Source organism: Amblyomma americanum, chromosome 10 (genome assembly GCF_052857255.1).
Source record: "Amblyomma americanum isolate KBUSLIRL-KWMA chromosome 10, ASM5285725v1, whole genome shotgun sequence".
In the NCBI taxonomy this organism is placed as follows: Eukaryota; Metazoa; Arthropoda; class Arachnida; order Ixodida; family Ixodidae; genus Amblyomma; species Amblyomma americanum.
In genome coordinates this window covers 71,145,886-71,217,974 of record NC_135506.1, presented here as the reverse complement: position 1 = coordinate 71,217,974, position 72,089 = coordinate 71,145,886, and the positions used below count along the sequence as shown (strand labels likewise).

Below are 72,089 nucleotides of genomic sequence, written 5' to 3'. Positions count from 1 at the left end.
ACTCTAGCTGCATGCAACAGTAAAGAAGTTATTAACCCCGTTGTCGCTGCTGGTGAGTCGCTTTGCTTTATCTCTCTTGTAATAGCACTTTCGTCACAGTTAATTTCTGAAGAACCGGAAAACTTGCTATGCGATTGTCACCTGAAAAGGAGATGGTTGTTTCTGTGCCAGTTTGTGTAGATATATATAGCTGTGCCAAACGCGGGGCCAGGATGGGGTCCCTAGATGCCCTGGGCCCCCCTCCGAGCATTTCGTCCGTGTGCTCTTTGGGCATGCGCCGTTCGAATCGTGCAAAGCACGTGTCGCGCTTCACGCTGCGGAACGCTGTGCCCTTCGAACTATTTCTCCTTTGCCTTACAGCTACGGAGTTTCTCCTTCAGTTGTAGTGCACATGAGCCCTGCAGTATGATGGCCTTTCTCGCAAAGTCTGCCATAGCTTGAGCTAAGTAAGCAGGCGTTCGTGCGCCGAAGTGGCTCTGAGTATTCCGTTGGGAGAAGCGACAGCGTCGCGTCCTGTGGGGTATCGATTAATTAATAATAATAATAATTGGTTTTGGGGGGAAAGGAAATGGCGCAGTATCTGTCTCATATATCGTTGGACACCTGAACCGCGCCGTAAGGGAAGGGATAAAGGAGGGAGTGAAAGAAGAAAGGAAGAATAGGTGCCGTAGTGGAGGGCTCCGGAATAATTTCGACCACCTGGGGATCTTTAACGTGCACTGACATCGCACAGCACACGGGCGCCTTAGCGTTTTTCCTCCATAAAAACGCAGCCGCCGCGGTCGGGTTCGAACCCGGGAACTCCGGATCAGTAGTCGAGCGCCCTAACCACTGAGCCACCGCGGCTTGATTTTTGGGGAAAGGAAACGGTGGAGCATCTGTCTCACGTATTGGCAGACACCGGAACTGCGCCGTAAGTGAAAGGATAGAGTGACTAAGAGAAAAAAGGAAGAAAAAGGTGCCGTAGTGGAGGGCTCTGGAATAATTTCGACCACCTGGGCATCATTAACGTGCACTAACATCGAACAGCACACGGGCGCCTTTTGCATTTTGCCTATCGAAACGCGGCCGCCCCTGCGTTTTGGTGAACTTATATCAAGAGAACCAAAATATAACATAAAATGTAATTGAGGGACGCGAACGATGTGATGCAGTGAATGAAACCATGTCACAAACTGTGCGCAGAGCAAGACAACGAGTATTTCAATGGCAGCTGATTTTTCGATTGTAAAACTTTTATATCCAACAGTTTGAGGAACTGTACGCCCCTCGCCTAAACGACGGCCAGAAGGTCCTGGCTTCTGGCGGCGTCTTCGGCCAGATGGACGACTTTTGTCTGAATCTGCGGATCGGAGCTGAGTAGGCAAGCCTGCCATTGGTCAAGCGACTTTATTTGTTCTCTCTCCAGGAGGGCAATAGGGTATTTTCAAAGAATATGCTTGAGATCCGCTTTTTGGTGACATAGCTTGCATTCATTTGAATATTGTTCCGGATAATATGCACTACACATAACCGGGTTCGGGAATGTATGAGTTCGGAGGCGTCAAGAGGTGGCCTGACTCTTTGTTAATAATTCGTCACCGGAGGGAGGGGGGGGGGGGGGGGGGGAGAAGGGGTACTTAGCTCTACTGAGCCTGTAATGTTATGTGATCCCTCGGTAACGCAGAAGACGAAAAAAGTTTAACGGGACACTTAAGCTCCGCCTTAAAGGCATGACGCTTCCGGACGTTAAACCACCATAAATCATAAACCATGAAGGAACTTTGAAAGGAGAGTGAGAGTAGGGGGAAAGAAAGGTATTTTTGGAAAAGGTGACGATGTTTTAACAGCACACTATGCGTCACTCAACCTGGCGTTAACTAATGTAAAATGTATGCATTTATTTCTCACCTTAGGTGCCAAGAAACGAGAAATTGAAGAGAGCGAAGAAAACGTGTGATTAGCGAAATCCTTCAGGTCACATTTACTTTGCTTTCTTTGAAGCGAAATCAGCATGTCAAAGAAAGCGCAACAGTTTATTGCAAATATGCATCAACCGCAGAAATGCGAAGAGGGAAAGACATTACAGGAGGAGAACCACGACTGCGACCAATCTACATCCGTAGACAGTGGCATGTGCGATATTTCGCGCATTCATATTGAGGGCACGAATCTCGAAAGCGATCAACTGCATGTTGATGCTGAAAATGACCGCGCGAGAGAAGAATCCAAACCCATAGATCAGGGTTCATGGAAAGGCTACGCATGCCAGCTTTGCTCCAAACATTTCAAACTGCCAAGTATGCTGAAGGCCCACCTCCGAGCGCACACCGGAGAGAAGCCGTACGTGTGCGAGATCTGCCACAAAGGATATTCTACCAAGTGGCACCGGCAGCGCCATCTGCGAAGTCATGACAAACAAAGCATGCTGCAGTGCTCCCACTGCCCCTGCGTTTTCACTTGCATTCCCTCGCTCAAGCGACACGTGCGACAGCTTCATCAAGCTGACGAATCGCGGCCTCTCTTCAACGAGAAGCTTCGCGGAGAGCACTGGAGGCATGAATCTTCTCCGACGGAAGGGACAGTATTGACAGATTCTCCAGTTCGTCCCTCTCTAGACAGCTCGGAGGACGATACGGGCCGAAGGGGCGTTCTCACTATTGAAGAGTGTGGCGAGGCGACAGCCATTACCGAAAACCAGGCCCCTCCTCCTACCATAGGGCACTTGGTTCCAGCCTTCGACACAAGCGGTCGCGGCCACGTTGACGAGAATGGCTACCCCTTTGTGGAATCTGAAAATGTACTGCTGATTGGGAGTCATCCGGATGAAGTTGATGAAAACTCTGACCGGACGTGCAAGGACTCACAGGTTTCAAAGGAATGTTCGCCTAATATGTCTACGGTGAAACATGAGACGGACCGTTCCTCCGAAGAAGTGATAAATGTGGCCGAGAATGTCCAGTCGGAGATGGAGCGTGATGTGTATTTTACAGGATATATACCGCTGCCACAAGGCGAAGATATGGCACGTCATTCGAACACGCTCGGAAAGGTGACCGAGAGGTCCTCTGAGGTCCCCGGCCAATCGTGTGGCGATGTCACTCTACGTCGTCCTGATAGCGTAGGCGCCATAGAGAAGCAGTTTCAGTGCCAATTGTGCTCAAGCCCATTCGCCAGGATATGCGACCTTCGTCGACACGTACAAGAGGAGCACGTTCTGAAGAAGACAGCCTCTGGATGTCAGACACGTAGACCAGTGCGACCTCTAGCTTCAAGAAAGCCCTCGCCACCTCTCCTTTCATGTCCGGTGTGCTCTGCCAGCTTCACCAACAAGTCGACCTTCGGAAGCCACATCGCGACTCACTGCGCCGCCAAACCATACCGCTGCAACATCTGCTTGCGCGGCTTTCCGCACAAGAACTCGCTGAACGGCCACCGCTGGGTCCACAAGATGAAAGCACCGCCGTACAAGTGCAACTTATGTCATCGCGCGTTTCTCGAGCAGGTTGCGCTTGACGAGCACCTAAGAGGCCATGTCGCTGATGAGGAACAAATCGACTGTGCCGTTTCTAACGAGCCTTCTGTAAGCGAAGACATTCATAGTCTAAACTATGCCAAGACCGTCCAAGTAACAGCCTGTCCCGAGTTCGCGGCGGGCGGAAGCAGCGGTGCGACGAGCCCTGACCCCCTATCACGCCAAGCCTTGGTCGGAACAACCGGCGAAATCTGCCCTGAAGACTCGGACACCACGCAGGTAGGATGACGTACGAAATACCATTTTCTCACTTGTAATCTTTGAATGTGCTTTGGGGCTGTTTGAAACCTGAGAGACTGGAACGTTGACGATAATATTACAGGACCGGGTATACAGCTCTTTCGCTCGAAAAGCCGTAAGCGTAATCGGCACCACGTGTCGGATGTAATCGGCTGCTACGTAATAATAATCAACAGAATGTTCCGGATGTGCCATACGATTCAGCATTTCGTGCAGCATAAACTTGCTAGTGAAGTGGAGTCTAGCTGGCGGCAGGGATTTGAACCGGTGACCTGTAATCGGGCGGCTGCGTAGAACAAAAATTGTATCATGGTAATTTGTGGTTTGAGGATCGGAAAGACGCACAACTGGCTCCGTGGGTCAGTGGACAACTCAATCGCGCTTTGAGGTATGTGGAGTGGTGAGAGAAAGATGTACCCTGCATGCGTTGGTGTTGACAATGCTGCGACAGAAACGCAGCGCTAGAGCAATAGGCCACCGGCGTTTCCAGGGTTGATTGGCGTTGGCGTTGACAACGTTGCATGTGCTCACAATGAAAAGCCTAACCCACTATGCTATCGCGTCATACCCTAGCTTAACTGTCCTTTTCAGTTTTGTATTTATTAAGTATATATATATATATATATATATATATATATATATATATATATATATATATATATATATATATATATATATATATATATGTATTGCGTGCCCTTTATAAGTTGCGAAAAGTAGAGCAGGCAAGTTGTTCAACTCCCAGAAATAAAAAGCAAAAGCTTCGCCTTGAGTCTTGCACTTTTAGAGCTGCATTAAAGTTTCAAAGGTTATGCCTGCGCAAGACGCCCATATGGTCGAGGCGGAAGGATCAGGTCACACGGTACGGCCTGGGTTCTGGTGGTGCGAAGGGGTTCTGGTTGAATCCCTGACCTTGAGGTTGTACCCGTGCAAGCCAAAATACGCGCGTAACTAGGTAGCAGTGTCGACAAGAGCAGTGTTAGTGTTTGGTCTCCTCCGTTGGTGCCTTCATGTTGCATATAAGAGCCCATCTCTTCTGTATAACCAAAATCTTCTCCACTGTACTTTTCTCGGCATGAGTAAACTTCGGCCGTATCCTTTTTCTTGGATTAAAATGAGCGCCTCCTCAAACTCTTTTTCCGAGCACTTACTGTTGAACGTATATACAGTAACACGTAATATAAAGGTTTCTGTATGATAACCAGATAAACTATTATTAATATGTAAAGCCTTGGTCAAACGTGTTCAGGTCAAATAGTTTTTTCACAACCATTAGTGAGAATATATCGCCCCTGAAGCTCTAATTATCTGCAGCAGGAGCACACCTCTCGTTTTCGACTCACAAGAGCTTTTGGTTATCAGGGGCACCGAAGCCGCAACCCAGGTGGCATTGGCTGGAGGCCTTGATTCAGGCGGAACATATCAGTACATGCTATACATGTACAGTCCTTGCCGAAAGTAACCGAGCAACGGGGTTTCTGAGCCGTGCAGCGGGGCACCTTTCGATGCCTTTTTGTTCTAAATCTGTGTAAGGTAAGGATGACGCAGTCCTCACCTTACGAGACCTTTTGGTCAGTGGGGACTGAGAAGCAAACTATACTCTTGATTTGGGCTTGTTGCTCTGAGCAGGGCCGTTGCTCGGTTACTTTCGTCAAGGCGTGTACTATTACAGGCTTGCATTGTCTACTAATCAGAACCTGAGACGTTCACCTGTGTTACAACGAAAACACTTTCCAAGTGGGCCTTGGTCTGGAATGCTCTAATGAATATTCTCCGCACGTGATTGGGTGTAAATCGGCTTTATTCTTGTATCCCAAATGGCTTCTGCGACTACTTATAGACACCTCTTCCTCTCGCTTGCACGTGCCCGCCTCACTCTGCTATCTTTTCTATTATGTTGCAGCAGTTAGTGGTGAAAGAACGTATCAGTGAAATTGGTTCCTCGCTCTCGTCTGCATAAAGCTAGCCATTTTCTTGCTGCAGTTTTATGATATTTCAGTGCGTTAAAGTTACGATCCATGTCGGAAAAAAACATCTGTACGTCCGCCCGTCTGATGCATTGGTTGGCACTCTTCCCATACGGCGCGGTTCAGGTGTCCGCCGATATGTGAGACAGATAGTGTGACATTTCCTTTCCCCAAAAACTAAAAACAAAAAAACGTGAGGAGGAACTCTCTCCTCTATACTCTGAACAGAAAAGAGTAAAAAAGTAGTAACCTGTCCTCTAACGCACTCCCTTTTTACTCCTGTGCGGAGGCATTTGTGTTTAGAGTGCATACCTTCAGAGGAGGAGGAAAGTGAAAGGAGGATAGGGAAGAAGAAGAGAGAGTGGGAGGCGACCAGTTGGGGAGAGTGGAAATAGCGTACGGCGTGTCCCATGGCGGACTGTATCACGCCACCCGCTCGCATCGTCTGAACCCGTTAGCGGCAGCGGCTGCTTCGTTCGGGGGAACACTAATACTAACGCAGGCTCTGCAGCATCCATCGCATTGATCGCATATGAAGGTGAAAGCCCTTCTTGGCTCGTGAGTGGTGTGGACGGAAGTTACCGGTGTGTCGTGATCGGAAGTTGTAGACAGAGGCTGTCCGCAAGTGTCCGCACTTGTATGTTAATTAAAATAGCAAAATGAAATTGGGATCTAGGTGGAAATCAAACTCACGCCGCCGGCGTGGGAGACGGGGACGTCGTCACTCTGCCACTACGACGACACTTCGACGCTTGATGCTGAATAGAGGCTGTTGTAGTGAATGCATAGTTCTTAAAAACGTATCCTCGAGATATGTAAGAAATTATGATCATGTCAGTTACAGATGCCGCAGTCAAGCGAGTGCCAAATTTCCCCCGTTTGCGGTAAATTTCCTCCGCACTTGGCATGTAGTCGTAGCGCCACCATGCGGCACCCACTGAAAACCTCCTCGCAATGTACGGCGCTAGCCCAGCAGATGACGCAGGTGGCGAATCGCACACAGCTTTCATATTTCCGCACGCAAGAAGACTTAAGTGCACCTTATATTTTTGTTTTGTCATCTAAGTGCGAAATTAATCTGTTTCTCCTGCAGGTCAAGAATGAAGCTGCTGATGTTCCAGTGCAGCCTCCGAAGCGTCGCTTCTCGTGTCACCTGTGCCCCAAGGACTTCTCCCAAAGGGGCAGCCTGCGAGACCACCTGAAGACCCACAGCGCCGGAAAATCTTACGAATGCCACCTCTGTCCGCAGAAGTTCTCCTACCTGTCCAACATGCGCCGTCACGTGCGATTCCACGCGGGCAAAAAGATGTTCCGCTGCCAGCTCTGTGGCGGACAGTTCACGCGCATGACAGGCCTCCGGAACCACATGGGTTATGCGCATGGTCATTCGTCGCCGATCGGACAAGATTCTACATAGGCCCCTTCCCAAAGGATAGGGACTCCTGCCGAGTTCATATAGAGTTAACTCTCGATAGGATGACGTCCTGGAACCAAGGCGCGGAGGACGAAGCAAAGGCTTTCGAGCTGTCTCGATGCTTTTATTAGTTCTGCTATCTCTAATATTAATGATATTCTTCGGTACACTTCATTGTTTCAACCGCTTAATTGTGTTTTTGCCCATAAGAAATGCCTTAGAAATGTAGAATTTTGTGCCGTTAATTTGTTTTGCCTTTTGCTTCCCCTGGTATGCTCTGCCACGTCATGTGTCCTGCCACCAGTGCAGTCTCGTTTACAGTGACAGATAGTTGTTACGAGCAAATCAAAAATGTAAAGCCTTCCTGAGCTTAATTCTTCCGTGATGCAATAAAGGTGGCTATTTATAACAGGTCTGCACCGGAGATGTGTGGGTCCTCTGTCTGTCCAGGATTTCGTTGGCAAATGCCACAGTACGTGCTCTTTCGGCGAGAGCTCGTTGATCATCGAGGTCTGAGCCAGACAGGACAGGCTCCCGCTCTTCCCACGTTGGCTCTTTTGTTAAATCTATATAGAACCATTATCCTGACAGGTCCATACCATAAGTCTGCGTATTGGCCGTAGAATCTACGCTCCGATTTAAAAGGTTCTGAATTTATCCTGTGCAGTTTAGCCGGGTGGTTAAATGACTGTTAGTTGTTTGAAATGACATTCTTTTGACTTGTTGAAACACATAGCAAGATTTGGATAGGATTGCCTGGTGAGACGTAGGCTTTATAAAATTTCGGCACAGGTTATGAAATACTGAGCTTAGTCACCATCTCCAGAAAGGGAGGAGGAGGGATCTGGGAAAGAAAAGCTCGGGCGGCGGCGTGTGCACGCTCGTTTCCATCTAACCTCTGGTATCCTGGTGCCCAAACCAGCTATTTGTTGGGTGCTCAAGATTGTTGCTTGATGGGGCAAGCCAGTGGTGCAATTAAGCGCCACATATAGCTTCTATAGGCTGTCTACGAATCTGTGTTGATATATTCTCATGTAGGATGTTAGGTCGCCAGCGCAATCGCTACCTATTCCATCTCTGAAATTTCTCCTCGTCTGCAACGGGGTTTAGACTGTTGGACGGCTTGGGAGTCGAACAACCCTACTGCCCCACAAGAAGGCAAACTACTCTATAAGTGAAGGTTCAGATTTGGGATAACCCCTCTCCCTAAAAGCATGCATCCGGAGGATAAGTCGGCAAAAAAACTGCCAAAGCCGAGGCGATGAACCGTGAGCTACAGTAACCTGTCTTGTTCGTAGATTCCCCGGGTCTCATGAAAGGGACCTCAGCGATATCAGTAACACACCAGGGACGGGTGGTTAAGGGTTTGCCGCGATAGCGTTAATGGTTTAGTGTCAATATTTGCGGAATTGGTCGTTCTACCCTCATAAAAATGATCTGTGACAGTCAAACTTTTTATAGACTCTATTGCCTTCCTATGCTTATTTTTCTAATTATTTCTATAGATTGTCTATAGACAAAGGCCTACTGAAAGCGTATGGCCATAAATCCATAGATTGTCTATAGACTGTCTACAGGATTTGTATTGCCGATAGACTATTCTCTAGCATTTGTTTCCAGACGTTCTATAGACTTTATAGACAGAAGTCATGGACAGTATATAGATTGTCTAAAGAAATATTTGCAAGGTATACTTTAAATTTATAGATTTCTGGGAGTCCTCATGCCGCTCCTCGCGCAATGGTGCAGCGGTTAAGCGATGCGCCACTACGCTGCGATGCAGGTGCTGTCACCGGTGGAGCTTGTGAGACCTAAGTTGCTCTTCTCGAGCTACCTCTCGCGACCAATCATTAAAATAACTGCCACCTGCCACGGTGGGCAGTTTTCTCACAATACGGGGGAAGGTTGTTTTAACGTCACAAGACCACGTGACCAAGGTGGGCCACCTGCTCCCTAGGTTGCCCGTGAGGAGATTTTGCGTTGATTTTTTGTCCGTGTCGGTCAACGTTGCCGACACCGACGCCCATAGCGACGCCGGCCTTTCTGCTACATTGAATTCAAATTGGTCTTCTAGGAAAAGAAAGGCTGTAATAATAACTGTAATAAGCCCCTGAGTAGCGAGTGTAACTGGCACACTGGGTCAGTGACACCTCAATCGCACTTTGAGGTACGTGGCGGGGGTGTCCACCTGAATAAAAAACCTGCTTTCGCAGTATATATCGAGCTTAGCAATGCTTAACTGCCAGCCATTTTAATGCGAAAGCATCTTCACTCCCTCCTTTATCCCTTTCCTTACGCGCAGTTCAGGTGTCCAAGATATATGAGACAGATACTGCGCTATTTCCTTTCCCCGAAAACCAATTATAATTATAACTGGGAAACGAAATGGCACAGTATCTGTCTCACATAAAGCGGCGGACACCTGAACCGCGCCGTGAGGGAAGGGATGGAGGAGGGAGTGAAAGAAGGAAGAGGTGCCATAGTGGAGGGCTCCGGAATAATTATAATTTCGACCACCTGGGGATCTTTAACGTGCACTGACATCGGACAGCATACCGGCGCCTTAGCGTTTCGCCTCCATCAAAACGCAGCCGCCACGGTCGGGTTCGAACCCGGGAACTGCGGATCAGTAGCCGAGCGCTCTAACCACTGAGCCACTGCGGCGGGTCGCGAAAGCATTCCCATTACTAGAAAATACAGCGACGTGCTGTCAGACAACCCCATCATCGACATCAGTACACCCTCTTCAGACTGAGATGCAACATCAAACACAGCAGACCGAAACGACCACAGACACCAGCGTAATAGACGCCCGAATCTCCCACCCCTGGAAGGCATATCAAAGTCTCCTAGAGAGGCTGAAACGGGCTAAACATAAAAGAACACTGAAAAAAAATGATTAGCCCCTCTACAATCCGAAATCCAACAACATTCTTAGCCACACCAGTTGGGGACAGGTATGCGACGGCATCGCCGGCAAACTGTCCAGCAAACAGTCGTGGCAGCTGGTCCGACACCTCATCGATCCGCCCGAAACAAAAAACCCCCACTCAGCACCTCGTCACCCGGCTCATAAGGGCATCCATGGGCGATCCGACGCTGTCTTGGTTCGACTCCGCAACACCTGCGTATTTCGGGTCATCAATGGAACACCATAACCACTGAGAAACCACGGCCGCGGGGCGTATGTGTAACTCCAACAGGATGAAAACATTTTAGACACTATTAAACTACCCAAAAGGACACTGCCGCCACCATGCAGCTCGTATTAAGGGTTACAGGATTCGCACATGCGCTCCGAAAGGTGGGCACACTTCGTGTAGTGCACGACTATAGCCTCAGTCGAATGCTTTATGCTACGCCATATCCGGACTAACAACCTGTGAGATCCAGCAAAGAGACTCCTTAATTCGACTACCATGAAAAGCAGCACCTAAACTTCTTTAAAACACAAGAAACGAGAGACTGCTCGAACTCGGAGTCGATAACATTACAGAACTTCGAGAGGCTCACTTACAAGCCGCGTACCATAGCACTAGCCGCTACAACTACCGAACGACACACCCTCAAGACAGCGAGGCATCACTATCCGCGCAAAAAAATACACCGCTATGAACACACCCAAGCCACATTTGCACTTCGATATATGTTAATCTATTATCGTGGAACATTCACCTCCACCATGACCGAGGTCCCTGGACGGCGCATGCGGCAGCGCTACGTAGAGGGTACGGAAATAATATAATAATGAATAATAAATTGGTTTTCGGCGAAAGGAAATGGCGTAGCATCTGTCTCACATCTCGGCAGACACCTGAAACGTGCCGTAAGGAATGGTATAAAGGAACCCCGCCGCGGTGGCTCAGTGGTTAGCGCGCCCGGCTACTGATCCGGAGTTCCCGGGTTCAAACCCGACCGCGGCGGCTGCGTTTTTATGGATGCAAAACGCTAAGGCACCCGCGTGCTGTGCGATGTCAGTGCACGTTAGATCCCCAGGTGATCGAAATTATTCCAGAGTCTTCCACTACGGCACCTCTTCTTCCTTTCTTCTTTCACTCCCTCCTTTATTTCTTCCCTTACGGCGCGGTTCAGGTGTCCAATGATATATGAGACAGATACTGCGCCATTTCCTTTCCCCCTAAACCAATTATTATTATTAAAGGAGGGACTGAGAGTAGAAATGAAAAAAGAGATGCCGTAATGGAGAACTGTGGAATAATTTTGACCATCTAGTGCTTGCACTCACATCGCACAGCGCACGGGCGCCTTTGCAAGTTCGGGGATAATAATAATAATAATTTATTTTGGGGGAAAGGAAATGGCGCAGTATCTGTCTGATATATCGTTGGACACCTGAACCGCGCCGTAAGGGAAGGGATAAGGGAGGGTGTGAAAGAATAAAGGAAGAAAGAGGTGCCGTAGTGGAGGGCTTCCGGGATAATTTTGACCACCTGGGGATCTTTAACGGGCACTGACATCGCACAACACACGGGCGCCTTAGCGTTCTGCGTCCATGAAAACGCAGCCGCCGCGGTCGGGTTCGAACCCGGGAACTCTGGCCGAGCGCCCTAACCACTGAGCTACTGTGGCGGGTCACCCGATGCCGTTTCGGTGGATGCTGCTTGCGAAAAGTACGGAGCCACTGCAGTTGTCCAGAAGCCCAACATAGCCCGTCTAACTTTCGAGCTGCCTTCAGGCACCACCCCTGAGGAGGCCGAGGACACCGCTATAGTAATTTGTCTGGAATGCATAGATGCCACTTACATCATTAGTGACTCGAAAACCGCCATTGTAAACTATGCCGGAGCTGGGTTCTTCCTCCTGCACAGCGTGTGTTGCAAATGCCCATCCCCCACCTCCCCCGACGCGCTGAGCTCATTTGGGCGCCTGCTCTCTCGGGAAAACAGGGCAACCAGGCCGCCGACTCCTTAGCGCGAGGCCCTAGAAACCGGGCGCGACCAGTTTTCGCGAGGGATTTCTCGGAGAAGCGTATGCACTCCATGGCTGAATTCAGCGCAAACTGCCCTGCTGGGCGCCTCATCGTACCCGCCACCCCACCCATCTCTTCCTACCAAAGAACAGTAAGCCTGGCAACGCCTCTAGATGTGAAAGCTGCCTACACCAACCCATCTCTCAACTTTAAGCTGCTAGCCTCCGTACGCACCTCGAGGTCCCACCCCAAGGCCACCACCGTTACCCACGTTCTCCCATCCTCCCCAGCATCGACTCGCTGCGGTCAACGGACCTGGCGAGGCAGAATAATTTCGCAGTCAGCCGGCCCACATACGTCATAGGCCAAGATCACATGGAAGTTTTACACCGAGAGTTGGGTCGTGTGGGGACCCATGGGAACTGCGTGCTTCGAATTCTTTTGCGAAAAGTTTTCTGTCTCTGTCCGACTGCATGCAATCGTTTCAAAATAATTTTGACCTTAGGGTAGTGAACCGAATATTATACCTGTGAAAACTTTTCAAAGGTCCTTTCAACAGCAAGGCAAATTTTTTTATGTGCCACTCATTTGGAAACAGCTATATTCAAAGGGAAGTACTGATAATGTGCTCAAACGTACGGAATATTTTCTTCAGGTAGAATTTTCAAGATTCAAGTTCTCATGCCATCTCCCTCAGGCAGAGCACATTCAAGAAATGAAAGTATAGACATTAGTTTATATTGGTCGACCTCCCAATAGTTGTCCCCCAGGGTATGGCAGATTACAAGGAACCACGAAACAATGGAACGCATCAAGTTATCAATTCATCTAAAAAAGAATAAAATAGCGGAAGAAGAGGTCGCATCGGCGTCGCTCCTAAAGTTCGCAGATATGACTTCAGCAGAGTACAACAGCAGAGCTCATGCGAATGCGTCCTTGATTACGTTAACTTAGCACGTATAGAGCAGAGTTCAGGCTTGGTCATGGGTGACTCCAGTTGGCAATCGAACACGTTTGCGAAATCATTAACGCACTTCAGTGGAACGTTAACGTATCCCACAATTAAGTTCTGGATATTTTACTGTCGGGCAACGCAGGTAAGCAGCAACAGTGTAAAAAAGCTGCCCATGCGACATCTTAAGTGTGCTGAACAACGTTCGAGTAGTGTTCCAATCCGGACGGTGAAAAGCACTCAGAAGGGAGGTCAAGCCAAGAGACGCGGCTATCGTGGCGTTCGTCAGCTGGGGATTCCTATCACTGCTCAAGTAGGTCCTGACGAAACAAGCTCGTAGCTTCTGGAGGTTGGCATCAGTTTTGGCATTCCACACAATGCCGTAGAGTACCACAGACCACATGCCTTCCGCCACAAGCCAGCCTAGGGCAGCCATGTTGGCCAGCTGCGAGGCAGGTGAGCTGGGACGAATGGCATCGTAGAAGGAAGCCGTCAGCAGGAAGTATCGGCCACCGACGACACGAATGATACCGGTGTCAAACACTGGTGCAGCTTGCAGGCCCCAGAGACGCTCCCTAAAGGCCTCAAAGTTAAACGCTCGGCCTCGCAGCAGGTTTTCAGCGAAGTCGAGCGTTGGCTTTGGAAGCGCAACTGGCATTGTACTCAACGCTGTGTGAGTCAGAAGAGCGAATTCCTTAAAATGGCTCTCCAGCTACGCAGCGTCTTCAGCTTCGAATAGCCAGCTGCGGCGACAGTCCCAGAGGACAGCTTCCTTCACAGCGGTGAATGTCGCAACTGCCTGCTCGTCTTTCTGTGACGTCGTCAAAATTTCCGCCGTAAAAAGATCCCAAATTTCGCTGATTGTCTCCAGGCTGTCGTTGCAGACTTGAAACACCTGCGGCCATGAACCATCGTAGGAAGCGTAGAACTCTTTCGCGCTGCTAGCAACGCTGAGCCAGAGCAAGTAAGCAGCCTTGAGGACGTCTGTGCCGCCGTATTCGTCCGTGGAGAACAAGTTGTGCGCGACCCGGATTTTGCTGCTGCCTGCAATGTTAACTTCCATTTCATTGCGGGCAGAGAAGTCGATCGCAGCTAGTGCGACTCGCAAATCCTTTAAGTCCCAGACATCGCGATCGAAGACATCGCGTTCTTGTGGAGTACAGTATTGTGTTTCCGCGTCGCTAAGATTGCGAAGTTTTCTACATATTTTTGCGTGTATTCCTAGAAAGTTCTTCCAGAGTTATCTTAGCGTCAAACTCATTCTTCAAAGCATTCAGACTATCTGGCATAAGATGCGAATTCAAGGTGTCATTGCGGCATCGATCTTTTGCCTTCATGAAAATACAAAGTATCAAGGGGTAGTAAATGATGTCCAGGATTGAAGGAAGCTTGTATTTCACAGATGCTGTTGCGGCGTAAATTAAAGCGTTTGTGGAGTTAGGTCTCCTAAGCAGATCCTTGTGGTTCGCAGCCAGCTTAGTGGCTATGGAGTAAAGGAAAATATCGCGGAAGTGACGCGTCTGACATATCTCTCGTTTGGGCGCAGTGGAGCCGTGCGGGCACGGAGGAATCACGCGGTGAGCGGCGAAGAACGCAATGGTTAGAACGCTCGGCTACTGATCCGGAGTTCCCGGGTTCGAACCCGACAGCGGCGGCCGCGTTTTCTTGGAGGCAAAACGATAAGGCGCCCATGTGCTGTGCGATGTCAGGCGTGTTAAAGATCCCCAGATGGTCGAAATTATTCCGGAGCCCTCCACTACGGCACCTCTTTCTTCTTTCACTTCCTCCTTTATCCCTTCCCTTACGGCGCGGTTCAGGTTTCCGCCGATATATGAGACAGATACTGCGCCATTTCATTTCCTCAAAAACCAGTTATTATTATTATTATTATTATTATTATTATTATTATTATTATTATTATTATTATTATTATTATTATTATTATTATTATTATTATTATTATTATTATTATTTACATCCAAAGTGCGTTCACCACGAAGCTCGCGGCTTGCTGCCCGTTCGTTCGGCGCGGAAGCTGCGCGTTCGTGGGCAATCGAGGCATTGGAATTGTCGAAAACGATGTTCCGACGAACTGCGGCTGCAACTGGAGTCCCGGGCGTTTCGGCAAGGAGCCTGGCAGCGGTTCTACGTGGTTTGCTGCTCCGCGCGTCCGTTTCACCGTAGGTAGCAGAGCGATTTATCTAACGGGCGATGGGGTTCCGTGGACTCCCTGGCAGTGCTGCGACACGCTGTCGCGTTCCATTGATAAAAGTGAAGCTTAACCGTCCTCCGAGTTTTTATTATTATTGCATTTCACCTACATCGAAAGGCGGCCTCGCGGCCGGGTTCTAGCCCGGGAGCTCTGGCTCAGAAGCCGGGCGCCTAACCACTGAGCCGCCGCGGTGGGTAAAAAATGAAAGTTGTTTTTTTTGAAAGGAAATGGCGTAGTATCTCTCACATATCGGCGGACACCTGAACCGCGTTGTAAGGGAAGGGCTAAAGGAGGGAGTGAAAGAAGAAAGGAAGAAAGAGGTAACGTAGTGAAGGACTGGTAATAATTCCGACCACCTGGGAATCTTTAACGCGAACTGGCATCGCACAGCACACGGGCGCCTTAGCGTTTCGCCTCCATCGAAGCGCGGCCGCCGCGGTCGGGTTCGCTCCCAGGAATTCCGGATCAGTATCCCAGCGCCCTATACCACTTAGCAACCGTGGCGGGGATCTAAACTGGACTTGGTACCGCGTGCAACGTAAAATGTCCAAGGAATAGCTGCTGCAGTAAAGAAAAAACGCCGATCACTGCAACCGCGCCCGGCCAACATTTAAAGAGAATTTTACTTTTCCGGAACTATCTACAGGGCTAAAGACTCTACACAAGTGGTCTGGTTTCCAAGGGAATCAAAACGAGTCATCATTGTAAAGGTATCACATATATTATATGCAAATGACATTTCTTTTCACAATTCGTGGTTTCTACGCGATCTGGCTTAAAGCAGCTTCCTTATGCGCACAAGTTGAATTCAAGGAAGGAAATAAAATGAGCTACACTCGTCAGACTTGCTAATACGGAAGGATGGGCATGGACACACCTCTATCGCTAACAACAATGAACCTTGTTAACCAGCGGAGGAAGAGCCTTCTCACCCAACACGAGTTCTTCGTTCAAGTGTATTAGCATCAAAGTTCTAAGGTGGTATGGTAATGGGAACAGTACTACACCTGTTTTAGTACAAGTATTCAAAACTGATATCATCCCTCTCGACAATTGTTGCGTTACCAAATCATATAAAATTCAACGTATAAAGCGGTGACGAATGATGTGGCGCATTTACTAAGATACCTTCACAATATAAATAATGGAGTGCACGTGCAGGGTTCAAAAACTCCCTACTCAAGATGCTATACCAAGTTGTTAATTAAGTATAACAGTGTAAGTTGCCGTTAAAGAGCAAGCGCGACCTTCTGCTAAGCATATTAAACCGGATAGGGCAATGCGTGTTCCGGTGCTAAATTTCCTTGAAATAACTTGCGCTGTATAAGATGGGCACACGTCTCTAACAGCTCTCGAATAACTTAATATGATAATAATTTCGCATTGTTAGCACCGCTAATGCGTCATGTCTGCTAAGACTCCCGCGTGCAAGAATTCCTATTGTGTGTCTACTCAGTGCCGTTCGCTAGAATGGGAAAAGTTCTTCGCGATGCAACTGCGGGTTTTGAGGTGGCCCCCGAGATGTTCGCGATCTTAGAGTTACTGCGCCCTTTCCTTTCGTCAAAGCCGTTTCCTTTCCTCTAAACACATGCTTTCGCATTCTTCCACGCAATCAGACCTAAGTGCCCCCAGAATTTTTCTGGAACACATCGCTCTTCGACTCGACTCAGCTCAATTTTGACGCGACAGCGTTAAGGAGCTCGTGTAGCAAAAAGCCGGTGTCGGCGGCGTTGGCCGTGAGCGAAAAATCCTCCTCATCGCACTCCTCCTCCTTCTCGCAATGTACGCCACTGCCAACAGATAGCGTGGCTGCTTCGCTCACTCTAACCCCTCACCCCCGCGACGCGGCGCGCGGCGAGCGCTTCTCCTCCTTTTTCTCCCGCTTCCCCCTCCTTCCAAAGCGCAGCGACCATCCCCTCAGAAGAGAGAGGTAAATGCACGCGCTCCGTCCTCCATTACACTCCAACAAGAATAATAATAATTGGTTTTGGGGGGAAAGGAAATGGCGCAGTATCTATCTCATATATCGTTGGACACCTGAACCGCGCTGTAAGGGAAGGGATAAAGGAGGGAGTGAAAGAAAGGAAGAATAGGTGCCGTAGTGGAGGGCTCCGGAATAATTTCTACCACCTGGGGATCTTTAACGTGCGCTGACATCGCACAGCACACGGGCGCCTTAGCGTTTTTCCTCCATAAAAACGCAGCCGCCGCGGTCGGGTTCGAACCCGGGATCTCCGGATCAGTAGTCGAGCGCCCTAACCACTGAGCCACCACGGCGGGGCCCAACAAGAATCACAACTCGCGCGGCTTCAGCGCCTCCCACTCATCTCGCTCGGGCACAGTGGGGCCATGCGGGCACGCAGGAATCACGCGTTGAGCGGCGAGGAGGAGGAGGAGGAAAAACATTTATTCAGAGCATAAAAACTGGGTGGGTTCAGTACGAGAACCCATTGGTCGCCATCATAATCCGGCCCCTCTCAACCAGCCATTTCTGGTCGAGGTGGCTGTGGCTATGAAGGGTTGCCTCCCAGCGCTCATAAGTCGGATCGGGATTGCTGTCCAAGTCTGGGTTTTCTTGACATTCCCAAACCACGTGAAAGAGTGTGCCAACTGCTCCACAGAAGGGGCAGGACGAATCGTAGATGTCTGGGTACCATTTACTCATTAGGTAAGTATTGGGCAGAGTATTAGTTTGTAGTCGCCTGATTATGTGCTCTTCATATTTACTTAGGGTTTTGTGAAGAAGAGGATATTTCCTTCTTGTGATCTTACAGTCCTCCATAATTTCTGCGTAGCTTAGTAAGGGTGAGGGGTTGTCAACTGTGTCAGAGAGAGGCTGCGGGCCAGATGCTCGGAGGAAGAGAGCTCTAGCAGCAGTGTTGGCCGCCTGATTGCCCGTCGTTGGGAGGTGCCCTGGAGTCCAGAAGATCTGGATGTTGGAAAGATTAGGCCTTTCCAAAATTTCCCAACGCGGAGCGCCAACGCGGCCTCTGAGGTAATTGCGTACCGCTGCTTGTGAGTCGGACATAACCGTTGCCTCGCTGTTCTTTGATATCGCTAGTGCGATAGCTGCTTCTTCAGCCGATGTGGCATCCACCGCTCGCATAAGGCTGCTTGCAATGATATCCCCCCGGGGTGAGCGGCGAACAACGCAGCGCACATCCAAAGCGCGTTCACCACGAAGCTTGCGGCTTGCTGCCCGTTCGTTCGGCGCGGAAGCTATGCTGGCGTTCGTGGCATCGGGTTTCTTAAGAACGATGTGCGCACGAACTGCGACTGCAACTTGAGTCCCGCGCGTTTCGGCAAGGCACCTGGCAGCGCTTCTAAGTGGATTGCCGCTCCACGCGTCCGTTGAACTTTAGGTAGCAGTGCAGTTTGTCTAACGGGCAAGGCGTCGCGCCGAACGGGCGATGGCGTTCCCTGGACTCCCTGGCAGCTGCTGCAACACGCTGTCGCGTTCCACTCTTAAAGGCGAAGCGTAAGCGTTCTCCAATATATTTATGTGCAATAACTCTAAATGTTCATATAAAAGCTTCCGCCCTCTAGTGTGGGTTGAAGAGGTCTGAACTTTTCTTGTGCGAGGGTTATAATTTGTGCACTGTGTGAGTTCAGAAAGATACGCCTTTCTTACCTGGGCGCCATTCTTGAAGCTGGCCTGCATCGAATACATTGTAACTCTGCAGAGAAGCAAATAATGTTTGCACTTAGTCGTAAGAAAACCACCGCACGATTTCAAAGACGATGCGAAATGTTTGAAGCTTTACCAGACGTAACAAATATTGAATATGCATTGTAGGACGGCTCGAAGGTCTGTGTTGAGAAAAATATTTCCACCAATAAAATGATGATTCTGAATTTTGAAGTGAAATGTACATTTTATTTGAGAAATATATTTGAAGTTTTTAAAATCTCTGAAGTTTTGGCATATATAGGTTAAAAAGACTTCCCACTATTTCACATTAGTCCTTATACCCAAGTATAATGCATAATGTTGCTTCAAATTTGAGTGGTTGTTAGATATTGTAAGCAACAGTAATTAACAAAGTCCTTACTTTGCGATAATGTTAGAACAAGAACACTGAATTAGTGTTCCTGAAAAACGTTTACACCACATTGCTAGCCACATGATGGTAATGTTTAATAAAAATTTTATGAAACTTTTTTTTCTGTCAGAAATGCAACCTAATGAGGTTAACAGTTACAAAACATTTCCAAACTGAAATGAACACCAGCTGGAAATATATTGCAAACATGAAGAAAGTGCAGAGGCTGAAAGCTGAACTTCCAACTTCTGTCTGGTAAGGAAATGAACCACCGAGCAAACCAAAAGCATGGGCAAACAAATCTGTGAATGCAGTGCAACACATTAGTCATATTTAAGGTATATAACCATCAACCAAAAACGCCAGCTCTTTGATGGATAAGAAAAGCAGAGGCGCAATAAAATATTGCTCATTGCAATGTTTAATTTAGCAGGTATCTATAGCCGCCCATTCGCGCCTGCTGCTCCTGCACATAAATGAACGCCGTCGAAAAGCAGCGAGCGGCAATAATTGCTGTAGTGACAAGAAAGCTGTGCACCGTCGATGCCAGAAGGCAGAGTATTCTTTCATCCAGAGGAGGAGATAACCGCAGTTTTTTTTTCTGGAAAGTACTTCGACAGAATGAGTTTTCTCTCCATCTTTTACTTAGCTTGCACTGACACGACCCATCCTGTACTCTGCATCTTTTACAAACATGTGGGCCAGCTGACAGCCACAGGATACTGTAGAACGTTGCTAACTTGAAAGAGATCAACGCGAGAAAAAAGCTGACAAAAAATGAGGTGTTTTCTTATTTGCGCTATATTTTATATGGTACTAAGAATGTGGCGTAGCACAGCGATGGCGTAGAGGTACAGCGTCCGCCTCGCGTGCAAGAGGACCGGGGCTCGAATCCTAGGGCTGCGCAATTCTCCACCAGGTTCAAAAAAAGAAACTCCGCGTGTCGATGGAATTGCATAAGCAGGCCACCCCGGTGTACTAATTGGCCACAGCCTTCCATGAACAAACCAATTAACCCTCGGCCCTCAGTCCCCAGCGGCTGCGAAGCAACTGACCAAGGCGGCGGTCAGACCTGTGACGCAGCGGAGGGTGCTAAGAATTTCTGGCTCCAGACAGGCCGTCGCTGGAATTTGAACGAGGCAACGTTCAACGCTAGAACTTTATCTAGTGAGGCTAGCCTAGCAGTGCTGTTCGAGGAAGTAGGGGGAATTAAATGGGATGTGATAGGGCTCAGCGAAGTTAGGAGGACAGGTGAGGCGTTACAGTACTAAAGGACGGACACATACTGTGCTATCGCAGATTAGAGGATAGACGAGAACTAGGTGTGGGATTCCTCATTAATAAGGATATAGTTGGAAGCGTAGAGAAGCTCTATAACATTAACTAAAGGGTGGCAGCAATCATCTCAGGTACAAGCTGAAGGTGTGCAGGCCTACGCGCCTGCATCTAGTCATAATGACCAGACCTGAAAGCCTCTATGAAGAAGTTAAATCGGCAATGAACACAGTAAAAACACAGTACACTGTACTGATAGGGGACTTCCATGCGAAAGTGGGTAGGAAGCAGGCTGGCGACCAGGCGGTAGGCGACTATGGGATAGGCTCTAGGAATTGCAGGGGAGAGTTATTAGTAGAGTTTGCAGATAAAAATAATTTACGCATCATAGATACCTTCCTCCACAAACGAGAGAACAGGAAGGGACCTGGAAGAGCCCTAATGGTAAGACTAAAAATGAAATCGACTTCATACAATGTGCACAACCTGGGATCGTGCAGTATGCAGAGGTCCGCGGAAAGGTGCGCTGTAGCGACCACAGAATGATAAGGTCTCGAATTATCTTAGACTTGAAGAGAGAACGGAAGAAGCTAGTGAAGAAGAAGTCCATTAACGAGCTTGCGGTAAGAGCTAAAATAGAATAATTCAGGATATCGCTGCAGAACAGATATTAAGTTTTAATTGAGGTGGACGATCTTAATGTTGATAGAATGAACGATAATCTGACAACTATCATTACGGAGTGCGCAGTAGAATTAGGTGGTACGACGGCTCAACAGGATCCGGCAAGCTATCTCAGGAGACGAAAAAAATGATTAAGAAACGTCGAAGCATGATTGTGTCTAACCCTATAGACAGAATAGAACTAGCAGAGCTATCGAGGTTACCAAATAAGCGCAAGGTGGCCGACATAAGGAAGTTGGCAGTTGGCCATAAGGAAGTTGGAAAGAATCGAGCATGCTCTAAAGAACGGAGGCAGCCTAAAAGCGGTGAAGAAGAAACTAGGCATAGGTAAAAACCAGATGTATGCACTAAGAGACAAGGAGGGCAATGTCATTAGCAATATGAATAAGACAGTTAAGGTATCCGAAGAGCTCTACACAAATCTGTACAATAGCCGATGTAATCAGAACGTTAATGATAGAGACAGTAGAGCACAGAAATGCGTCATCCCACCAGCAACAAAAGAGGAAATAAAGAAAGCCTTAGGAGCAATGCGAAGGGGAAAGCAGCTGGTGAGGATCAGGTAACAGCAGATCTGTTGAATGACGGAGTGGAGATTCTGCTAGAAAATATAGCCACCCTGTATACGCAATGCCTTGTGACCTCGACCGTACCAGAAGCTTGGTAGAACGCAAATATAGTCTTAATTTATAAGAAAGGAGACGCCAAGGTCTTGAAAAATTAAAGGCCGATCAGCTTACTTTTCGCTGCTTAAGAGGTATTTACTAAGGTAATCGCTAATAGAGTCAGGGCAGCGTTAGACTTTAATCAACCAAATGATCAGGCAGGCTTTCGTAAAGGATATTCCACAATAAATCATAGATGATAGAGAAATGCGTAGAATATAACCAACCCCTATATATAGCTTTCATTGGTTATGAGAAAGCATTTGACTCAGTGGATACCTCAGCAGTCTTTCAGGCATTGCGGAATCAAGGTGTAGAAGAGCCTTATGTCAAAATACTGGAAGATATCTATAGGAACTGTACAGCCACCATAGTCCTCCATAAAGTAAACAATAAATTTCCAATAAAGAAGGGCACCAGGCAAGGAGACAAGATCTCGCCAATGCTATTCACGGCATGTTTACAGGAGGTATTGCGAGGCCTGAATTGGGAACAGTTGGGGATAAGAGTTAATGAAGAATACCTAAACAAGCTGCGATTCGCTGATGACTTAGCCTTGCTGAGTTACTAGATGAGCTGCAAATCATGATCAATGAGCTAGACAGGCGGAGCAGTACGGTGGGTCTAAAAAATAACATCCAGAAAACCAAAGTAATGTTCAACAGTCTATCAAGAGAACAGCAGTTCACAATTGGGAATGAGGAACTAAAAGTGGTAAAGGAATACGTCTACTTAAGGCAGGTTGTGACATCTGATCCGAATCATGAGAGGGAAATAACTAGAAGGATAAGAATGGGGTGGAGCACGTATGGCAGGTTCACTTAGATCACGAATAGCAGGTTGCCAATATCCCTCAAGAGAAAAGTGCACAACAGCTGTATGTTACCGGTACTCACCTACGGGGCAGAAACTTGGGGGCTAACGAAAAGGGCTCAGCTTAAGTTAAGGAAAACACAGCGAGCCATGGAAAGGAAAATGACAGGTGTAACGCTAAGAGACCGGAAGCGGGCAGAGTGGCTTAGGGAACAAACGCGTGTTAATGACATCTTAGTCGAAATCAAGAGGACGAAATGGGTTTCGGCAGGGGATGTATTGTGAAGGCAAGATAACCGCTGGTCCTTAAGGGTAACGGAGTGGATTCCAAGAGAAGGCAACCGTAGCAGGGGGTCGGGAGAAGGTTAGGCGATCGAACGAGATTAAGAAGTTTGTGGGGATCAGTATCCGCAGCTGGCAAAGCAAAGGGTTAATTGCAGCGACATGGAAGAGGCCTTTGCCCTGCAGTGGGCGCAGTCAGGTTGATGATGATGGCCTTCCACCTGTCAGTCATCCCACTGTGGTGCAGGCTGGGCAACATTATTTTCCTTTCTTTTTCCTCTTCCCACACTAATATATGTCAGTCATCCCAGGCGGCGCGGGCTGGGCAACATTATTTTTCTTTCTTTTTATCTGCCCATACTAATCCCCAAGCCCGTTGTGCCTTAGGCGGTGCTGGCAGGGCAACATTATTTTTCTTTCTTTTTTCTGCCCACACTAATATAAGTGTCATCCCCCTCTCCACCATTCGCAGGAGAGAGGAGAGAGACGCCAGCGCAGAATGACTCAGCAAACTGAAAATGACTAAAAAGAAAATGACTCGGACAACAGCAAGCCTGGGTACAAAATACATTGCCTCCCGGAGAACCATCTGTGCGAAAATTAAGCTTGCGGGAGCTATTTTTTCTCGCACGACTCGGAAAAACCAGCTTGGGTATCAGAAGACCAGTGGCTGTATTGGAAACGCCTCGTATACCAGTGCTTAAGAGCTCTTAAGAGCTACGCTCAAGAGCGGCTGAAGAGCTGCGCCATTGCGCTGATAGCGGGATAAGGACTTGCCGCTATCTAACAATGTGACACATTTGGCATAGTTGCGTAGTCGCAATTGGAATAGAATCAGAATTTAAATATATTGGGAAATGAAAGACAATGAATGGAATCAGAACTGGATCAAATTGGCAAGTGAAAAAAGAATGCGATCGCATTTCATTCGCATCAATCCAATTGATCACCCGTAATGATTTTTATTGTGAAGAAACGGCTGTTGCAGGGAAAAAAAGTTGGAGGGGACACTTAAGTTCCGTCTTAAGAGTATGACGCGATAGCACAATAGGTTAATTCCCATTTATATGCAGAATTCGTCATTCTCTACTTTGCATTCATAGAGGACTAGGTGTCCTCACACCACTCCTGGTGCAGTGGTGTAGCGGTTAAGCAATGAACCATTGCCTTGGGATGGCAGGTGCTGCCACCGTTGGGCCTTGTGTGACTCAGGTTCCTCTTCCCGAGCGACTGATATTAATCTAACTGCCACCAGCCATGGTGGGCAGTTTTCACACACTCAGCCGGGCAGGTTGTGATGACGTCACAATTAGGTCACGTCACCTAAGTCAGGCCGGCGGCGACACCGAATTTTCTGTGACACGAGCTGCTTCAGTTAATGGTGCTCCTTGAATGTTCGGCCTATTTCCGTATTTTTTGTCCAGAACAGCAGAAACTTCCCACACTGAGACCAGTCCTGAGTAAACAGGCAATGGCTGCAGAAGAACAGCGACAGAAATATCTTGTAGATTCTTATCTAGGGACTAAGCTGCTTAATCTTCAACTTTCAACGTCCCGTGCTGTGGTCAGTCTTGGCTGCAACACAACAGCGACGAAAGGTATCCATATTGGTGAGCACGCGTCCACGCATCACACAGAAGAAGACGAAGACCCCAATGGCAGAATATCCCAAGTCGGGGGAGTTCGCGGCGCCCATCTACGACGTCCGTCCGAGGGGTGCCATGCAACGCCAAGGGTCACAGGTGGCACCCTACGCGCCTGGAGAGATGCAGCCCCCGTCTCAGTATCCGCGGTACATGCCTCCGGGACCCCAGGGCTTCCCTCCAGAAGGCGGCCCCCTCGCCGCTGCCGCGCCCTTGGCCGACGGGGCGATGCCGGGAGGGTACGCGCCTTCCGACTCTTATTACCCGGTAGCGGGAGAGGAGTCGTGGGACAAGCAGCCAAAGGAAGAACTCCAGCGAACGCCGTAAGGAATTTCTGTACTTGGTCGGAATTCATCCGGATCCCACTACCACGGTTCCTCTTTATAGAACTCTTCCTTCTTTCAGTTCCTCTTCGTCCCTTTCCCGACGGCGTGGTTGAGGCGTCATTCGAAAAAGAGGTAGTTATTAATGTCAAAGCCTTATATCACGGAACCAACAAAGCATAGACCTCGAAACCTGGCGTATGCTTCACGTACAGATGCCTCCAATCGTATTCGGAACATTAAAATTACAATAAATCCTAACTGCTGAGCAACATAAGTGTACAGCCATGAACTGAAGGGTGCGCTTTGTAGTTCCCTCAGCGGCATGCACAGTGCGCCTCTGAATGTCTGGCTGAACTTGTGGTCGACGATGAAATCAACATTTTTCGTGATTTCTGTGTTCTAAAAACTTTTGTGGGAGCCTGTACATGTAAACATTCCGCACAGCGATCAGCCCAGAAATTTTCTGCGCTGTCGTAGCGGGAACATCTTACCAGCGATATTATCTGATAGACTTCCTTGGTGTCCATTGGGTTCCTAAAGTTACTGGGTGCGCATCTTCATCGCGGTAACTGCGCGCATCAAGACGGTGCCGCGAAAAAGGTGCAAAAGCAAGCTACAGGCTTCATCTCTACACTCTAAAACTTTTTACACCCTTAAAGGTGTACGCTTTTTCCCAGGACTGACACCTTATGAGGGTGCTCAACATCACATTAAGGATGCTCGAGAATACCCTTGTGGTGCTAGTGTGTTCGCAGAGCCGTAAATGTGTTTACGAACACCCCGAAAGGTGTTCGGTCTGTAGAGTACCTTTTGTTACACTTTTTAGGGTGTCCGTACACACATTTTGGTGCTGTGGTTTCGCGAGGCGGAATCCTGCCAAAGCAAAACCTCGCTTATTCCGCACGTCGTAACATTGTTACTTTTTTGACAGAATTAGCTCCTTTTCTGCTCATCAATCAATATGTAACCAGAAGCGCTTACTGGCGCTAGTACTGCAAGCTCTGTTGTACTGTCTGTGCCAGTTTCTGGTCAGCTTAAAGCGTCAGAAAGTGCCCACTTTCGGGGGACGTGACGTCAGAAGCCGTGTCGGATAACCCCTTATGAATTCGCTGGACAGGGCACCGTAGCTATTCCTAAACTAGCCGCGTGCCGAGACGTCGATTGAAAACGTGATAACCTCAGAGTAACTTGAGAGTAAATGGGCTGCATTCCATTCCTTTTATTTATAATTTGTGTGTACGCCTGGTTTTTCCCACAGGTTCTTCCGGAAGAGAGTGTTTTTCTTCGAATTCTGGCAGCTGTTCGTTATGTGGATGGCCGTCAGCGGACTGCTGGTCTACATTGGCGGCCTCATCGGCTTCCGGCACAGTGAGTTCTACGAGGAGGTGTTGGCGCATCGCCGACACAGGTGTTCACGGGCAGAGGCCTCTAAGCGATGTGGATAGCGTCGATAACACCCAGTCGATGGCTTTGTGATTTATTGAGATAAAATTCACTTCTAGGCAGTTCCGGGTAGTCCGTGTCAGAGGCGGATGAGTTATGGCGACCTTTATACCAACTCCCGTGATTTTTATATGATGCTGTTATCTGAGCTGAATATACCTGGAGGCGGGACTTTTCCAGCGTAATATTGAGCACCTGAGGATGCCAGGTACACTGAAACCTGTGAAATACCGGCGGGAGCACTGTATCCTTTGGTGCACGCTACAATGTTGATAAAACGCGGACTCGGATTTCGAAAACTTCCACAGGTGCACGACAGGCAAGCACTGCTCACGTGTTCTATTTCACATTACTTGCATTTTTACTTAGCTATTATTCGGTTGGCGTTAGCTTCTCTATGACTTTATCAGCTGCAACCGATCTTTTTTCTCAGTGAGAATTGATTATGTGGCTCTGTCTGGTTACCCTAAAGTTTATTCGGCTTTAAAATCATTTACTGTTGGGAAAATAGGTTTTAAAAATCCAAAAAATTTTTCTTTCGTGCCATGAACTTAAAATTATGACGGAAGATTGATACGGATTCTTGATCACTGCTTGGAAGTGCGTGACTGTCTGGCCTGGCGTCACGGATCCGTGTGTAAAAAACCGTCTTGAGGTCAATACTGTTTGACTGAGAAAAATGATCGTTGGTGGGGATGATTCTATTTATTTTTTTCCCCTTTTCTAGCTTACAAACGCTCCGCTTTTGGTGAGCTTAACTTTTTTTGTCTTTGGAATACGGTAATATATCGATAAAGGCCACCTTCAATCTGTCCCAGTGGACTTGGACGAGCCAGGCTCGTCATACTCCGACTGTCATTTCTGGCTTATGGCGAGTCCAGCTTGCCGTTTGTTTTGTGATCCTATGTGTTCGGTTTAAGGCAAATAGAACTCGTACAACACATTTTTCAACGCAAGAGCTTTAGTACCCCCGTGTCGGGAAAAATTGTCCGGCGTCGGCGACCGTTTGAAGCCCCGCAGCCGGAGCGGCCGGAGCAACAGGAAGCTCCGGCAACCTAGCAGGGCCACCTAGGTCACGCGACCTTGTGGAGTTATCACAATCTGCCCATCGGATTGTGAGTGAACTCACCATCGTGGCAGTTAATGAATGGTCGCGAGAGATTGCCCTGGAAGAGCAGCCTGGCTCTCACAAGCCCCATCGGTGGCAGCATTTTTCCCAATAAAAATTTCAGCCATTTTATTCTTCGTTTCTGGACATATTTCCGGTATCTAGAACGTTTAACAGATTATTCATTATTTTGAGTACTAAATAGATTAACACCAGGAGTTCTTAAAGCGACCTTTGAGAATCCTGCTTTAAGAATAATAGAGCATCGCATTTGGATAACAGGAAAAATCACGGCCCTTTAACACTCTTGATAACGTTGTGTGCGACAGCCTGCGAGAGTTGTTGGTAACTACCACTGCCTGAATCGCGTATAGAAGCCTAAGCAATGTATGAAAGCGTAACCTGCTTGTCACGTAGACATGCCACGGTCTTTTATTTGCCTGAAGAGGCAAATCCTCACAATCACTGCGTGAAAGGTAGCTGGATACGTAAACTCTCTATGTTGCGGGTAACTACGAAAAGATTTAGAGCTACTAGAATGTGGTCGATAGACGATTTTTTCACACTGACGAGGCTTAGCTGTCTACAGCACCTTTTGGCCTCGAAAAAGGAAGAAAAACGCATGACCCCAGATGACAAATTCTCCAGGTCATCTGAGTTACAACGGCGGTGTCATTAAAAAAATAATGTACCCTGTACAACTGTCGCTCTAGTAAGAGCTTGTCACGTTGTAATCTATACTGTATATAGTCGCAGAACCTAGACGAGCATTTTCTTTTACTGAAAGAAATGAATGGTGTCCCATAAACGAATGTCATCCCAAAAGCGAAATCCGCAGTTCAGAGTCAGCCCCGCCGCGGTGGCTCAGTGGTTAGGGCGCTCGACTACTGATCCGGAGCTACCGGGTTCGAACCCGACCGCGGCGGCTGCGTTCTTATGAAGGAAAAACGGTAAGGCGCCCGTGTGCTGTGCGATGTCAGTGCACGTTAAAGATACCCAGGTGGTCGAAATTATTCCGGAGACCTCTACTACGGCACCTCTTCTTCCTTTCTTCTTTCACTCCCTCCTTTATCCCTTCCCTTACGGTGCGGTTCAGGTGTCCAACGATATATGAGACAGATACTGCGCCATTTTCTTTCCCCCAAAACCAATTATTATTATTATTATTATTATTAGTTCAGAGCGAACCCGCCGCGGTGGCTCAGTGGTTAGAGAGCTCGGTTACTGATCCGGAGTACCTAGTTTCGATCCCGATCGCGGCGGCCGCGTTTCGATGGAGGCGAAACGCAATAGGCGCCCGTGTGCTGTATACGATGTCAGTGCACATTAAGGACCCCCAGGTGGTCGAAATTATTCTGGAGCCCTCCACTACAGCTCTTTCTTCCTTTCTTTTTCACTCCCTCCTTTATCCCTTCCTTTACGGCGCGGTTCAGGTGTCCAAAGATATAAGAGACAGTTACGTACTGTGCCATATCCTTTCCCCAAAAACCAATTTTAGATTTTTTTCAGAGCGAACAGATTACTGATCGATGTCCTTGTTTCTCGCTTCAGTGCTGCTTCCGAACGAGGGTGAGTCCCTGGTCATCCCCCCGAAGAAACCCGCAGTGCCTTTCAACGCCGTGCCGTTGTATGGGAAGTAGAAATGCAGAATGTGCCGCATTTCGCTAAGCTCAGATTACCGCTGGCTTCAGTGTCACAGCTTGCAAATAACCGCCGGCGTTCCTTGTTATGCTGGCCTTAACCAGTAACGATTAAAGCCAGAAGCATTTCCAGAAGCGTGGCTCTTGAGGGGCATATCGCTCGGAGGACCTTAGGATGCCCCACGCTCTAAAGTTGCGGAACACAGTTGGGGTCTTTGATTTATGTTTTTGTATATTTTGAAATTCGGGTATGGTAATCGGCAGCTGCATTTTTATTCAGGAGAAAGCGTACAAATTCAGTTTTTTTTTTAACTTGCCGCAATTATTGTTTTTATCGTAATTAAAATAAAGAGAACGAACTCATTTCGTCAAATCGAAGTAAGTCATAACTAAAGTTAACGTCACCATTAGATTAATGCGCCGACCAGAACCGTAACGACGACGTATTCGGTCTAAAGTGAAGAACTACTGTTTCGAATAGAGCCGCCGTGTTGTTAATCGAATTTCACGAAGCGGGCAAAGTATCGTCAGGCTCTCTTTAGAAAACTGAACGAGTACGCCACCTCAGTGCACACTATGGCTTTGCGCAATGTGGACTCAGTATTTATCCAACTAAGCACGTCAGCAATGCCGGATATATGTCTTATAACTTACAAACAACTGTGTGAAACTCAAGGTGGCCTAGTCTGCTCCATATGTGGCAGTTTTTTTTTTCTTCCCTCCCATATTTATACAAAGCCCAATGGTGCGTCTGCTTTGCTGGGCCACAATACTTGTAACCGCTCTTGTTCAAGATTAAACTTCAGTTTAGGCTAAAAATGTCACCGATCCTTTTTTGTTAGGATGATAAATATTGAATCATTCAGAAACCCTTTCCCTCACTTCTTTAATCGAAAATAGAATTACAGTCGAATGTGCAATATGTAAGAATGAGCAATTTATTAGTCGCTGCTAATTCTTAGTTCCATATTTAAGTGATTGACATGAAACATATGGTTCTGTGGTGGTGGCCAAGTGATCTAAGGCACCACGTGTGACGATTCCACTATGTTTAGACCAGCGCTGGTTCTAGTGTTGCTCGGGATTATGGTAGGTTTTTGTTTTCTGCTGGACAGTATTCGGACGGATAATTTTCAAATCTTTTTGACTGATTCGTCTGCAGGATTGACCTCAAGTCCGCCGCGGTGTTCGCACGATGTTAGTCTTGTATAGCTTGCCGGCAATGGGAGCTGGAGCTGATAACATATTTCATGTATAAGACGCTGGTTACTCTATAAATGCTCCAAAGTGTGCTTCAAAATGTTAGCAACTCCTGGAGGGCACGGTTTGGGGGTGGTCTGACCTGACGAGACATTTTCTGGACCGTGTTCTTCGCAAAGAAAAGGTAGTCAGCTTATTAAAATACAAACAAGTTTCTCACTGTGGAGGAAATATCGAGGAATTGCTACCTCTTCCCTATTAGCCCTCTCACACGCTACTTGCTATTTGTATTCAGTTTTTTTTCCGCCTAAGTCATCTTAAAGCATAATGAAAACCAACTAATTTGTATTGAAACGTTAAATACAGTGTGGATTTCCAAATTGTGTTAAAAAGCTTTCACATACTGCCAGATTGCAACATTCTTAAGACGACTGCAGGAAGTGGAGACTCGGGGCACCATGCGGTCACCTGTTCTATAGTTTTTCTTCCAGCCCATAATGTTAAAAGTCTGTAATAAATTTTTGCATAAGGCTGGTTTATGTGATTACGTTAAAAGCACGTGCCTCCAAGCTCACAGCTTGTTTTGAGAAATATTAAATAACGGCAATCGTCACCTAAAATGTAACAGATACTGCGCCATTTCCTTTCCCCAAAAACCAATTATTATTAAACCTAAAATAAAAAATGCCCGTCACGATATAAGTGCCTTGAAATCACTTTAAAGAAAACATTAATTATTGGGAGTAGTATCCTTTACAAAAATTTCTTCATGTACTTAATGGACTGTCTCTGGAATGTCTACTAGGAAAGGGCACACCCTCAGAAGCCGCTGCGGGTTCACTAGCTGTGTACACAATTGTGTACATATGGTATATCTCAAGTACTTCAACCCGCCTGGGCCTGTCTCACCACATGTGATGTCATCGGCTTCCGCCATATCGTTGCTTTTTTATTTCTCAGTTGTGGCCGATCACCAATTGTTGTGGTGATTTCAGCAGAACGCCTTGCCTTCTCACGCAGATACTACGATCCCCACCGCAACTACCAACCGTGCCACGACTTCACACCAGCGTAAGCGACCCTCTTTCCTACCTTGCGCTTTCCTTTGATGAAACGTAAAAAAGGCTTATGGCAGACGGCAAAGAGGCGTCACAAAACTAAGTGGTCTGCGCAACTGCCACATCCCTGCCGAAGACCCGGCAGCTGCCAAGCAGCGCAGGTAATGTGCCCAATATTGGAAGTGTATTGGCAAAGGCTGGTCGTATAAAGGACCAGTTTCGAGCCATCCATTTTCAAAATTGGGCAAATTACCTCTGCTGCTTGTTAGTACTCCTCAGTACCTTTAAAGGACGATAAGAAGCTAAATTCAGTTGCGTGTTTTCTTCTTTCAAATGATGCATTAGACATTCAAATACACGGGTCACCGTGGTATACACTTACGACCGCTATACAATTCATAATTTAATTTCTTCTCTCATGACGTTTCGGTTTCATCAACCGAACGATGACTGTGATGTGTACGTCGCCTTTAGGTCACGTGAGGCAAGAAAAAAAACTGCGATATAAACGCTGGTACGCATGCAGTGTTAATTCCCTACAGCACTCAAACTAGCCTGCTACGAGAGTTTAAATGACAACAAACGACGTGTCATAATTAAATTATATTGTCGTTTTTTTTTGCCCCTAACGTGAACTAAAAGACCAACTACCTGTCACAACCATCATCTGGTTTATGAAAGTGAAACCTAAACAGCGTGAAGAAGATATTAGGTTTTGAATTATTTAGGGGTCGTCGGCGAATATTGCGGGTGATACACGTACATTTTTCATAAGAAAACACGCAAGAAAAGACTTGTTGCCCGCAGTCCTTTAATAACAAAACACTTTCTTAACACTCAACAGCTCCATAATATTTTTAAAGCAGGTTTTATTGACACTATAAATTGAGGGTTAACGAGACACCGAAAGCGCCACTTCACAACCGAAGCTAAAAAATTTGAGGTATGTGTGAACCTTTGACCTTTCACGGAGCGCCAGCGGCGGAGGCCTTGCGCAGCTGCTCCTTCAACGCTCGTAACCGGCACCGCTGTTGAAATAGTATAAACACTCTCGCGCTCTTTATTGCACATTGTCATCTTCATCAAATAATACTGCTATCGAACTAACCACTACTATAGTTAACTAATACTGCCATCGAACCAGACGTGCCGACGAACCAGAAAAGCAAAACCATGAGCCAACCAGACTTTTGCACGTTTACTCGGTTGAGCTACGTTAAAACCCTACCACTTTTTGTATTTTTTGTTAGAAAGATTTTGCTATAAGTTTCGAACTTATGATGGCGGCCGCGGCACGAATACATTTTTTTTCGCCGAAATTCTGCTGGGAGAGTTTCTACCATACCAACTCCATGTACAATGATTTTTTTAAAGAAACCGAAAATGACCGAGCGTAATGACTGGGTTATTTGGCGTGGAATAACTTAAGTTGTATCCGATTATGCCTAGCCCACCTAGCGCGGCTCAGGATGGAGACGACCGAGAGTCTTTAGGGTACTGGCCAAACGAATTTGACGTCACGAATTGTCACGTGACTAAACCGAATGGGGCGACGCTGCTCGGGTGCTAAAATGTCCTTTAAATAGCCCTTGCTATAATAATGGAGGGCATTGCTGTTTTCCAAACATAATCTCGCGCTTGCAGGGAGCCTGGCGGATCATTATATGCTTCCTTGTCGTCTTAGCGGTGGATTATTAGTGTAGCCAGCTCAAACGGAATGTCACAAGCTCAGTACAGGCGGAAGGCGGATGAAACTGATAGCGTACTAAACAAGAAAAAGCATATGGTGGCAAGCAGAGGCCGTTGTAAAACTGTAGTCGATGGTTGGGAACCTGAAACATTTTTTTGACGATTCAGCAAGCCTGAAAAGTAAACAGCTTGCACGTAAACCATTTGCACTAGCTTCTGAAACGATTACTTCTGAAAACGGCCGATTAAAACCGCGACGCCATTGAAGCTTCTGCTCTCAACACACCGTTGGCGATCACGTCAGCCAACAGAGCTAACATATATACTTGTACTGCAATATCCCGTGCCCTATGTCGCGTCTTCCCAAACTGTGCCAAGCCGCCAGTCCGGGACCTTATTTATGCTGGGTTTGTTTCAAATTTTCAAGCGTTTCTGCAAGTGCCTATGCCTTTAGAGACGCACACTTCGCATTGCAGAGGGAACCGCACTCTGGCGCATGCGCGTAAAGCCTGATTTCACAGATCCGCACGGCCCTGATGCATGTTTTTTTAATAAGAGTGGTTCGCGGTCCTTTAAGGGCAGTTTTAATAGTTTACACGCAGTCAGGTGGCGATAACTATGAATTTGCAGTTCTGATTGTTACCGTCGTTTACGTCATCATCAGCTGTCGTATGGTGCTGCTGTCCGACCACTTGGCACTGTGAGTTGGAAGAAGCCTGGAAATCGTCGCAACTGTAATCAGCAATTACGTGGTTTCAAGTATCGCGAAAACACTTGGCACGCTTTTTCCAAACAAGCTTCATACATGCAAAGCCTTAAAGTTAACCTTGTCACCCTTTAAGAGTCGCCGATGCGCAGAATAAAGGTAAAGTATCAGATAAAGATCATGAAGACTAGTGGACAGATTCATTGTCAGCTACGTTAGATTTTCACAGGCACCTGGAAGTGCTTGACGCTTAAATTCTATTCTCACACTGATTTATTAGATGTTCTTTTTTTGTTTGGAAAGACGACTTTGTGTACTCGTATTAACCTCTGTGCTTTTTGCGGTTCGTCACAAAAGACCAAAGCTTACCCAACAATTGTGGACAAAAGCACTTTTGAACGGTACTGAGTCTTTGAGCGGAGTCTTTTATTATATAATGTAAGATTTCACTATAACAATCAAAACATATCCGCAGATCTCCCCCATATAGGAAGGCTTGCATTTTTTTATTACCATTTTTGCTATAGTCAAAAGCGTTCCCCATTTGTTTCCTACGGCAGTCTTCACTGCTCGTTGCGAGCGATGGAAAATCTTCAAAAGAAAGATTTTGCTGCGCATTGGAAGAATGGACCATTACCTTTCATATTTCCAAAAGAATGTCTTATAATTTTCGGTATTCAAAATTTTGTCCAAGAACATTGGGCATGAAATGAATGAATGAATGAATGAATGAATGAATGAATGAATGAATGAATGAATGAATGAATGAATGAATGAATGAATGAATGAATGAATGAATGAATGAGATGGAAACGTTCGGCAGTAGTGATAAGATAGATGCGATACATTTAAGGAGGACATCCGACTGCTATTTGGATTGTGCAGGACTAGTGATGGCTTGTTGGTGATATGCTTGCAGCCGGATCATTGAACGGCACCTGCGACCAGTTTACGCCCTGCAGGCACCAAGCAATTTGTATAGAGAATGTCTGCCGGTGCGGACCCGGCAAAGAAGTGGTGGAAGACACCTGCGTTGGCGCCTCGAACAGCACGACGTCATCCCAAAGGTGCGTCACAGAGCCGTTGAGCGAGCGGTGACCGCAGGGTTCACGATGTGCTCGAGAACTGGAGTCTCAGGGAGCAGCACAAAACTCAAAGCCGATACGCCTACCGGCCGCCGGTATTTCCGCATTGGTTTACATCGAAAATGTGTGGGAAAAGTACCTGCGTGACAACGTTAGGGACCCCGTTCCGTGGAGAACCCGGCGTAGTTGGCGTTGTCGTCGGCGTGTGCGGAAAATCCGGATTGGTCGAGAGCCTGGTCACGTCATACGTTTGGTTGAGGAATGAAAGGCGATTAAAACATCAGAAAACTGGCGATTTAAACGCCGCGACATGACTCGCACATCATGAGGACATGTAACTAATGTATATTAAGAAAACGAACTGCGCTGGAAAGAAAGTTGGTATAGTTAGTCGGGAATCGAGCCCCTGATCTTTGGGTTACGAGTCGGAAACGCTAACCCTTGTCCACACGGACGCGTTCGTACAGTTCCGTTAAATCGGAGAGCGGGGCTTCATATGTATCTCGTGTTATCTTTCACATAACATATAAACAGTGCCCGTGTCTGAGTGGGCCAGAGGAGCCGCTGACAAGACCCATTAACTCTGTGGAATCTATCGAGTCAAGCCGTTAAAGACAGAGCTTAAGTATTCCCAAATTTTGGATGCACTAAAGTTTCGGTGCTTACAAATCGATAGTTTTAGGGGCTTTGTTATTTATTTATTTATTTCGTAGCCTGTTAAATTGTGAACACTGCAGGCTGGTGTGCTGTACAAAAATTTCTAACGCGAACAAGAAATAAGGGAAGCTTGTGAACAAAATGTGGCCCGAGTGTTGAATAACGGTTTTCACAAACGACTTAAGAGCGCTTGTGTTACGAAAGTGTGCCAATACAAAACAAGCGTCGCAATATACTCTCGGGTACAAACCCGTCCAGGAAACCTGTACGGCAACCCTATCCGAAAGCTCTGTTATTCGTCTCAGGCTCGTTGCCGCACAGGTGGAGGTGAGAGCCGAGGCTAGTAGGCAGATGAGACGACCGTAAGTTTACGCGCCTAGGTCACTTTTCACGCGTCCTGGAGGCTTTCTTTCCCGATAGTAACGTATGGGGTGGGGTACCTGAGTTGAAAAAAATTGCGAAGTAATCCGTAGATGGTAAGTAAACTCAATAGAAGCGTGGCAAAGCATAATAAGAAGCAACAGGTAAAGAGCAGGAACGAGAAAATTGCTGTTAGTAGTTGCGCAGTTGCTCGTGCTTTCCTTTCTCGTCCTTCTTATGGAGGCAGAGTAAAAACCAGACGGAGTCGTCACGCGTAGTCATGAGCAATTCAAGAGAATCTGTTAACACAGGAGCATCATCACATCACGCTTAACAGGCACACAGTCTGAGCCTACCAATAAGCGCGAATGTACAGTCATGAAGAGAAGTTTGCGGGATGCGTGTTCGCGGAAAAACAATTATTTTTCTAGTCAGGTAATGCAGGTTAATGGAGAGCTTAGAAGCATATGAGAGGGCGCGCGTGCTCCATCTTCTAAACGAATACCAGCTGACTGACAAACGAGGCAATCCTAAAGTAATTTTACGCCACATCTGCATCCTGCGAACTTTTCCACATGACTGTACAGAAATCGCTTTTGTGAAAACCATGAAACTTAGCTAGATTTTACGGACGCCACAATGGTCACACGCTGTTTGAAACAACACTCCTCAGCACAGCTCTCTTTCCTTAACCCCTCTCCCCCGCTCTCAGATCAATCTTTATTGAGATCGAAGATGAAAAGTCCCCGACGAAATTGCCCGTCTCCTGGGCCTTACGTAATAAATCCACGGTAGCAGTTGCCATAATAATGCAGGTAGCAAAAGCAAAAGAGATTACAGACAGGGGGAAATACAGACGATGTAAACGCAAGATGTTGGCGGTAATCAAGAACAATGAAACTGCAACAATGTCATCACAAATTAGTCACAGACAAGAGAAGGAACTTACAAATGTTAGCTATGTAGAAATTGCAATAAATCACAAAACTGGCGAATAACATGCGACAGCAGCTTCAGTAAAACCTAGATTAACCTACTGACATGCAGTGATGAAACAAAAGGTGGCGCTTCATGTGTGCAAAGTACTGAATACATTATAAAACAGGCGCATACAAGTTATAACCACTGAGAGAGCGCAGTAAGTCATCTTCATACCAGGAGGCACTACCAAGGCCGTAATCGGTAATTACTATTCAAAAGTGTTAGTGGGATAGCTATATAAAGTTTGCTAAGACGGATGAACGGGGCTTGTTGGCAATTCATAGTGATAAAGCAGGCGCAGACAAGACGAGGACGAGCAGTGCTCGTGCCATCGTATTTTTTCCTCGTCCTTGTCTTGTCCTCGCTGTTTTCTCATGAGATATATAAAACAGAAGAAGAACACCAAGAGAGCAAGATTACCGCGTGCATCACAGCTTTAGCCTCTCTACAGCTCTGCTCTGCTCTGGCTCTCCAAGCATTGGGACGTGCGTGATATTGAATCCCATTTTTTCCCCCTTTTTTGGCATTGACGAAGGCGCCAACACAGCAATGGCTTGGGCGCCAGTGCCAGCGCGAAGAACAAGATTGCTCTGAGTTACAGCGACGCCGAGAAGCTAAACCCGATGTTGTCGCATACTTGTAGCATTTTTCTTTGGTTTAAAAGATTTTCATTTTTATCAAAGGATAAACCACGAATTTACAAATTCAGTTTCCTGCAATGTTCTTCGAGCTAATTAAGGTCATAACGTATTTGGCGTACTTGGCCAACAGAAACATTATCCTCAAGATACGCGACGCGGTCCCCAGCTTGGCAATATATCCTTTTCGTCCTTGTCAATCTCACTCAAGCAAGACGCACTCATAAGTTGGAGTCTCTTTTCCGCCTCCATGACTTAAATTTAAATTGGTTTTCGGAAAAGGAAATGGCGCATTATCTGTCTCACATCTCAGCGGACACCTGAACCGCGCCGTAAGGGAATTGATAAAGGAGGGACTGAGAGAAAAGAGGAAAAAAGAGGTGGTGTAGTGGAGGGCTCCCGAATAATTTCGACCACCTGGTGATCTTTGACGTGCGCTGACATCGCACAGCTCACGGGCGCCTTATTGTTTCGCAACCATCGAAACACGGCCTCTGCGGTCGGGTTCGAGCCCGGGAACTCCGGATCAGTAGCCGAGGGCCGTAACCACTGAGCCACCGCGGCGGGTTCACCATGGCTTGTGCTTTCAATTTCATGAGCTCGTCAAGCTTCTTAGCGAGCGCAGATGTGACTCCCTGACCGTGTGCCAAGAAGTCCTTGCACCTGTTGGCAGTAGTACATGCAGCGCCCACGCAAGTTCTTACGAGCAGCTTCTGACAGCTTCTTTGGTGCCGTTACAGAGAGCCCGAAATATTTGCCTGCATGGCAGCCACAGGAGCACACTGTACGCAATACAAAACCCCTCTCTTTCACCTGAAGGTTCATGGCACGCAAGAGGTTAGCGTGATTAGAGCTGCTAACATATTTCAGGGCAATACCAGTGCACAGAAGATGTAAGGGCATCAATCTGTGGTGCAGCAGCAATGAATATAACGCGAAAAATGAGAAGCATTCATGCATGGAAAGTATAGGAAACTATCTGTAAAAACAGAAATGTCAGCTTTGGTATGATTTGTCTTCTTTTATGGGGGTTTAACGTCCCAAGGCGACTCAGGCTATGAGGGACGCCGTATAGTGAAGGGCTCCGGCAATTTCAGCCTTCGTCCAGACACCTCTGCCGCTGCTGCCAAAGGCTCCAGCAGTTTATAAAATAGTTACAATTCAACACAATATCATATTAGTCCTGTTTCATCATTGAAGCGTTGCCCTCTGTACAAGGTACTGACAAGACACTTCTCTGATGGATCTTTTTTTAATTGAGTGAAAATTCACAGGACCTAAGCATTCATAAAATGGTGTCATAAATATCCAAAATAACTGAGCAGACCGCCAGAAGAATTAACCGGAGGACCAGTTTATTTATGCTGTCCGTTCCTGAACTTTTGTGCCTACATTTCTTGAAGACAAAACTGCGGCCCCCTTCATGTTGTAAAATAAACTTTCATGACCTGTTAACCATACGCCATCCCTTTCTCTTCTCTCTCTCTCTCCTTCTTTTAGGCCTTCTAATGCTGAGCCCTCTGGATGAGAAAAAAAAAATATTACGCTGGCCACGCGCTTCCTGCACCTCATGGGTTCGCGGCAATTTTCAGACTGAATTAAACAATCTGAACCGTTTTTTGTACACCCCCCCCCCTCCAAGGAGGGTGGGGGGGGGGGGGGGAGGGCGGTGACATGCTATGCGGAGAAGCCTGAACGCAGTCACTGCTTTAATAGGTGATTATGACGCCCGTTTCGAACGCTAGCGCAAAATAACTTGCTTTACTTTCAAACTTGGCTACACTCCAAACATGAGTACGCCTAGATGGGAGTAAAAAGGGAGTAAGGTGCCCTCTAGCGCACTTCCTTTTTATAAATGGGAGTGCACTAGAGGATAGTTTGCTCCCTGTACACTACTTTCTCTTTAGAGTGTAGTTCGAACTCTGAACCTCGTCAAACTGTGAAACATGCTGACTTTGCCTTTGTAAGCGATTCAGAAAGCTGGCAATATTTTCGCCTTTCTCAGGGCCGGAGGGCTGACAGCGATAGAGAGAGTCCCAACTTTGTGAGTTACACTGATGATACAAAAGTCGCGATACACTGATGAGAAGGGAACCCTTTGGGTGTCTACTTTTTAAAAAGGCTGTGCATCATGCAGGCGCCATCCCAAGAGCAATCAGCAGCGACTTCTCCAGTGCTGGTAGGAGTGAGCAAGAAGTTAATGTTAGGAATCGAATTCTAATGCTTCCGCGAATACCGTCATGCGTCTGTCGGAAGTGTGAATTTTGTGACGAAACATGTGTCCTATTATACGTGCCTACACTGCGTATATAATGAGCCTTATTTCTTCACGCTTTGGTCCACAGCGATGCAGCCAGTGAAGCAGAACCGGAAACGGGGGACCATAGCACCACTGCCGCACCTGAAGTCTCGTCGACTAGTGCCGATGAAACGAGCCAGCAGCCTGAGTTGACAGAATCGTTGACGAAATCGTTGACGGATGATTTGGCAGGAGAGTTGACGGAAACGTTGGAGGAGTCGCCGTCAGAACCCTTGACGGAATAGTTCACGGAACCTTTGACGGTAGCGCCTACAGAAAAGTTTACGGAAGCGTTGACGGAACCGTCGACGCCACCTGCAGGAGAATAGTCGACGTAATCAGCGGGAAAGTCGACGGATTATTCAGCGGAATCGCCAAACAACGAACACCTTGGATGCGAACACGACGCCAACAACGAACATTTGAACCGGCGCTGATATACCACGTTGTCCAGAACATTGCGGGGCTTGTTTTGTCTAAGAGCAATCACATCTCTCAAAGCACGATGCAAAACACACCTGTTATTAAAATGTACAGCCAATACACTGCATTGCAGTGCATTGAAGTTGCGGTGCAACCAAGAATGGATGGTCACTGAGGGTGCTCGGATGGCTTGGGTTTTCAGACGAAAGCTTCATAAGCTCATGACTCGACAGCGGAGATGTTCTCAGAAAAGTCGTCTGGGAAGATTTGTCTTTCTTGAAGTGGGTAGTAATTTCTTTGTAGGTCGTCATTCGCTCCTTGGCCGACCTGAGCTCGGGGTAACACACCTCCCGGTTAACTACGAATCCTCGGGCAAATTGGTCTTGGAAACACGCCATCGTTAAATTCATTCCAAAACCAGGCAAAAAGCTCGCGCTCGAAAATCTCAGACCTATTTCGCTTACTTCATGCTTAGGAAAAATGATTGAGCACGTCATACTCGACAGACTGCAGTCCCACATGCGCAAAGAGAATTTATATCCAAACACTATGGTCGGCTTTAGACCATATTTATCAACACAGGATACGATGCTCAGACTAGCAAACGAGGTCCTATCTCAGGAGCAAGAAAGGAGCACAAGGGCAATCCTAGCTCTAGATTTAACCAAAGCATTTGATAACGTCAAACACAAAGCAATCCTATAGATTCTCTTTCACCGTTAGAACTTTCCGATAGAACGGCTAAAATTCAAATTGGCACAATCAAATCCGACACCTTCACTTTAGGAGACAGAGGAACGCCGCAAGGATCGGTCCTCTCCCCCTTCTTATTCAATATAACCCTCATCAAAATGGCACGCGAACTCGCCAAAATTCCAGACCTAGAACACTCCTTGTACGCGGACGATATCACCCTTTGTACCACCAAGGGCAGTATCGGCACGATACAAGATACGCTACAACAAGCGGCAGATGTAGTAGTAGAGGAGGCACACGCCGCCGGACTTGCGTGTTCCCCCCAAAAATCTCAACTCCTCATCCTACACCCAAAGCGTAAAAAAAATAAAGCGCCTGAGATCAAAATAAACGCGGAAGGCGCAGCCATCCCAGAAGTGGAAACACTAAGAATCTTGGGAATGCTGATACAGTCAAACCGAAAAAACGACACACTAATTAAGAAGCTGAGAAACACCATCAACCAAAAACTCCTTCCTCATAAGACGCATCGCGAATAGGCGAGGAGGAGTTAAAGAAGCCGAGACCAGGAAACTAATACAGGCCTTCGTTCTTAGCAGAGTCAAATACTCCCCACCATACGTCACCCTCACTGTCAGAGAAAGGGACGAAGTGGATTCTCTAATTCGACAATCCTACAAAATTGCGCTGAAACTCCCTCGTCATACCCCAAATGAAAAACTAATACAGTTAGGAATTCATAACACCTTAGCGGAAATTATGGAAGCACACCTCACCGCACAATAGGAAAGACTATCAGGCACTGAAACGGGACGTTTCATCCTACAGAAGGCAGGAATACAATATGAAGGAATCCGTGCACACACCTTGCCAATTCCAAGACTCGTGCACGAACACTTAATAGTCCATCCTGTGCCCAACAACATGCATCCACACTATGATACAGACAGAAGAAAGGCTAGGGCACAAAAACTTCACGAAAGATTTTCTGTTCAGAAAGACACGGCGCATATGGACGTGGCAGAACATGCGGACAGAGACGCCTATTCCCTGGCAGTTGTCGATCATCGAGGTTCTCCCGTCGTATCGGCGACAATCGATAAAACAAAATTTCCGGAGGAGGCCGAAGAAGCTGCCATAGCTTTAGCAATTACCTCCACCACTGCCAAATACATCATCAGCGACACTAAAACCGCAATTCGGAATTTTTGCAAAGGAAGGGCCCACTCAGCAGCCATCAATATATTACAAAAAATCTCCACTACCCGCCAGATCACATTGATCTGGGTCCCCGCCCATTCGGGCCATCCTGGAAACGACGCGGCGCACCAATTTGCCCGAAGATTTGTAGTTAACCGGGAGGTGCGTTACCCCGAGCTCAGGTCGGCCAAAGAGCGAATGACGACCTACAAAGAAATTACTACCCACTTCAAGAAAGAAAGACAAATCTTCCCAGACCCACATAGATCTCTAAGTAAAACACAACAAGTCAGTTTGCGGCAGCTCCAAACAAACACTTTCTTTAATCCGTACATGTACTCCGTATGGTTCCCAGAGCAGTTCAGCTCCATCTGTTCTCTCTGTGGGCACCATAAGGCAGACACACCCCACATCCTATACTCATGTCCTCAAGACAAGCCATCGAACAGTCTGCAGCTCTCCACCCAATCGCAGTGGGAGGCCGCGCTGCTCAGCTCGGACCCGGAGGTTCAACTCCGAGTCACGGAGCGGGCCGAAGAGGTCGCCGGACGACATCGTCGGTCGGCCACCTGGCGTCCGGCCTAGAAGAGGTGCCCACCGCGGGGAGGGGAACGTCACCCCAACCCGCGCCAAAGACCTTTTCTTAAATAAAGTTTACCTCCTCCTCCTCAGAAAAGTGTCACACCACAGCTGTCAGTCACACGTGTTTGAGGTGTCCACCGAGATTTCGAGATCTAAGAGCTCCTGTGTCCTTTCCCCAAAACACATGCTTTCGCATTCCTCCACGTAAGCAGACATGGTTATAGTTAAATAGTAATTAGTTAGTCAATAGTTATCCAGCAAATTAGTAATTACTAATACTAGTGGTTAGTGTAGTATGTCGCAACTGGGAACTCAGTATAAGATAATTCACTGCGCATGTGCAAGGCCTCAGCAGACAATGCACCTGCACTTCAGTCTGCTGCGCATGCGTGTGAAGTCATTGAGTGGCGATACCACCGTTCAAGAGGAGCGCTCTCCAGGCAATCTTGCCACATGCCTCCTGAACACCGATCTGGAAGGATGGCGCCTAAATGCGCTCCTGTGTCTCCACCAACCAAGCTTGCACGCGCGAATGAACGTCAGCGAAAGTGCCGTGAAGCGAACAATTGTGTACTCTTTAATCAACATATTCACCACACATCAGCGACACAAGCAGCAACGCCGCGTTAAAGGCTTTCGCCTCACCGCACTTCAGGTCAACGAAGTGCACCCCTCCATTTCATTATGGCGATAGCATTAGAGTTGTCACAGGAAAACCCCGCCGATGCTCGAGACGAAATTCGCTGATTGGTCTGCAAAGATCATGTCACTTTGTGCATTCATCGCAACCAGCCTTGATGGGTCACCCTTATTAGGGCGAAAGAGGTCATGTGGCCTTGCGACATCATCACATTACCACCGGGTTCTGAGCAGCCTAGTTTGTAGACAGCAACAGATAGAGAATGGCAATCAAAAAAGAATAAATTGAAGGGGAAGTTAAGCTCCGCCTTAAGTGTATGACGCGGTAGCTTTAATGGGTAATGGCCATAAATGCAGAGTTCATCATTCTGTACTTAACGTTCAAAGGTTCCTGCGAGCCCTCGTGCTCCTCCTGGCTTAGTGGTGCAGCGGTTAAGCGATGCGCCACTGCCCTGAGGTGGCAAGTGCTGCCAGCGGTGGGGTTTGTGCGACCGAGCAACCTCTGGCGACATGTAATTAATTTAACGGTCTCCTGTCACGGGGTGCCGTTTGCTTACAACCCGGTGGGCAGGTTGTGATGACGCCACAACGTCACGTGAACTACGTGCCCACCTGTCTCCTATGGGAAGGTGCTTCTCTGGGGGCTTTTCGTATACATTTTTCGCCCACGGTCAACGACGCCGAATTTTCTGCGACGCGAGAGAAGATGACAGGCTATTTATCCTGTTAGGCCGCATGCGAATAGGGTGCGCTCGCACTTTGATTTTGACTACAGTTGATTTCAAGGCTCGGTTGAAGAGGGCACGGCGAAAACTGTGTTCTGGATCCATTCCGCACGGATGTAAATTGAAGACATGCAGAACACAGCGTGAGAGGCTGGCAGTTGAACACGCGGGATGTTCGCCAGCGGCGATGTCGTAGTGGTCTAATGCAGTGGCCAGCGAAGTTGGTCTGTTCGCGCCGCCGTGGGTTCTAACTGCATCGGGGCCATAGAGTTGGCCACAACGCCTGCTGGCAGGTGACACGGTGGGCACGTCACCACCTGCCCACTGTGGCAGGTGAGCCGTGTGCGAGAGGCTTAGGAGAGAAAAATATGATCGAAATCTGAGATCCGGGGTTTTAGTGCTGGCACACTAAGAAATATTATATTACGAAAATATTATGAACGGCCGCAGTGGAGGGCTGTGGATAACTTTCGTCCACCTGGAGTCCCTAGCGTGCATTCAGTCGTCACTGTAGCACCGACATCGCACAGTACACGGGCGCCTTACATTTCGCCTCCATTCAAATGGGGCAACCACGGCCGGGTTTGAACCCCCTCTCGGGCTCGAGGGCCGCATTTCGATGGAGGACTTGTCGGGTGGCACCTCCTACTCCGCAGAGGGTTGTGGAAGCAAAGGAAAAGGGTAGTTCATAGCATTTGGAATACACAGAGCCATAAGGAGGGAGAGGTGAGAGTTTACACAATCTTAAAGGTGTATTGAAGAGGAATCTGAAAGCGTCTTTTTACCGCGGGAACTCTATCTACACGCTGTGAGCGTACGTAGAAACTTTGAATTATTGTCCAGTGCGGACTATTTTTGTATTAAATTGGATTAAGCGTTAAAAAATTTCGATTTGCTTTTGCGGTAAGGAAATGGTAAGGAAATCCTTTTGAGGTAAGCAAATCTTAAACGTGCACTGACATCGCACAGCACAGGAGCGCTTTAGCGTTTTGCCTCCATAAAAACGCTGCCACCGTGGTCGGGTTCGAACCCGGGAACTCCTGATTAGGGCGCTCGGCTACTGATCCGGAGTTCCCGGGTTCCAACGCGACCGCGGCGGCTGCGTTTCGATGGAGCCGAAACTATAAGGCGCTCCTCTGCTGTGCGGTGTCAATGCACATTAAAGATCCCCAGGTGGTCGAAATTATCCCGCAGCCCTCCACTACGGCACCTCTTTCTTCCTTTCTTCTTTCACTCCCTCCTTTATCCCTTCCCTTACGACGCGTTTCAGATGTCTGCCGATATATGGGACCGATACTGCGGCAATTCCTTTCTCCAAAAACCAGTTATTATTATTATTATTATTATTATTATTATTATTATTATTATTATTATTATTATTATTATTAAGGAAATGGTGCAGTATCTGTCTCATAGCTCGGCGGACACCTGAACCGCGCCGTAAGAGAGGGGATTAAAAGAGGGACTGAGAGAAGAAAGGAAGTAAGAGGTGCCGTAGTGGAAGGCTCCGGATTAATTACGACAACCTGGGGATCTTTAACGTGCACGGACATCGCAAAGCACACGCACGCCTTTGCGTTTCGCCTCCATCGAAACGCGGCCGCCTCGGTCGTTCTCGAACCCGCGAAATCCGGAGCAGTAGCCGAACGCGCTAACTAACCACTGATCCAGCGCGGCTGGTTTAAGCGTTCCGGCTCCAGCCTTTTTTTTCTTGAACTCACCTGCGAAAAGAGGAGTCAACCAACACGTGGAGTTCCTTTTAGCCAGTCGTAAGGCGGCTTCGCTTTCGTGTTTTTTTAAGTTTCCGTCAATAAATAGTTTCAGTCGCCGACTCCATAGCCACTAGCTAGGCCCACGGAAATAGAAACACCCGCGGACTCTTTGCTTTGTCGACCGCTACGTATCACTCCGCCGATGGCAGAGCGGCAAGCCGCCACCCGGTTGGCTGGCTGAAAGAGGCACTCCAAGCGTTGGCTGACTGCTTCCCTTTTCAGAGGTGAATTAAAAAAAAGGCGGGAGCCGGAACGTTTAATTAAATTTGATTGGAAAATCAGCTGCATACGACAATAATTAAAAGTTTCTAAGAATGCTCGGAGAGTGTGGAGAACCTGTTTCCATGTCGACGCGGCCCATTTTCACCACCGTGCGTCAGGACAGCACCGGCTGGGCGAGGAAGGAAGTCTCTCTCATGGAAAAAAGCGGATGCAGCGACGGGAGCGCCACCTCGTAGGTTACGCAGACTTCTGCGGAACCGGAGAGGGTCTCTTCGGGATCCGGCCAGCGTCACGAGCGGTTGCAGCCGCACGCTCTCATCGCCTTCCGCGGCAGGCGCACGGAGATCCGTCGTGCCTTGCCGCTGGACTTCTGGTTCAAGGCAGCGAAGCGAGCGCAGCAAACGCGCGCTCTCGTCACCTTCACCAGGAAATGCTCGGGGATCGCTTTGCCCCAAGAATGCGGCGCTCACGGGAAAACCCGGCCGCCATTGTCGGCGCATACAAATGTTCGCCGCCGATACTTCAAAAGTCACGCCCCTGCTAGAGTGTACGGGAATGTTTTGAGTGGAAGGAGTTGAGAACGGTCCTATTGTTAGCCGCGGCCTCCGCTTGTGTCGAAAGTTGCGGCGGCGCTGTCGTCGCCCGCACTTGAAGAGCCTTGCTTGCTGGGAATGGTCGTTGTGCTTGCTTCTGGCAGTTCTTGCTATCGAGAAATCTCTGCTGGCCTGCTCTTCGCCTGTGATGCCTGCCCTAAATCACAGCTATGCGTCAGGGTGCAAGACAGGATATGCGCGAACTGGTCCACCCAAGACCACAGCAATTCCTAATAACCATCAAGTGCCTCAATTATTACAATCTGGCAAAGAGCGTCGCTGGGTCAAATGTTCCTGAGGTTGTGCTTAGCTCGCTTCTGTCAGGCAAGGACCAGGCGGAAGGTTCTCACCAGCAGCAGAAACGTCTTGATATGCTAATAAAAATGGGCATTCTTGATGAAGCAGGAAGTGCTATTAACAACAAAGAACCTATGACAGAACATTCTTATAACAATCTGAGGAGTGACTCAAGGCTTACTTGCTATATTGCAGGGTATGTTGCATGAAGGCGTATCTTGAGAACGAAATGTCGTGTGTGCATGGATCAGCTTGTTACCAGCTCCCGATGGCAAACATTTGAATGCTGCCACACTTACAAAAGCATGCGATTTTGGTGGCTCGCTCTACCCCGCATTGGGCCTCTTGAAGGTTATCAGTCAGCTTGAGGACGTTTAACAGGTCGTTCTAGCTCTGGAGAATTGCATCACGACAGCATCACAGTTGTGCTTGCTGTTCTGAACAATACAGGCATGAACCGTATTGGATGCGATCAGCACTTCAAGGAGTTCGCCTTAAATTTGACTGGGTTTTATCTTGTGACCAGAATGCATTTTTTTGTCAAAGATCTCAACAACTGTCGTGACTTCGCCCGAAGGAAAGCACAGCAGCATTTAAAGTTGAGCGGTGTGCAGAAAATTGAGATGGAAGATTTTGTTGAGGATTCTTTGGGGCACAGTATATGTAAATAAAATTAGTTGTGTCATGCATATTCGTGTATATTTTTAAGTGGGGGGAGGGGGGGGCGGAGAGCGGGCGGCAGCTACTGCTGCCTTAAGACTGGGTTGCCGTGCACAGTTTGCCTGACCTATTTTTGGCGCATCTCTCAAGTTCGTGGAAAGTTGGTACTAGATACATGAACTAGAACTGCATTTTTACTAGGCACAGCCTTTGTCAAAATCTCAGAGCTCACGGGGTTTGCTTCTAGGACGTATAGTGGGGCTCCTGTAGCACTTTTGTGCGTTCAGCCCATTCGAGGTAACGCGACCAAAAATCTTACCTTCAGGAGATATGGAACGCTGGAAATGCATTAGGAGCTATGCAGTGTGTCTCGGAAGCGAAACCCATTGGCTCTAATTTTTTTACAAAGGCTCTACTTGCACTGATGCTGCCACTAGCTCGACCTTCTAAAGTTTAGAACCGCGTGCATTAAAAGACGACCACGAAAGTGTCCCATGCGACCGCGGCACGCTCCTCGCCGAGCCCTGGCTTCTTTTTTTTGAAGCGATGTTTATTGCCTCAGGGCATAAAAACTATGAAGTGAGAGATGAGTACGATGCTTAAATAAATGAAAAAAGGTGGATTGATTTGATGAAATCAAGAAGTGAACGATGATATGGACCCTGTGTCCAGGCAATATAGCAATCCGGATTGTCCGGTGAGAGTCCCACTACAGCCAGGTGCCGAATTCTCGTCGGCTTCAGCGCAGGGCCGTCCCACAACAGGTGGTGGAGATCCGCCTCACACTGGCTTATTCCCCGTCGTGGGTGTGTGCCATGTCATTACAGAGTTTTAGTTTCACGTACGTACAGAGTTCACGTACGCAAACGTGTGAAGTCTACGTAGCATACGCGCATGTCGTTTCAAACCCTTTTAGTTGCACGTACGCGACAGCCGCCGCGCTTTCATCCTAGCGCCATCTACTGACAGATGAAGACACTGCTGTAGCAACTCTAAGACAAGACGAGTCAAAGCCAAGCAAGTCGAACTGCGTAGGAGCGCTGCTTCGTTAGGCTGAACAGCCGGGAACTCGCCCTTATATCTGAAAAACAAAAGCTATTTGTCGCTTGAAACTTTATGCGAAGGTAAGAATGGACAAATCGATGGCGAATATAACAGTTTAGAACACGATATCACGTCGAGGGATCAGCGAAGAAGCAGTTATCGCTGTGAAGCGGTGGGCAGGGCGCCGCCATGTTTGTCAACGCTACGTCCGCAAGCAACGAAAAGACCGCAACGTAAAAATCCGACTCTCACGTACGTACGTGAGATTCGCGCATACCCCTTGCGTTTTGCGCATGCGCACTGGTCACCCGTAAGAGCTCTACGTACGTGAAACTAAAAATGTCCATTAAGGCAACAACATCGCAGTCACTGCATTCCGCTAGGCTGTTACGTAATTCCGGGCCGCAGCGTCGTGCAAACTAAACAAGATCGCGGATGTACACTGGGGAGGGGGCTCCTCTGTAAATTTCCAGACATTTCTCTTACTGCTACGCATTGTTTTGGGGCTTTTTAAGCGGTGCGTGAGGTCACAGAGCATTTGCATAATTCATTTTATTTTAGAGGAACGATGCATTAATTTGAACATCACGAGGGTATAACGCAGCCACTTGCGTGCGTGGCAGGCTGATCGCGAAGACGCATTCAAGTGCGGTTGACTGCAGCGCCACCACCAACTTCCACGCTCAGCGGCCCTCTCCGCGGCGGCTGTTCGCGCCACTCAAAACATTTTAGTACACTCTACCCCTGCCCCAGCCGGTAAGTCGGAAGTCCTTCTTACGTTGCCTTCTACTTCCGAGGAATGCCTCGTTGATGTTTTGTAGCTATCTGGCCCGCTCTGTGTATTAATTGCTAGTGTAATAAATAGCATATGAGTGTTAACGCTTTGTCATCCCCTCCCTTTGTTTCCCGAGCACGAACCCCTGCGCGGTTAGCGAGCGGGAACGCTGCATCCGCGGAGTGGGAGTGCGGAGGGGCGAAAGGCGGTCCCTCCTTATTTCCGCAAGCGTGCAGATCGAGTTCCCGCGGTAAAAATTAGCCGCGGTTAAACTACTGCTGAACCTGGCTAGAGAGCGAAAGCCCGGGAAACTAGACGCGGCCTGGCGTCTATAACGTTGAGTACGTTCTGCACACTGCATAGGCCGCGCGCTCACGCCGGCAGGTGGCAGTTAATGGCTCATCGCTATAGGTTGGGCGCCCCATGAACGCTGTAGCGCATTGCTGCAGTGCCGCGTGTCTGCCACAACACGGTCAGCGCTAATGCATGCAGCCACATCTCTCTCTCTCTCTCGTTGTCTCTCACTACCGCCACGTACCTCAAAGTGCGATTGAGGCGTCCACTGACTCAGAGAGCCAGTTATGGGCCTTCCTTTCCTCAAAATCACCGAGAACGTTGTCAACACCTACGCCAATGAACGCCAACGGCATATAGAAACAGAGGCGAGCGTTCGGTTCCGGCGGCGGCTGTGTAACGTCACAGCTGTCACGTGGATTCTTCTCGGCTCAAGGTCAAACGCGCACATACGGCGCACACGACGAAGCTACGGAGGGTGGTAAACCTTTCACTTTTGAAAATGAACCCAGAATCCCCTTAATAACCCTCCACTACGGCACCCCTTTCTTCTTGCACTTTATCCCTTCCCTTACAGCACGGTTCAGCTGTACGCCGATATGTGAGACAGATACTGCGCCATTTACTTTCCCCACAAAACCAAATTTCAATTTTCTCCATCGAAACGCGGCCGCCACGGTCGTGTTCGAAACCGGTTACTCCGACCTCTCTTTGCAAAGGAAACTGCAGCGCCACAAGCGGCCGAGAGTCGTGTTCCACGTGCAAAATTCAATGACTCCTTCCCTTACACGGCTTTAGACCATATTTTATTTCTCCATGCTCTTTTCGATGAATTCCGACGGAGTGATGCCCGTCACTGAATTACTTTATGGAAAAAAAAACAGCCAACACATCTGCGCCGCCGTAGCCATGATTGTGGTGCTGCTCCTTCCAGGAAACTTGTTCATTGCTTTCATCATCATCACGCTATCACTCTAGCTGCATGCAACAGTAAAGAAGAAGTTATTACCCTGTTGTCGCTGCTGGTGAGTCGGTACGCTTTATCTCTCTTGAAATAGCGTTTTCGTCACAGTTAATTTCTGAAGAACCGGAAAACTTGCCATGCGATTGTCACCTGAAAAGGAGATGGTTGTTTCTGTGCCAGTATGTGTATATATATATAGCTGTGCCAAACGCGGGGCCAGGATGGGTTCCCTAGATGCCCTGGGCCCCCCTCCGAGTTTTTCGTCCGTGTGCTCTTTGGGCATGCGCCGTTCGAATCGTGCAAAGAACGTGTCGCGCTTCACGCTGCGGAACACTGTGCCCTACGAACTAGTTCTCCTTTGCCCTACAGCTACGGAGTTTCTCCTTCAGTTGTAGTGCACATGAGCCCTGCAGTATGATGGCCTTTCTCGCAGTCTGCCATAGCTTGAGCTAAGTAAGCAGGCGTTCGTGCGCCGATGTGGCTGTGAGCCTTCCGTTGGAAGAAGCGACAGCGTCGCGTCCTGTGGGGTATCGATTAAATTAATTAAATTGGTTTTTGGGGAAAGGAATCGGCGGAGTATCTGTCTCACGTATTGGCTGAAACCGGAACTGCGCCGTAAGTGAAAGGATAGAGGGACTAAGAGAAGCATGGAAGAAAGAGGTGCCGTAGTGGAGGGCTCCGGAATAATTTCGACCACCTGGGGATCATTAACGTGCACTGACATCGAACAGCACACGGGCGCCTTAGCGTTTCGCCTCCATCGAAATGCGGCCGCCGCAGTCGGGTTCTAACTCTTAAAACGCGAAATTGCAAACATGGCGCTTTCTCTCTTACCCGCCGCGGTGGCTCTTAGACGCACGGCTACTGGTCCGGTGTACACTGGTTCGAACCGCACCGCGGCGGCAGCGTTTCGATGGAGGCGAAACGCTAAGGCGCCCGTGTGCTGGGCGATGTCAGTGCACGTTAATGATCCCCAGGTGGTCGAAATAATTCCGGAGCCCTCCACTACGGCGTTCGTCATAGCCTGAGTCGCTTCGGGGCGTTAAACCGCCATAATCATAAACCATGAAGGAACTTTGAGAGGAGAGTGAGAGTAGGAGGAAAGAAAGAGGTATTTTGAAGCGAAAAGCTTCACTACGCTGTGAACACCGCGCTACAAGTGAACACCGCGCTTCGCGCGAGCCCGCGTATGTCGGAGCACGAGTGACGTCACGCACGGCGCAGGTGGCCGCCGCCGACTCCGTCGCCTTTTCTCTCTCTCTCGCTCCCCAGTCACACCGAGCAACAGGTGTACCACCACTGCGCAGCGCCGCGCCTTTCCTCAAAATGCAACTTTCAGTTGTCAGTTTTCTCTCTCTTCTTTCCCTCCCTCCTTTATCCCTTACTTTACGGCACGGTTCGGGTGTCCACCGAGATATGTGAGACGGTTACTGTGCCATTTCCTTTCCTCAAAAGCCAAACAAAACAAGTGAGCTAACGGCGTTCATAGAATTGATTAGCGTTGACAACTTTGAAAAGGCTGTTCATTTTCACGAAAGTAAAGGCGCACAACCACCTCCGTGGGTCAGTGGAGACCTCAATCTCGCTTTCATGCACGTGGCGTTGGTGTTAAAAGCCTGCTGTGATTGCGTTCCGCACACTGGATAGGCAGCGCGCCCTCCCTGTCATCCTCCGATGTCGACTGCAAGTAATGGTTCATCGCGAGAGGTTGATCACCAACTGAACGCTGCGGCCTAGGTATTGCTGCAGTGCCGCATGTCAGCCACAACGCTGTCAGCGCTAATTCATTCATTCCACATCTCTCTCTCTCTCTCATTACGAATGAAAGCACAAATGAGGAGTCCACATATCCAGGGAGCCAGTTATGCGCCCTTCTTTTGCTCAAAGCCATCGCCGTCTAGAACATTGTCAACGACAACGCCAATGAACACAGTGAATTCCGATATCTTTCGCTTTGTATATCCTGAATTCTCTGAGCTAATGCACATTATTTTTTTTAGAAAAAGAGGCGATGTTTTAACAGCACACTATGCGTCACTCAACGTGGCGTTAACTAATGTGAAACGTATGCATTTATTTCTCACCTTAGGTACCAAGAAACGAGAGATAGAAGAAAGCGAAGATAAGAAGGGATTAGCGAAATCCTTCAGGTTACATATACTTTGCTTTCTTTGAAGCGAAATCAGCATGTCAACGAAAGCGCAACAGTTTATTGCAAATATGAATCAACCGCAGAAACGCGAAGAGGGAAATACATTACAGGAGGAGAACCACGACTGCGACCAATCTACGTCCGTAGACAGTGATACGTGCGATATTTCGCGCATTCAAAGTGAGGGCACGAATCTTGAAAGCGATCAACTGCATGTTCATTCTGACAATGACCCCGCGAGAGAAGAAACCAAACCCATAGATCAGGGTTCAAGGAAAGGCTACGCATGCCAGCTTTGCTCCAAACATTTCAAACTGCCAAGCATGCTGAAGGTCCACCTCCGAGCGCACACCGGAGAGAAGCCGTACGTGTGCGAGATCTGCCACAAAGGATATTCTACCAAGTGGCACCGGCAGCGCCATCTGCGAAGTCATGACGAACAAAGCATGCTCCAGTGCTCCCACTGCCCCTGCGTTTTCACTTGCATTCCCTCGCTCAAGCGACACGTGCGACAGCTTCATCAAGCTGACGAATCGCTGCCTCTCTTCAACGAGAAGCTTCGCGGAGAGCACGGGAGACATGAATCTTCAGCGACGAAAGGGACAGTTTTGACAGATTCTCCAGTTCGTCCCTCTCTGGACAGCTCGGAGGACGATACGGGCCGAAGGTGCGTTCTCACTATTGAAGAGTGTGGCGAGGCGACAGCCATTTCCGAAAACCAGGCCCCTCCTCGTACCATAGGGCCCTTGGCCCGAGCATTCGACACAAGCGGTCGTGGCCACGTTGACGAGAATGGCTACCTCTTTGTGGAATCTGAAAATGTACTGCTGATCGGGAGTCATCCGGATGAAGTTGATGAAAACTCTGACCGGACGTGCGAGGACTCACCGGTTTCCAAGGAATGTCCGCGTAATATGTCTACGGTGAAACATGAGATGGACCGTTCCTCCGAAGAAGTGATAAATGTGGCCGAGAATGTCCAGTCGGAGACGGAGCGTGATGTGTGTTTTACAGGATATATACCACTGCCACAAGGCAAAGATATGGCTCGTCATTCGAACACGCCCGGAAAGGTGACCGAGAGGTCCTCTGAGGTCACTCTACGTCGTCCTGATAGCGAAGGTGCCGTAGGCAAGCAGTTTCAATGCCAATTCTGCTCATGCCCATTCGCCAGGATATGCGACCTTCGTCGACACGTACAAGAGGAGCACGTGCTGAAAAAGACAGCCTCTGGATGTCAGACACGTAGACCAGTGCGACCTCCAGTTTCAAGAAAGCCCTCACCACCTCTCCTTTCATGTCCGGTGTGCTCTGCCAGCTTCAACCACAAGTCGACCTTCGGAAGCCACATCGCGACTCACTGCGCCGCCAAACCATACCGCTGCAACATCTGCTTGCGCGGCTTTCCGCACAAGAACTCGCTGAACGGCCACCGCTGGGTCCACAAGATGAAAGCACCGCCGTACAAGTGCAACTTATGTCATCGCACGTTTCTCGAGCAGGTTGCGCTTGACGAGCACCTAAGAGGCCATGTCGCTCAAGAGGAACAAATCGACTTTGCCGTTTCTAACGAGCCTTCTGTAAGCGAAGACATTCATAGTATAAACCATGCCAAGACCGTCCCAGTAACAGCCTGTCCCGAGTTCGCAGCGGGTGGAAGCAGCGGTGCGACGAGCCCTGACCCCCTATCACGCCAAGCCTTGGCCGGAACAGCCGGCGAAATCTGCCCTGAAGACTCGGACACCGCGCAGGTAGGATGACGTACCAAATGCCAATTTCTCATCTGTAATCTTTGAATGTGCTTTGGGGCTGTTTGAAACCTGACAGACTAGAACGTTTACGATATTACAGGACCACGTGTACACCTCTTTCGCTCGAAAAGCCGTAAGCGTAGTCGGCACCACGTGTCGGATGTAATCAGCTGCTACGTAATAATAATCCGCAGAATGTTCCGGTGCCATACGATTCAGCATTTCGTGCAGCATAAACTTGCTAGTGAAGTTGAGTCTATCTCGCGGCTGGGATTTGAACCGGTGAGCTGTAATCGGGGGCTGCGTAAAACAAAAATCGTATCATGGTAATTTGTGGTTTGAGGACCGGAAAGACGCACAACTGGCTCCATGGGTCAGTGGACAACTCAATCGCGCTTTGAGGTACGTGGAGTGGTGAGAGAAAGAGATGTACCCTAGATGCGTTGGTGTTGACAATGCTGCGGCAGAAACGCCGCACTAGAGCAATAGGCCGACGGCGTTTCCAAGGTTGATTGGCGTTGGCGTTGACAACGTTGTATGCGCTAAGAATGGAAAGCCTAACCCACTACGCTATCGCGTCATACCCTAGCTTAACTGTCCTTTTCAATTTTGTATTTATTAAGTGTATATACATGTATTGCGTGCCCTTTATAAGTTTCGAAAAGTAGAGCAGGCAAGTTGTTCGTCCCGGAAATAAAAGAGTAAAAGCTTCGCCTCAGGTCTAGCACATTTAGAGCTGCATTAAAGTTTCAAAGGTTATGCCTGCGCAAGACGCCCATATGGTCGAGGCGGAAGGATCAGGTCGCACGGTACGGCCTTGGTTCTCGTGGTGCGAAGTGGTTCTGGTTAAATCCCTGACCTTGAGGTTGTACCCGTGCAAGCCAAAACACGCGCGTAACTAGGTAGCAGGACAAGTGCAGTGTTAGTGTTTGGTCTCCGTTGGTGCCTTCATGTTGCATATATAGAGCCCATGTCTTCTGTATAACCAAAATCTTCTGCACTATACTTTTCTCGGCATGAGTAAACTTCGGACGTATCCTTTTTCTTGGATTAAAATGTGGACCTCCTCAAACCCTTTTTTCCGAGCACTTACTGTTAAACGTATATACAGTAACATGTAATATAAAAGTTTCTCTGTGATAACCAGAGAAACTTGTATTATGTAAAGCCTGGGTCAACGTGTTCAGGTCAAATAGTTTTTTTCACAACCCTTAGTGAGATTATATCGCCCCTGAAGCTCTAATTATCTGCATCAGAAGCAGACCTCTCGTTTTCGAGACACAAGAGCTTTTCGTTATCAGGGGCGCTGAAGCCGCAAACCAAATGGCATTGGCGGGAGGCCTTGATTCAGGCTGCACACATCAGTACGTGCTATATCTGTACTGTCTTTGCCGAAAGTAACCGAGCAACGAGGTTTCTCAACTGTGCAGCGGGCCAGCTTTCGAAGCCATTTCGCTCTAAACCTGTGTAAGGTAAGGATGACGCAGTCCTCACCTTTCGAGACCTTTTGGTCAGTGGGGACTGAGAAGCAAACTACAGTCTTGATTTGGGCTTGTTGCTCTGAGCAGCCACGTTGCTCGGTTACTTTTGTCAAAGCGGGTACTATTACAGACTTGCATTGTCTCCTAACCAGAACCTGAGACGTTCAGCTGTGCGACAACGAAAACACTTTCCAAGTGGGCCTTGGTCTGGAATGCTCTAATGAATATTCTCCGCACGTGATTGGGTGTAAATCGGCTTTATTCTTGTATCCCAAATGGCTTCTTCGACTACTTATACACACCTCTTCCTCTCGCCTGCACGTGCCCGCCTCACTCTGCTATCTTTTCTATTATGTTGCAGCAGTTAGTGGTGAAAGAACGTATCAGTGAAATTGGTTCCTCGCTCTCGTCTACATAAAGCTAGCCATTTTCTTGCTGCAGTTTTATGAACTTTCAGTGCGTTAAAGTTACGATCCATGTCGGAAAAAAACATCTGTCCGTCCGCCCGTCTGAGGCATTGGTTGGCACTCTTCCCATACGGCGCGGTTCAGGTGTCCGCCGATATGTGAGACAGATAGTGTGACATTTCCTTTCCCCAAAAACTAAAGAGAAAAAAAAACGTGAAGAGGAACTCCCTCCTCTATACTCTAAACAGAAAAGAGTAAAAAAGTAGTAGTAACCTGTCCTCTAGCGCACTCCCTTTTTACTCCTGTGCGGAGGCATTTGTGTTTAGAGTGCATACCTTCAGAGGAGGAGGAAAGCGAAAGGAGGATAGGGAAGAAGAAGAGAGAGTGGGAGGCGACCAGTTGGCGAGAGTGGAAAGAGCGTACGGCGTGTCCCATGGCGGACTGTATCACGCCACCCGCTCGCATCGTCTGAACCCGTTAGCGGCAGCGGCTGCTTCGTTCGGGGAACACTAATACTAACGCAGGCTCTGCAGCATCCATCGCAATGATCGCATATGAAGGTGAAAGCCTTTCTTGGCTCGTGAGTGTCGTGGACGGAAGTTACCGGTGGCGGCGGCGGAAGCAACATCGGCAAAGAGTAACTGAAAATCCTTCGCTTTGCAGGTTTGTGTGCTTTCACTTATTGAAGTCATAAGAAACCTTCTGCCAAACGCCGCCGCCGCTTGAGTCTGTGCTGTTGCTGTAGTTGTTTTCTATTGTGCCGCATGCTTTTCCATCGCGAGTGCTATGGGTGATCCTGTTTGTGATATATGCCTGGTTTGTAATCAGTCACTTCCAGCAGAGGGCTCGTCCCTTACCTGCTCAGAATGCCGATACGGTTACCACTTAGGCGCTTGTTCTAATACGATGAAAACTGCCCACAAAGCAATGACAGATATCGATAAAAAAAATTGGAAGTGTCAAACATGCGTAGTTTCAGCTGCTCGAGGCTCAAAAATTGTAACAAAGGTACAGAATGAGCAGTCTCTGACAGAAAGGATGCTAATGGAAATCAACAAAAAGCTCTGTGAACTACCGGAAATCAAACAGAAGTTAGATATCCTTTTCCAGGTCAAAGAGACAGTGGAAAGTATGGAAAAGTCTGTTCAGCATCTTTCAGATCAGTATGATGAAGTGCTGGCCAAAATGCAGCTTCAGTCGACTGAGATTGTCACTTTATCAAAAAGGGTTGAAAAGATTGAGGCACAGATTCAGTCAGAGAACACTAACCCGGAAATCTGCGAACTACGACAGCAAATAAACAGTCTGGAACAATACAGCAGGCGGAATAACTTGGAAGTACATGGACTTGCACAAACCAAAAATGAAAACTTGTTCCAAAAAATCAATGCTATAGCCCAGGACCTAGAGCTTCCTCAGTTGACTGAGCACGACGTTGAAGGCCTTCATAGACTGCCCGCTAAACGTGGCAAAACCCCGGCTGTTCTGGTTCGCTTTTCCTCACGTGTAACGAAGGACCAATGGATGGCAAAGAAGCAAAGTATGCGGGAAGCTGAATCCACAGTGTACTTTCTTGACAATTTAACAGCGCAGAACAAAAGGCTCATGTGGATAATGAAGACAAGGGCCACAGAAAAGCAGTACGAATATGCTTGGCACAGTAATGGAAAGCTTTTTGTGCGCAAGTGCCAGGGTGAAACGGCAATACGGATCGCGTGTGTTGCTGACCTGGAAAATATCATCTAAGCAGGCACCGCCTCTACTTCGTCTTACTGATCAGTTTTTTTTATCATTTTTCTTTTATGGCATCACAAACAAAGCCTCTTTAATACGATGCTTTATCTTTTAACTCTACGGTGCGCAGTTGTCTGGTTCACGAAAATGACAGGATGTCAGTCTTTCATGTGAATATTAGAAGTCTAAAAAATAAGCACTTTGAAATGCAATCAGCTTTGGATTCCCTGAATCATAGATTTGATATACTAGCGTACACTGAAACATGGTTCACAAATCAAAATGATGTTATTTTCTTTCGTGGCTACAAGTTTGAAGGTGTGTTCAGAGAAAACCGTAGAGGAGGTGGCGTCGCATTTATGTTAAAGAAAACCTTGACTATGAAGTTTTATCAGATATTTCTCTTGTCGATGCCAACTGCGAATCGGTTGCTATAAAATGTCATGGAACACTGATCGCTTGTATTTATCGACCCCCATCTAGTGAAAGTGCCGAATTTATCAGATTTGTGCGTGATCTTCTTGAATATGCTTGTATCATAAATATCCCTGTTGTTTTGGTTGGAGACTTTAACATTGATCTTTTGACAAATAGCTCCTCGCGACGTCTCTTTTGTGAATCCATTGATGCATTTCTCTGCACCAATGTTATTCAGTCACCAACAAGAATAACCTTAGAGAGGGACTCATTATTAGATTTATGTGTTACAAATCATGAGTTATCAAGTGTGCTATCAGGTGTGCTTACATTTGATTTGAGCGACCATCTGCCTATATTCTGTTTTTTTCCTCGAGCGATAAGAAAAAGGAAGCAAGTACCACCTCCCCAGATAGTATATCGCAGTTTCAATCATGAAAACTTAGCTAGGCTTAGATCCATGATGGAAATCACTCGCTGGAGCGAAGTTTACAATGAGTTAAATCCTAGTATAGCGTACAATATCTTTCTTCAGTTAGTAAAAAACAAATATGACACCGCATTTCCTTTGACAGTGGGAAAAACTCACAAAAAGTCTCGAAAGCCGTGGGTTACGAGAGAGTTATATTGACGAATTCAAACCCGTGACAGGCTTTTTGACAAATTCATCCAATCAAAAGATCCAGTCATACTTAAGGAATATAAAAAACTTAGAAATAAGTTAGGCTCTGATATTAAAAAAGCTAAGAAACAGTATTATCAGAATAAATTTACAGCAGTCTCCAATTGCCCTAAGAAAATATGGGATTGTTTGAGCGACCTCATGGGAAGGGCGACGACCCATATTCCCAGCACATTAACATTCAATGGTGTTGAATACAGTGACGCTGCTTTGGCAGACAAGTTTAATGCTCATTTCCTATCCTCTGGCGAATCATCTCAGAAGCAGGATAGAAATCATGAAATTGCTCAGTATATTGCCTCTCCAATTGGTAGTTCCATATTCTTGAATCCTTGCAGTGAACATGAAGTATTCACATTCCTTAGAAGCCTAGACAAATCCACTGCGGCAGGCGCAGATGAAATTAAGGCCGAGCCTATTACTGCTGTTGCCGATCTAATTAGCTTGCCCTTGCAGCATATATGTAACAACGCGTTAGTTCAAGGTATTTTTCCAGATGGTATGAAAATTGCCAGAGTGGTTGTTTTGCACAAAGGTGGCTCTTATGACAATATAAACAACTACAGACCTATATCTGTACTCCCTTTGTTTTCTAAACTACTGGAATATTTGATCAAAATCAGTCTGTGTAAGTTCTTTGACGACAGACAAATTTTTGTTAACGAACAGTTTGGATTTCGTGAGAAGAAGTCAACAGAAATGGCATTGCTTAGTATAAAGGAAAAAATATTTTCTAATATGGATGACAAACAGTTCACAGTTGGACTTTTTTTAAATTTCAGGAAGGCATTTGATTCAGGTAAACATGACATTTTATTTTTTAAGCGGCCGTTTTATGGCATTCGAGGAGTTGCCTTAAATCTGATCCGTACTTATCTTTCCGGTCGCTTGCAGCATACATGTTTGAATGGTCACCAATCACAACCTGGTCAATTAATATACGGTGTTCCACAAGGGTCTATTTTGGGTCCAATATTTTTCATTCTTTATATCAATGATATAATAGCCATCCCTCGAACTCCCACAATAATTTTATATGCAGATGATACCAGTGTATTTTTTTCTGGCATGCGTCTTAGTAATATTCAGGCTGAGGCAAATGCATGGTTACAAGAATTGTCTTTATGGTTGAATATAAATAAACTAGAGTTAAATGTTAATAAAACAAAGCTTATTGTATTTAAGGCACGTAACAAGCCTGATAACAGTGAAATTAAGCTTACATTCAAAAATAGCGTAATTGAGCGTGTTTCTTCCTACAAATTTTTAGGCATAATCTTTGAAGAACACTTGAGTTGGACCCTGCATATTGATAAGATTCATGCCAGAATACCAAGGTCATTATGTGTATTGCATAAACTTCGAGACCTTGTTCCGAAATGGCTGAAGTGGCAATTATATTATACCCTAATTCAATCACATATTCATTATTGTTTACTTGTTTGGGGATCTACAACGAAAACTAACCTCACGAGGCTGATAACATTACAGAAGAAAGCAATACGATACGTAGAAAACCTTGCATACAATGATCATACAGGTTTGTACTTCTCTAAGCATTCTATTCTAAAAGTCAATGAATTATTTGAGTTGAAACTGCTTTCTTATGTGTTCAACGATTTCAAACATCATCCCACTAAATATGTTCAATTAAACTCTAGTAGTGACGTGCCTTATAAACTAAGACCCGTCAGTTACAGAGTACCATTCGTAAGGACTAACTATGGAACCGAAATGCTTTCATATTTAATTCCCAGTCTTCTAAATAAACATACACAGGCCATAGAAATTATTCAGAAATCTGTTTCCCAAAAGTCTTTCAAGAGAAATGCTAAAGCTTACCTCCTTTCTCGTCCGAATAATTAAAGGGTTCTTCACGCAGAAATTTTTGATGTCCCTGTTTTCTGTCAACTCTGTGAATTTTCATGTTTTTCTTAATGTGATGTGCCTTGTAAATATTTACTTTATAATTATGTCATTGTAAGAGTATGCACCTTCCTCCCAGTTTTACCTTGTATAATTATGTTTTTTTTTCTTTCTTTTGCCGCTTGTCCTGAGCATTGTATCGGGTGCTTGGGCCCCGTCAGGCAGAGTGCATCTGCCTTTTGCCCCTGTATCCGAGACCTTGTTGTCTGATATAAAGATCTATCTATCTATAAGTGTGTCGTGAACGGAAGTTGTAGACAGAGGCTGTCCGCAAGTGTCCGCACTTGTATGTTAATTAAAATAGCAAAATAAAATTGGGATCCAGGTGGAAATCAAACCCACGCCGCCGGCGTGGGAGACGGGGACGTCGTCACTCTGCCACTACGACGACACTTCGACGCTTGATGCTGAATAGAGGCGGGTGTAGTGAATGCATAGTTCTTAAACACGTATCCTCGAGATATGTAAGAAATTATCATGTCAGTTACAGATGCCGCAGTCAAGCGAGTGCCAAATTTCCCCCGTTCGCGGTAAATTTCCTCCGAACTTGGCGTGCAGTCGTAGCGCCATCATGCGGCGCCCACTGAAAACCTCCTCGCAATGTACGGCGCTAGCCCAGCAGATGACGCAGGTGGCGGATCGCACACAGCTTTCGTATTTCCGCACGCAAGAAGACTTAAGTGCACCTTATAATTTTCGTTCTGTCATCTAAGTGTGAAATTAATCTGTTTTTCCTGCAGGTCAAGGATGAAGCTGCTGATGTTCAAGTGCAGCCTCCGAAGCGTCGCTTCTCGTGTCACCTGTGCCCCAAGGACTTCTCCCAAAGGGGCAGCCTGCGAGACCACCTGAAGACCCACAGCGTCGGAAAGTCTTACGAATGCCACCTCTGTCCGCAGAAGTTCTTCTACCTGTCTAACCTGCGTCGTCACGTGCGATTCCACGCGAGCAAAAAGATGTTCTGCTGCCAGCTCTGTGACGGACAGTTCACGCGCATGACAGGCCTCCGGAACCACATGGGTTATGCGCATGGTCATTCGTCGCCGATCGGACAAGATTCTACATAGGCCCCTTCCGAAAGGACAGGGGCTCCTGCCGAGTTCATATAGAGTTAACTCTCGATAGGATGACCTCCTGGAACCAAGGCGCGGAGTACGAAGCAAAGGCTTTCAAGCTGTCTCGATGCTTTTATTAGTTCTGCTATTTCTAATATTATTGATATTTCAAATTCAAATTCAAATTCAAAACTTTATTTCCAACGACTCGTTGGGGGTCATCAGGCAAAAACGCTGCCATTGGCAGCTTGAGGGTGCCTGATGCCCGTACAAGGCAGCAGCATATAGCCAACACAAAATTCTGAACACATGTTCAGTTACACTTTCACAGAAATTGACTCATCGGAACACATTCGAAACACATTAAAACACAGCACAAGAAAGTATACAGTACGAAAAACATAAAGGCAATGAAAATACATTGAATACGATTAGCTGCACAAAAACTGGGATGAGAAAAAAATTTCACGTGTCGTTTTTCTATTACATGCGCTTAAGTCAAAATTTGCAGACAGTAATTTGTTAAGCAAGCACGGCAACTTGTGCGTGAGCGACTGTAGCATATAATTTGTACGTCTGCGTGGTATCAGCCATGTCTCAGATCCACGGGTGCGACAATCACTTTTCTGTTTCTGCAAATGCGAAAGGAATTTTATGAGGCTCTTAAACTTTTCATCGGAAAATAAGTATGAGTACAGTAGACGGAAATCGTAAATTTTTCCGACGCTTATTATGTTATACCGTGTGAACAATGGTGCAGATGAATGTAAATATTCTTCGGTACACTTCATTCTTTCAACGGCTTAATTGTGTTTTTGCCCATATAAAATGCCCTAGAAATGTAGAATTTTGTGTCGTTAAGTTGTTTTGTCTTTTGCAATCCCTGGTATGCTCTGCCATGTCATGTGTCCTCCACCAGTGCAGTCTCGTTTACAGTGACAGATAGCTGTTACGAGCAAATCAAATATGTAAAGTATTCCTGGGCTTCTTCCCAGATGCAATAAAGGTGGCTATTTATAGCAGGTCTGCACTAGGGGTGGCTGGGTCCTCTGTCCAGAATTTCGTTGGCAAAGGCCACAGTACGTGCTCTTTCGACGAGAGCTCGTTGATCATCGAGGTCCGAGCCAGACAGGACAGCCTCCCGCTCTTCCGACGTCGGCTCTTTTATTAAATCTATATAAAACCATTGTCCTGAGAGGTCCATACCATAAGTCTGCGTATTGGCCGTAGAATCTACGCTCCGATTTAAAAGTTTCTGAATTTATCCTGTGCAGTTTAGCCGGGTGGTTAAATGACAGTTCGTTGCTTGAAATGACGTGCTTTTGACTTGTTCAAACACATGGATAGGATTGCCTGCTGACACGTAGGCGTTATAGAATTTCGGCACAGGTTATGAAATACTGAGCTTAGTCATTACCTCCAGAAAGGGAGGAGGAGGGATCCGGGGAAGAAAAGCTCGGGCGGCGGCGTGTGTGCGCTCGTCTCCATCTAACCTCTGGTATCCTGGTGCCAAAACCAGCTATTTGTTGGGTGCTCAAGCTCTGCATTGTTGCTTGATTGGGCAAGCCAGTGGTGCAATTAAGCCCCACATATAGTTTCTATAGGCTGTCTACGAATCTGTGTTTATATATTCTCATGTAGGATGTTAGGTCGCCAGCGCAATCGCTACCTCTTCCATCTCTGAATACCCGCCGCGGTGGCTCAGCGGTTAGGGCGCTCGACTACTGATCCGGAGTTCCCGGGTTCGAACCCGACCGCGGCGGCTGCGTTTTTATGGAGGAAAAACGCTAAGGCGCCCGTGTGCTGTGCGATGTCAGTGCACGTTAAAGATCCCCAGGTGGTCGAAATTATTCCGGAGCCCTCCACTACGGCACCCATTTCTCTCTTTCTCCTTTCACTCCCTCCTTTATTCCTTCCCTTACGGCGCGGTTCAGGTGTCCAACGATGTATGAGACAGATACTGCGCCATTTCCTTTCCACCAAAAACCAATTATTATTATTCATCTCTGAAATTTCTCCTCGTCTGGAACGGGGTTTAGACAGTTGGACGGCTTGGGAGTCGAACAACCCTACTGCACCACAACAAGGCAAACTACTCTATAAGTGAAGGTTCAGATTTGGGATAACCCCTCTCCCTAAAAGCATGCATGCGGAGGATAACTCGGCAAAAAAACTGCCAAAGCCGAGGCGGTGAACTCTGAGCTACAGAAACCAGCCTTTTTCGTAGATGCCCCGGGTCTCATGAAATGGACCTCAGCGATATCGGTAACACACCAGGGACGGGTGGTTAAGGGTTTGCCGCGATAGCATTAATGGTTTAATACCAATATTTGCGGAATTGGTCGTTCTACCCTCATAAAAATTGTCTGGAGATAGTCTTAAACTTTTTATAGACTCTGTTGCCTTCCTATAAATATTTACTTTGTCTATTTATAGTCTATTGACTCCATAGGCAAAGGCCTACTGAAAGTGTATGGCCATAAATCCATATATTGTCAATAGACTGTCTACAGGATATGTATTGCCTATAGACTGTTCTCTAGAATTTGTCTACATTCTATAGACTTTATAGACAAAATTATGGTGTTGCAGGAAAAAAGATTGAAAACTAAAATGCCCCAGCTCGTGTCACTAGGTATAACGGGCTTATAGACTCTATAGACAGAATTCATGGACAGTATATAGACTGTCTAAAGAAATATTTGTAAGGTATACTTTAAAATCATAGATTTCTGGGAGTCCTCATGACGCTCCTCGCGCAATGGTGCAGCGGTTAAGCGATGCGCCACTACGCTCCGATGCAGGTGCTGTCACCGGTGGAGCTTGTGAGACCTAGGTTGCTCTTCTCAAGCTACCTCTCGCGACCAATCATTAAAATAACTCCCACCTGCCCCGGTGGGCAGTTTTCTGACAATACGGTGGAAGGTTGTGTTAGCGTCACAAAAGACCACGTGACCAAGGTGGGCCACTTGCTCCCTAGGTTGCCCCTGTGGAGATTTATCGTTGATTTTTTGTCCGTGTCGGTAAACGGTGCCGACACCGACACCCATAGCGACGGCGGCCTTTCTGCTACATCGCGTTCAAATTGGTCTTCTAGGAAAAGAAAGGCCGTAATAATAACTGTAATAAGACCCTCAATATCGACTGTAACTGGCACACTCGGTCAATGGACACCTCAATCGCACTTTGAGGCACGTGGCGGGAGTGCCCAGCGGAAAAAACCGTGCTTTCGCACAATATATCGAGCTTCACTATGCTAAGCCGCCAGCCATTTTAAAGCGAAAGCATTAGAAAAAAAATGGTTTTTGTGGAAATGAAATGGCGCATTATCCTTCTCACGTGTATCGGCGGACACCCGAACCACGCCGTAAGAGAAGGAATAAAGGAGCGAGTGAAAGAAGAAAGGAAAAAAGAGGTGCCACAGTGGAGGGATCCGGAATAATTTCGACCACCTGGGGATCTTTAACGTGCGCTGACATCGGACAGCACACGGGCGCCTATGCGTTTCGCCTCCATCGAAACGCAGCCGCTACGGTCGGGTTCGGCCCGGGAACTCCGGATCAGTAGTCGAGCGCCCTACCCACTGAGCCACTGAGGAGGGTCGCGAAAGCATACCCATAACGACAAAAGCCGGGGACGTGCGGTCAGAGAACCCCATCATCGATATCAGCGACTGGGTGGTGGTGGTGAAAAACATTATAAAGTAGAGCAAGCCTTAATTGTTACATCCTAGTGATGGGATTGCTCTTGGATGCGTGTCGTGGCCGGAAGGTGATGCTTCTCAGCGACTTCCAAAGCCCAGCCCACAAGCTGCCGTTGGGCAGCCTGGTCAGAACTGGACACCGCAGCCTCCCATCGCTCGAGGTCTGTGAGTTGCCAATCGGCTGGTGGAAGGAGCTCAGAGCAAGAATAAAGAATGTGATAATAATAATAATTGGTTTTTTGGGGAAAGGAAATGGCGCAGTATCTGTCTCATATATCGTTGGACACCTGAACCGCGCCGTAAGGGAAGGGATAAGAGAGGGAGTGAAAGAAGAAAGGAAGAATTAGGTGCCGTAGTGGAGGGCTTCGGAATAATTTCGACCACCTGGGGATCTTTAACGTGCACTGACATCGCACAGCACACGGGCGCCTTAGCGTTTTTCCTCCATAAAAACGCAGCCGCCGCAAAATCCGCTTTCGGAGCGCCGCAGAGGGTGCATACTGGCGTGAACAGTCCCGGGTGAACCAGGGCTAAGTGGGCAGGGGAGAGGAAGGTGCGGGATTGTAGCTGTCGCCACGTCACCTGCTGCAATTTAGTGAGAGACTTATGCGGAGGGGGTTACGTTAGCCGTTTCTCACGGTAGTGTAGAGTGATCTCGTGATACGCGACCATTCGATCTCGAGCGTCTCCCCAGGCGTCGGCGGCTCCTGCTCGGCTGACGAAACCTCGAGCTAAAGAATGAGCCGCCTCGTTACTTGGGTGGCCGGCGTGGGCCGGGACCCAGAGAAGCTGAATAGATCGGGTAGGGGCGGGAGACCGGTTTAGAAGCCGGAAAGCGGGTTCGGAGATGCGGCCTTTCGCAAAGTTACAGACCGCGGTCTTCGAGTCGCTGAAAATGTGTGTCGCCGATGTAGTAGCGATGGCTAAGGCTACGGCTGCCTCCTCCGCTTCCGCAGGAGTGGAGGCGATGACAGTGCCTGTCGTAATAGGGGTGTGCGATTTGGACACTACCACCAGGGCAAAGGCGGAAGAGGAGGTCTAAGAGGCTGCGTCGACGTAGACGCTCTCGGGCTCGTGCTGCTCGGGCTGCAGCCCGAGCAGCACGACGAGCCGCGTGATGCTCGGTATGCATGTTCTTGGGGAGGGGGTGAATGGTGATGAGGTCCCGTGTGCGGTGTGGGAGGGAGAAGGTGTGGGTATAATAGCCAGGGGGGTGTAAGCCAATGGCATCAAGAATGTGACGGCCGGCTAGGGTGGAGGAGAGCCGATCAAGTTGGGCAGATCGATGGGCCTCGGTGAGCTCGGCGAGGATGTTGTGTACGCCCATCTTAAGGCGTTCATTCGACGTGTGCTGGGGGAGGTTGAGGGCCGTCTTGTACGCCTGACGGATGAGGCAGTTGACTTTGTTCTCCTCTACTAGGGAGAAGAAGAGATAGGGCAGGGAGTATACTACCCGGCTAAGGACGAAAGCCTGGATCAGGTGGAGGAGGTCGTGTTCCCGCATGCCTCGGTGTTTGTTAGCGATTCTTCTGATGAGGCGAACGGTTTGTTGAACGGTTGCAGTGAGCTTGGTGATTGTGGCAGGGTTCTTGCCATTGTTCTGGAGAACCATCCACAGGATGCGAACTTTGTCTACCTCTGGTATGCGGGTGGCTTCAATGGTGAAATCGATGCCAGGTGGGGGAGTTTTGTCCAGTCTTCCCCGAGGGGGGCGAAGGACCAGAAGTTCCGATTCTGTAGGAGAGCATGCAAGGCCGGCCTGATGGGCATAGGAGGTCACCACATGTGCACCCGCTTGTAGTGTCTCTTCAATGGTGCCGACATTACCCGTGGAGGTCCACAGGGTGATGTCGTCGGCATATAAAGAGTGCAAGAGGGCGGGAATGGCTGAAAGAGCCTTTTCCATGGGGATGAGAGTTATATTAAATAGAAGCGAGGAGAGTACCGATCCCTGAGGGGTACCTCGGCTACCGAGGGTGAAAACAGGGGAGGAGGGTGAGCCAAAAGTGATTTCAGCTGTGCGGTGGCGGAGGAAGGCTGAGATGTACTGATGGGCACGAGTGCCGACGTGTAGGGACGACAGGGCGTCCAAGATGGCCGAATGATGTACATTGTCGAATGTCTGTTTTAGATCCAGGGCCAGGACCGCGCGCGTGCGCCTCGTGTTTCGGGGGTGGAGGACGTCTTCTGAGAGCTGAAGCATGATATCTTGGGTGGAGAGGTGGTGACGGAAACCAACCATCGTTGGGGGAAGAGGAGGTTGTCGTCCATGTGTTCCTGGAGGCGACCAAGGACGACGTGCTCAAAGAGCTTGCCGATGCAAGACGTAAGGGAAATGGGACGGAGATTCCTTATCTCAAGAGGCTTTCCTGGCTTGGGGATGAAAGTTATGCGGGCATGAGTCCACTGCGAAGGGAAGGTTCCCGTTCGCCAGCAGTGATTGAACAAGTCTGCAACAGCCTCCACGGACTGGCCGTCGTGATTGCGGAGCGCCTTGTTGGTGACTCTGTCAGCGCCGGGGGCGGTCGTGGTCCGAAGTTTGTGCATGGCCGCCCGAACCTCCGCCGGAGAGATGTCCGCGTAGAGTTCCGGGTTGGGGTCTCCCGTGTACGGGGGGAGGGGGTGGAGGGGTGGTGGTGAGATATTGATCTTTGAGGGCTTGGAGGAGTGCATCGTCTGAGAGGGGGAGCTGGTGCAAGATGCGTGTGACATGCTTGTGTTGGGTGGCCTTCGTGTGACCCGGGTCCAAGAGATATCTGAGGAGGGACCAGGTGTCTTTGAGGCCTAAATTGCCACTCATGCGATCGCAGACCTGTCTCCATTGTTGATGGGCCAGGTCGTGTGCATGTGTTTCAATCTCGCGTACGAGATGAGCGATACGGCGTTTGAGGGGCCGATTGTGCTTTTGATTGATCCAGCACCTTTGCAGGCTGGCATGTGCTTCCCACATGTGGAGGAGCCGGCTGTCAGCAGCCGACCTGTCCTCAGGTTCGGGAATGGTGGAGGTAGCGCGGGCGACATCGCGGTTGAGACTGGCGGTCCATTCAAAGAGGTCCGTGATGGTGTTCGGGGTTAGGCGCCGAAGTTGGCGGAATTTGTCCCAATCCACCACCTGAGTCCCTCGTCGTTTTGGCGAGGTAATGGAAGAGATATTGACCTCTGTGGAAATGATATAATGGTCGCTGCCAAAGGAGTGTGTCATGTTGATCCATCGGCTGTCGCGAATGTGTTTGCTAATTGTGAGGTCTGGGCTGGTGTTCTGCTGAACACTGGAACCAATACGGGTGGGGATCGTGGTGTCATTCAAAAGGGAGAGGCCTTCGTCCTGAATAAATGACCACAGGGAGGTGCCTTTGCGACAGTTCTTGCGGTACCCCCAACTGATGTGATTGGCATTAAAGTCGCCCACTACCAACAGGGAGTTGTTCGAACTGATCGAGTGCGTCTTGCGGAAAGCCGCAAAGAGAGGGACAGGAGGACCTTTTGGGGCGTTAAAGAGATTGAGGATGAAGAGGTTAAGTGACTTCCGTGTGGGAGAAAGAAGCTCCAGCAGGAGACCGTCTATATCGTCTACCTCTAATGGGTGCTCTATCGCAGTGAGATTGCGATGTACGAGCGTGGCGACCCTGGTATGTGGCTGGGTAGAAGGTTCGTATGCGGTGTAGTTTCGGAGCTTGACTGACGTCAGAGTTTCCTGAAGCGCAATGACCGCGGGGGCGTCGCGGCTAGAGAGGGTTTGTAAGTAAAGCTGCAGGTTATCTCGCTTTAAGCGAAAACCCCTGCAGTTCTACTGCCACACCTTAATTCGTTGGGGTGTCGCAGCCATGTTGGGCAATGACGGAGAGAGCGGAAGATGCAGGGGGTTGCGTATGACCTCTGGGGAGAGGCTCGTGAATCTTAGTTCGGAGTTGCGCGACATTGGCCTTCAGATTGCTCTGGCGGGTCTCGAGCGCCGCCACGCGGTCATCAATGTTCTTCATCCACGTTTGAGTTTCGGAGCGGAACGTGTTTAGCGTCGCCATCATGCGCTTCTCAAAATCTTGCATGAAAGACGTCACCTGGTGTACAAGGTTGTCAGTGACTGGTTGGGAGGGAGAATTGGCGTCATCGGCGGACTTGCGTTTAGCGGGGAGCCCACGTGCCGGTGACGTGGCGCGCGAGGAGGAGGCGGAGAGGGAAGAGACGGAGGAGGAACTGGGCACGTTTGGATGTGTCGGGGTTTGCACCACTGGGAGCAATGTCGGTGGGAAGTGTTCACGCCTTAAAAGGTTTTGCAGTTGCTCTTTTTTGGAGCAGCAATTTCGCGACTCTGGGAAGACAATTGTGCTTTTAGCTCCACGTTTTCCTTCTCGAGCGCGGAAGACTGCGGCCCCCAGCTCACCTGTTTCGAAGAGTCCTGAACCCTTTGGCCTGGAAGTGGTGGGAAGGACACGGAACGGCTGCGACTGCGACCAGTTCTTGGGCCGGAGGTGGAGTGTTGGCGGCTTCGCGACGCCCTGGGAATCTTGGGTGGCGAAGATGGTGGTGGACTCGCCGGAGGCGTTGTCCGTAGAGTGGAGACCGGCGTGGTGTTGCCGGAGCGTTCGAAGCGTACTTTGCACTTGCGCGTCCCTGTGAAGTGCGTTCCATTACACAGGATACATTTGGGAGTGCAATCCGGCGTTTCTTTGTTGGGATGAGACGCACCGCAGCGAGGACAAAGGTCGGTGCGCTCTTTCGGACACACATCAGCACGATGGCCTGGTTTGCGGCAGTTGAAGCATGCTTCAACTTTCGCCTTGAAGGGATGACACACACTCTTCAGATTGAGATGCAACACCAAACACAGCAGACTGAAACGACCACAGACACCACCGCAATAGACACCCGAATCTCCCACCCCTTGGCGGCATATCAAAGACTCTTAGAGAGGTTCAAACGGGGTAGACATAACAGAACACTAAAAAAAATGATTAGCCACTCTACAATCCCAAATCCAACAGCATTCGGAGCCGCTCCAGTTGGGGACAGGTATGCGACGGCATCGCCAGCAAACTGTCCAGCAAACAGTCGTGGCAGCTAATACGACGCCTCATCAATCCGCCCGAAACAAAAACCACCACTCAGCACCGCGTCACTTGACTCATAAGGGCACCCATGGGTGATCCGACGCTGTCTTGGATAGACTCCGCAACACCTGTGTATTTCGGGTCAGCAGCGGAGCACCATAGCCACTGAGAAACCGCGGGGGAGTATGTGTACCTCAAACAGGATGAAAAAAATTGAGACACTATTACACGACCCAAAAGGACACTGCAGCCACCATGAAGCTCGTATTAAGGGTTACAGGAATCGCACATGCGCTCCGAGAGGCGGGCACACTTCGTGTAGTGCACGACTATAGCCTCAGCCGAATGCTTTATGCTACGCCATACCCGGACTAACAACCAGTGAGATCCAGCAAAGAGACCCCTTAATTTGACTACCATCACAAGCAGCACCTAAACTTCTGAAAAACAAGAAACGAGAGACTGCTTGAACTCGGAGTCGATAACATTACATAACTTCGAGAGGCTCATTTACAAGCCGCGTACCTTAGCACTAGCCGCTACAACTACCGGACGACACACCCTCAAGTCAGCGAGGCATCACTATCCGCGCAAGAAAATACACCGCTATGAACACACCCTACCCACATTTGCATTTCGACTTATGTTAATCCATTACCATTGAACATGCACCTCCATCATGACCAAGGTCCCAGGACGGCGCATGCGGCAGCGCTATATACACAAAGGGTACAGGGTTAATATAATGATGAATAATAAATTGGTTTTCGGGGAAAGGAAATGGCATAGCATCTGTCTCACATCTCCGCAGACACCTGAACCGCGCCATAAGTGAAGGTATAAAGGAAGGACTGAGAAGAAATGAAAAAAAAATTAATATGGATTAGCCCAGCTAATCCAGGATATACAAAGCGAAAAGAGAGATTGAGGTCTCCGCTGACCAACGGAGCCTGTTTTGAGCCTTTCATTTCGTGAAAATGAACGGAGTTCGCAAAGTTGTCAACGCCAATGAACTCTATGAACGCC

General features: G+C 48.0%; 1 protein-coding gene across 1 annotated transcript; it reads left to right on the top strand.

Annotated features, from left to right (window-relative positions):
* Positions 1-24,646: 24,646 nt before the first annotated feature.
* LOC144108391 (uncharacterized) lies at positions 24,647-62,474 on the top strand. The gene is made up of 7 exons (XM_077641638.1): positions 24,647-24,957; positions 26,219-26,328; positions 29,063-29,080; positions 31,372-31,422; positions 34,724-34,871; positions 53,185-54,613; positions 62,001-62,474. Exons 1-7 carry the CDS (start codon positions 24,647-24,649, stop codon positions 62,322-62,324), a joined length of 2,391 nt encoding a protein of 796 aa, XP_077497764.1. The 3' UTR covers positions 62,325-62,474.
* Positions 62,475-72,089: the final 9,615 nt, after the last annotated feature.

Excerpts from the sequence above, each read along its gene's own strand:
- LOC144108391 (XM_077641638.1), top strand. The coding sequence starts at position 24,647 with ATGGCAGAATATCCCAAGTCGGGGGAGTTCGCGGCGCCCATCTACGAC. Across the intron at positions 24,958-26,218 it reads GAAGAACTCCAGCGAACGCC|GTTCTTCCGGAAGAGAGTGT; the intron begins GTAAGGAATTTC and ends TTTTTCCCACAG. Across the intron at positions 34,872-53,184 it reads AGCACGACGTCATCCCAAAG|CATGCTGAAGGTCCACCTCC; the intron begins GTGCGTCACAGA and ends CAAACTGCCAAG.